This window comes from Pan paniscus, chromosome 10, assembly GCF_029289425.2.
Source record: "Pan paniscus chromosome 10, NHGRI_mPanPan1-v2.0_pri, whole genome shotgun sequence".
Classification (NCBI taxonomy): Eukaryota; Metazoa; Chordata; class Mammalia; order Primates; family Hominidae; genus Pan; species Pan paniscus.
The window spans coordinates 13,048,835-13,120,923 of NC_073259.2; the positions used below are offsets into that span (position 1 = coordinate 13,048,835).

General features: G+C 38.0%; 1 protein-coding gene across 6 annotated transcripts; it reads right to left on the bottom strand.

The window, feature by feature from the left end:
- Positions 1 to 2,611: 2,611 nt before the first annotated feature.
- On the bottom strand, positions 2,612 to 35,730 carry CD163 (CD163 molecule). 6 transcript variants are annotated; one of them, XM_003811790.6, is made up of 17 exons: positions 35,485 to 35,730; positions 34,318 to 34,404; positions 32,961 to 33,284; positions 30,679 to 30,999; positions 28,622 to 28,942; positions 26,892 to 27,212; positions 19,576 to 19,890; positions 19,162 to 19,476; positions 18,697 to 18,789; positions 18,302 to 18,616; positions 16,898 to 17,218; positions 15,163 to 15,471; positions 14,765 to 14,803; positions 14,442 to 14,561; positions 12,958 to 13,053; positions 11,657 to 11,710; positions 2,612 to 3,198 (listed from the first exon to the last, which is right to left on the bottom strand). In XM_003811790.6, exons 1-16 carry the CDS (start codon positions 35,528 to 35,530, stop codon positions 11,688 to 11,690), a joined length of 3,366 nt encoding a protein of 1,121 aa, XP_003811838.1. In that variant the 5' UTR covers positions 35,531 to 35,730; the 3' UTR covers positions 2,612 to 3,198; positions 11,657 to 11,687. The 6 variants fall into 6 exon arrangements, with proteins under 6 accessions (XP_003811838.1, XP_003811839.1, XP_034791162.1 ...); XM_003811791.7 differs by having other exon boundaries at positions 11,657 to 11,793; positions 35,485 to 35,695; XM_034935271.3 differs by lacking the exon at positions 12,958 to 13,053 and having other exon boundaries at positions 35,485 to 35,695.
- Between the last annotated feature and the right edge of the window lie 36,359 nt (positions 35,731 to 72,089).

Consider the following 72,089-nt stretch of genomic DNA (forward strand, 5'->3'; position numbering starts at 1 on the left):
AACAAAATAATAAAAATCAGAGCAGAAATAAATAAAATTAAAATGAAGAAAACAATACAAAAGATCAACAAATCAAACAGTTGGTTTTTTGAAAATTAAACAAAATTAACAAACCTTTAGTTTAGTAAGCTAGACTAAGAAAAAGAGGGAGAATCCGAATAAATAAAGTCAGAGATGAAAAAGAAGACATGAAAATTGTTACTGCAGAAATTCGAAGGATCATTAGTGGCAACTATGACTAACTATAAGCTAATAAATTGGAAAATCTAAAGACATGGACAAACTCCTAGACACATACAACCTACGAAGATTGAACAATAAAGAAATCCAAAACCTGAACAGATCAATAACAATAATAAGATTGAAGCCATAGTAAAAAATCTCCCATTAAAAAATAAAAATTCTGGGATCCAATGGGTTCAATGCTGATTCTGCCAAGCATTTAAAGAAGAGAACTAATACCAATCTTACTCAAACTATTCCAAAAAATAAAGGAGGAGTGAATACTTCCAAACTCATTGTATAAGTGTAAATTAGTTCAACCATTGTGGAAGACAGTGTGGCGATTCCTCAAGGATCTAGAACTAGAAATACCATTTGACCCAGTAATCCCATTACTGGGTATATACCCAAATGATTATAAATCATTCCACTATAAACACACATGCACACGTATATTTATTGCAGCACTATTCACAATAGCAAAGACTTGGAACCAACCCAAATGTCCATCAGTGATAGACTGGATAAAGAAAATGTGGCACATGTACACCATGGAATACTATGCAGCCATAAAAAAGAATGAGTTTATGTTCTTGGCAGGGACATGGATGAAGCTGGAAACCATCATTAGCAAACTAACACAGGAACAGAAAACCAAACACCGCATGTTCTCACTTATAAGTGGGAGTTGAACAATGAGAACACATGGACACAGGGAGAGCAACATCACACACTGGGGCCTGTTGGGGAGTTGGGTGCAAGGAGAGGGAGAGCATTAGGACAAATACCTTAAAACCTGCAGGGCTTAAAACCTGGATGATGGGTTGATAGGTGCAGCAAACTACCATGGCACATGTATACCTATGTAACAAAACTGCATGTTCTGCACATGTATCCCAGAACTTAAAGCACAACAATAATAATAATAAAGGGTGGGGCACAGGAAATTTCATGACAATGATTCTTTGGAAATAAAACACAGACAACAAAGATGAACATAAACAAATGAGTTTACATCATACTGATAATGGGTTAATATCCAAAATTTAGAGAGAACTCAAACAACCCAATATTGAGAAAACAACCTCATTAAAAATGGGCAGAACAACAGATATTTGTCAAAGGAAAACATACAACTGTCAAACAGGTATATGAAAAAAAATCCTTAACATCACTAATCATCAGGAAAAGGCAAATTAAAACCACAGTATCACCTCACCTTATACCTATTAGATAGCTATAATCAAAAACATGAAAGATGAGGATTGATGAGGTTGTGGGGAAAAGGGATCCCTTGTAAACTAGTGGTGAGAATGCAAATTAGGACAGCCTTAAAAATTAAAAATAGAATTACCATATGATTCAGCAATTCCACTTCTGTGTATATTTCCAAAGTAAAGGAAATCAGCATGTTGAAGAGACATCTGCATGCTCATGTTTATTGCAGCACTAGTCACAATAACCCACATATGGAATCAACCTAAGTGTCCGCTGATGGATGAATGAAGAAAATGTGGTACATATACACAATGGAATACTATTTAGCCTTTAAAAAGAGGGAAATCCTGTCCTTTGCAACAAAACAAATGATCCTAGAGGACATTATGTTAAGTGAAATAAGCCAGGCACAGAAAGACAAATGCCATATTACCTCATTTATAAGTGGAATGTGAAAAAGTTGAACTTATAGAAACAGAGAGTAGAGTGGTGGTTACCAGTAGCTGGAGGAAGGTGTCTGGAGGATGTTGGTCAAAGGATACAAAATTTCCATTGGGTAGGAGGAGAAAGTTCAAGAGATCTATTGTACAACATGGTGACTACAGTTAATAACAAGGTATTGTATTCTCGAAAATCACTCAGAGGAGGTTTTAAGTGTTCTCACCAGAAAAAAGTAAGTATGTTAGGTAATGCATATGTCAATTAGCTTGATCTAGCCATTCCACAATGTATACATATTTCAAAATATCATATTGAACATGATAAATAAGTAAAATTTTGTCATTTAAAAAATAAATAACACAAAGAAAGGATAAATGCTTGAGGTGATGAATACCTAATTTACCCTGATGTGATGATTACACATTGCGTGCCTTTATCAAAATATCTCATATACCCCATATATATATACACTTACAGTGGACCCACTAAAATTAAAAAAAAATCAATTGCATAGAAAACTAGGATATTTAGCAAGTTAGTAGACCCTAAATTTAGTGTTGTACTACTTTAAATGCTATCTTTTCTTTATGTGAATATGTATCATAAGTAACTTTTAGTAATATATAAACTTACTTTATAACCATTATATTTATATAGAAAAGACATAGTTTATGTATGTATTTAAGCTTTACTTATAATGTCCTGAGGAATGAGAAACGAAACCACTGAGTCTTTGTGCCCTCACCAGGTGTGGCTCTGCATTTTATTCTAGTGAACAGAATTACAGTAACAAAAAGCAGTTAAAGAATCGTTGTGAGTCATGCCTTATAAAGTTAACCATATATTATTTACAGACCCTTCAATATCATTAACTTTTCCTGTCTTAGAAAAACTAAAGTAAAAATAAATTTATTTTTATTTGGTAATAGGAAAATTATTCAAACCAAATAAGAAAAAATATACAGTACTGTATATGCAAATTGAAACACTGTCAAATAAAACACATTATAATACATCTAGGAAACTCTACAAAAAATTAGGAAGCCCATTTAGAAATTAATAGAATTAAGGACAAGTAATTAAAGCAAACTCAAATCAATAACATTCTTATTTATTTATTTAATTCCCTTGAAAGTCTTATATACACCACTAAGTAGTCACATTCACAAACTTAATTTTTATAAATTCAGCAACAGTCTTAGGAATCCTAGGAGAAGAAGAACTCCATAAAAATGCAACTGTAATAGTCAGTGAGAGAGGTGAATTTCTGCTCCATTCAATAGTCCAGGTCTTCATCAAGGTATCTTAAAGGCTGAACTAAAACCATAAATAGAAAAATGTCATTTTCCTCTCCATATGCGTATAAGAATTCATTACATTATAACACAAAGAGAAACTCACTTATGTTAAAAATTATACTACTTTCCTGAGCAGAAATTTTAAATGCTATTTTTTTTAACTTCAGTGTGCATAAGAATTACTTTTATTCCATGGAAATACAGTAAGATTAAGAAATGCCATTTATAGGAGCTGGCAAGATGGCTGAATAGGAACAGCTCCAGTCTGCAGCTCCCAGTGAGACCAACGCAGAAGTCTCTGCATTTCCAACTGAGTCATTTCTGCATTTCCAACTGAGTGGCGCCTAGAACCCCAGGGAGACAGAACCTTTCACTCCCCTGGAAAGGGGGCTGAAGCAAGGGAGCCAAGTGGTCTCACTCAGCGGGTCCCACTCCCACAAAGCGCAGCAAGTCATGAACTACTGACTTGAAATTCTCGATGCTAGCACTGCAGTCTGAAGTCGAACTCGGACAATCAAGCTTGGTCGGGGGAGGGACATCTGCCATCACTGAGACTTGAGTAGGCGGTTTTCCCGTGACAGCGCTAAGGAGGCCAAGGAGGCCGTTGGCCAGATTGCCTCTCTAGATTCCTCCTCTCTGGGCAGGGCATCTCTGAAAGAAAGGCAGCAGCCCCCCTCAGGGGCTTATAGATAAAACTCCCATCTCCCTGGGACAGAGCACCTGGGGGAATGGGGCGGCTGTGGGTGCAGCTTCAGCGCACTTAAACATTCCTGTCTTCTGGCTCTGAAGAGAGCAGCAGATCCTGACAAGGAGAATCTCCCAGCACAGCGCTCGAGCTCTGCTAAGGGACAGACTGCCTCCTCAAGTGGGTCCCTGACCCCCATGCCTAGTGACTAGGAGAGACCTCCAAGCAGGGGTCAACAGACACCTCATGCAAGAGAGCTCTGGCTGGCATCAGGCCAGTACCCCTCTGGGACGAAACTTCCAGAGGAAGGAGAAGGCAGCAATCTTTGCTGTTCTGCAGCCTTCGCTGGTAATACCCAGGCAAATAGGGTCTGGAGTGGACCTCCAGCAAACTGCAGCAGAATTACAGAAGAGGGGCCTGACTGTTATAAGAAAAACTAACAAACAGAAATCAATAATATTAACATCAACAAAAAGGACCCCTACACAAAAACCCCAACAAGGTCATCAGCCTCAAATATCAAAGGTAGATAAATCGATGAAGATGAGGAAAAACCAGTGCATAAATGCTGAAAATTCCAAAAACCAGAATGGCTCTTCTCCTTTAATTGATCACAACTCCTCTCCAGCAAGGGCACAAAACTGGACAGATAATGAGGTTGATGAATTGACAGAAGTGGGCTTCAGAAGGTGGATACTAACAAACTTGTCTGAGCTAAAGGAGCATGTTCTAACCCAATGCAAGGAGGCTAAGAACCTGATTAAAGGTTACAGGAACTGCTAACTAGAATAACCAGTTTAGAGAAGAACACAAATGACCTGATGGAGCTGAAAAACACAGCATGAGAACTTCATGAAGTATACACAAGTATCAATAGCCAAATCGATCAAGTGGAAGAAAGGATAACAGTAATTGAAGATCAACTTACTGAAAAAAGGAAAGAAGACAAGATCGGAGAAAAAAGAATGAAAAGGAACAAACAAAGCCTCCAAGAAATATGGGACTATGTGAAAAGAACAAACCTATGATTGATTGGTGTACCTGAAAGTGATGGGGAGAATGGAACCAAGTTGGAAAACACTCTTCAGGATATTATCCAGGAGAACTTCCGCAACCTAGCAAGACAAGCCAACATTCAAATTCAGGAAATACAGGGAACACCACTAAGATCCTCCCCAAGAAGAGCAACCCGAAGACACATAATCATCCGTTTCTCCAAGGCTGAAATGAATGAAAAAATGTTAAGGGCACCAGAGAGAAACGTCAGGTTACCTACAAAGGGCAGCCCATCTGACTAACAGCGGAACTTTCTCCAGACACCATACAAGCCAGAAGAGAGTGGGGGCCAATATTTAATATTCATAAAGGAAACAATTTTCAACCCAGAATTTCATATTCAGCCAAGCTAAGCTTCATGAGTGAAGGATAAATAAGATCCTTTACAGAAAAGCAAATGCTGAGGGATTTTGTCACCATCAGGCCTGCCTTACAAGAGCTCCTGAAGGAAGCACTAAATATGGAAAAGAAAAACTAGTACCAGCCACTGCAAAAACACACCAAAATATAAAGACCAATGATACTATGAAGAAACCACATCAACTAATGTGCAAAATAACCAGTTAGCATCATGATGACAGGATCAAATTCACACACAACAATATTAACCTTAAATGTAAATGGGTGAAATGCCCCCAATTAAAAGACACAGACTGGCAAATTGGATAAAGAGTCAAGATCCATCGGCGTGCTGTATTCAGGAGACCCACCTCATGTTCAAGACACACATAGGCTCAAAATAAAAGGATGGAGGAAAACATAACAAGCAAATGGAAAACAAAAAAAAGAAAACAGGGGTTGCAATTCTAGTCTATGATAAAACAGACCTTAAGCCAATAAAGATAAAAAAAAGACACAGAAGGGCATTACATAATGGTAAAGGAATCAATGCAACAAGAAGAGCTAACTATACTAAATACATATGCACCCAATACAGGAGCACCCAGATTCATAAAGCAAGTTCTTAGAGACCTACAAATAGACTTAGACTCCCACACAATAGTAGTGGGAGACTTTAAAACCCCATTGTCAATATTAGACAGATCAATGAGACAGAAAATTAACAAGGATATTCAGGACCTGAACACAGCTCTGGACCAAATGGACCTAATAGACATCTACAGAACTCTCCACTCCAAATCAACAGAATATACATTCTTCTCAGCACCACATAGCACTTATTCTAAAATGGACCTCATAATTGGAAATAAAACACTCCTCAGCAAATGCAAAAGAACAGAAATCATAACAGTCTCTCAAACCACAGTGCAATCAAATTAGAACTCAAGATTAAGAAACTCACTCGAAACCTCACAACTACGTGGAAACTGAACAACCTGCTCCAGAATGACTACTGAATAAGTAACAAAATTATGGCAGAAATAATGAAGTTCTTTGAAACCAATGAGAATAAAGACACAACATACAAAAATCTCTGGGACACAGCTAAAGCAGTGTTAAGAGGGAAATGTATAGCACTAAATGCCCACATCAGAAAGTGGGAAATATTTAGAATCAACACCCTAACATCACAATTAAAAGAACTAGAGAAGTAAGAGCAAACAAATTCAAAAGCTAGCAGAAGACAAGAAATAACTAAGATCAGAGCAAAACCGAAGGAGATGGAGACATGAAAAACCCTTCAAAAATCAATCAACCCAGGAGCTGGTTTTTTGAAAAGATAAACGGAATCGACAGACCACTAGCCAGACTAATAAAGAAGAAAAGAGAGAAGAATCAAATAGATATAATAAAAAGTGATAGAGGGGATATCACCGCTGATCCCACAGAAATGCAAACTACCATCAGAGAATGCTATAAACACCTCTACACAAATAAACTAGAAAATCTAAAAGAAATGGATAAATTCCTGGACACATACATCCTCCCAAGACTAAACGAGGAAGAAGTCGAATTTCTGACTAGACCAATAACAAGTTATGAAATTGAGGCAGTAAGTAATAGCCTACCAACCAAAAAAAAAAAAAAAAAAACCATGACCAGATGAATTCACAGCCAAATTCTACCAGAGGTACAAAGAAGAGCAAATACCATTCCTTCTGAAACTATCCCAAACAATAGAAAAAGAGAGACTCCTCCCTAACTCATTTTATGAGGTCAGCATCATTCTGACACCAAAACCTGGCAGAGACACAACAAAGAAAAGAAAATTCCAGGCCAATATCCCTGATGAACATTGATGCGAAAATCCTCAATAAAATACTGGCAAACCAAATCCAGCAGTACATTAAAAAGCTTATCCACCACAATCAAGTTGGCATCATCCCTGGATGTAAGGCTGGTTCAACATATGTAAATCAATAAACGTAATCCATCATATAAACAGAACAAATCACAAAAACCAAATGATTATCTCAACAGATGCAGAAAACGCCTTCGATAAAATTCAACAGTGCTTCATGCTAAAAACTCTCAATAAACTAGATATTGATGAAACGTATCTCAAAATAATAAGAGCTATTTATGACAAACCCACAGCCAATATAATATTGAATGGGCAAAACCTAGAAGCATTCCTTTTGAAAACCAGCACAAGACAAGGATGTCTTCTCTCACCACTCCTATTCAACAAAGTATTGGAAGTTCTGGCCAGGGAAATCAGGCATGAGAAAGAAATAAAGGGTATTCAAACAGGAATAGGAACTCAAATTATCTCTTGTTGCAGATGACATAATTGTATATTTAGAAAACCCCACTGTCTCAGCCGAAAAACTCCTTAAGCAGATAAGCAACTTCAGCAAAGTCTCAGGATACAAAATCAATGTGCAAAAATCACAAGCATTCCTATACACCAATAATAGACAAGCAGAGAGCCAAATCATTAGTGAACTCCTATTCACAATTCCTACAAAGAGAATAAAATACCTAGGAATACAACTTACAAGGGATGTGAAGGACCTCTTCAAGGAGAACTACCAACCAGTGCTCAAGGAAAGAAAAGAGGACACAAACAAATGGAAAAACATTCCATGCTCATAGATAGGAAGAATCAACATTGTGAAAATGGCCATACTGCCCAAAGTTATTTATAGATTCAATGCTATTCTCATCAAGCTACCATCGACTTTCTTTACAGAATTGGAAAAATCTACTTTAAATTTGATATGGAACAAAAATAGAGCCTGTATAGCCAAGACAATCCTAAGCAAAAAGAACAAAGCTGGAAGCATCACGCTATCTGACTTCAAACTTACTGCAAGTCTACAGTTATCAAAACAGCATGGTACTGGTACCAAAACAGATATATAGACCAATGGCACAGGACAGAGGCCTCAGAAGTAACACCACACCTCTACAACCATCTGATCTTCAACAAACCTGCCAAAAACAAGCAATGAGGAAAGGATTCCCTATTCAATAAATGGTGCTGGGAAAATTGGCTAACCATATGCAGAAAACAGAAACTGGACCACTTCCTTACACCTTATACAAAAATTAACTCAAGATGGATTAAAGACTTAAACATAAGACCTAAAACCATAAAAACCCTAGAAAAACCTAGGCAGTACCATTCAGTACATAGGCATGGGCAAAGACTTCATAACTAAAACACCAAAAGCAATGGCAACAAAAGCCAAAAATTGACAAATGGGATCTAATTAAACTAAATAGCTTCTACACAGCAAAAGAAACTATCATCAGGGTGAACAGGCAACCTACAGAATGGGAGAAAATTTTTGCAATCTAGGCATCTGACAAAGAGCTAATATCCAGAATCTACAAGGAACTTTAACAAATCTACAAGAGAAACACAAACAACCCCATCAAAAAGTGGGCAAAGGATATGAACAGACACATCTCAAAAGAAGACATTTATGTGGCCAATAAACATGTGAAGAAAGACTCATCATCATTGGTCATCTGAGAAATGCAAATCAAAACCACAATGAGATACCATCTCACACCAGTTAGAATGGCGATCATTAAAAAGTCAGGAAACAACGGATGCTGGAGAGGATGTGGAGAAATAGAAATGCTTTTACAGTGTTGGTGGGAGTGTAAATTAGTTCAACCATTGTGGAAGACAATGTAGCAATTCCTCAAGGATCTAGAACCAGAAATACCATTTGACCCACCAATCCCATTACTGGGTATACACCCAAAGGATTATAAATCATTCTACTATAAAGACACAGGCACACATGTTTATTGCAGCACTATTCACAATAGCAAAGACATGGAACCAACTTAAATGCCCATCAATGATAGACTGGATAAAGAAAATGTGGCACATATACACCATGGAATACTATAGAGCCATAAAAAAGAATGAGTTCATGTCCTTTGCAGGGATATGGATGAAGCTGGAAACCATCATTCTCAGCAAACTAACACAGGAACAGAAAACCAAACACCGCATGTTCTCACTCATAAGTTGGAGTTGAACAATGAGAACACATGGACACAGGGAGGGGAACATCACACATGGGGCCTGCTGGGGGGTGGGGGCAAGGGGAAGGAGAGCATTAAGACAAATTTAAGCTCCTAATGCATGCAGGGCTTAAAACCTAGATGGCGGGTTGATAGGCACAACAAACCACCATGACACGTGTATACCTATGTAACAAACCCGCACATTCAACACATGTATCCCAGAACTTAAAGATTAAAAACAAAAAAAGAATCGTCATTTTTTAAAAGCACCCTCATGTGATTCTGAAGCAGTTATTCAGCAGTGATTACTCTTTCAGGGAAAAGTAGTTCAATTATCATTTATCACATCAGAAAACATTCATATGCTTCAGATTATAAATCAAATATTATTCATGGTTCTCAGTTTACAACACTATAATTTTTAGCTTCTTTATGCACATATGAATGCATAATTTTATAGATGTAAGCATTGTATTTAATTATAGCCAATACATAAATGGAATATTATTATATTTTATAATGATTTTTTCTTTTTTAGTTGCCTAAACCGTCATTTTTCCAGTCATTACTCCATCAATTGGCATTCACTTTGTTTCTAGCTTTTGCCACTTTCAACAACATGGCAGAAAGGAATCTTTGTATATTTGTCATTACATACTAGTGACTTTATTGGTATGAAGAAATTCTCAGGGATAGAATTATTGGGTCAAAGGGTCTGTGAATCTTTGAAAATAATTTTTAATAGAAGCTGACAGATTGCTTTCTCCAAAGGCTACCTACCATATCTCACACTTCCAAAAGCAGTGTTTGAAATGGGCTTTTTCTCTGTATTCCCGCCAGTAATAAATATTGATGGTATTTCAAATTTTTGTTAGTCTGATTTGTATAAAGTGATAGCTCATTGTTAATTATAATTTCAATCCTCCAGACATTTAAAAATGTCTGTCATTTGAAATTCATTTTGTGTCAATTGTCTTTCCATAGCTTTGCCCAATTATCTATTAGATGTTACACATACACATACATACAATTTACATTCACATATATTAACCCTTTTGTGCTCTGTACAGTTTATAAGAACTCTATGTAACTATGTGTGTATATATATATAGTATGTAAAATTAGCTCTGCATTTTACAGATATTCACAATTTATATTTCATGTACTTTAAGAGTTCCAACTCTTATCCTTTGTCTTAATCTATATTTCATATATACAAATATTCTATAGTGTCTTGTACAGTCTTTACCATAGCATGTATTACACAATGTAGATATATAATATGTAGATGAATTATAGGAATATATAAAATTTCTATAAAAAATACTTTTTCTACATTTCATTTCTAGATGTAGTCTTCCCCAAATTATTATTTTAAAAACAGAAAATGTATCTAGTAACTCATTTCACAATCTTTTTCTCTTGATGTATAGCTTATCTATACGTCTTGTTCACATTTGAATTATTTTTTATGTTTTTCTCATGAAAGCAAGTTGTAAAATGCAATTCTAATCATCTTGTCTCATCTGAAACTTTCAAAGCTCATCATCACCTCTTCAACAGACCCCCAATGAAAGAGAACATAAAGTATAGCAGGTAAGACCATTCATTACAGGGCTCTATGCAGCCTTTTCAGCTTAGATTCTAACCACCTCTCTTCTCTCCACATGGCCTCTTCATATTACCACCTATAGACTATGATATCTTTTATTAAACAATCATGTCTTTGCCAATAGTAGATTTTATCTCTATCTTCAGTGCTCACGGTACCACTTGTTACCATAAATACGTTCAATATATGTTTTTGAATAAAAAACTTCTTATAGTTCCCTAAAGGGATGGTTCTTTTTTCTGCCTCTAGTTTGCACATACTGTGTCCTTTCTTTGGAACTGTCTATTTTTCAGTCATTTTTAAAGTTTACCTTAAATATCACATCACCTTACAACAACCCCAAAGTTTCTTAGGCAAACTTTCTGTAGTGTCTTGTACAGTCTTTACCATAGCATGTATTATACGATGTAGATGTATAATATGTCTTATCTTTTTCCTGAAATGATACCTGTAATGTCTTCAAAAGATTAATTTGTATTTGTTTACTCAGTTTCTCCTTAGTGCCATGGATGTGTTATTACTATTTGTGTGTATAATTAAGAGATGAATCAGTTATATTTATAAGCTTTTATATATTCTCAATATAGATATATACATATACAAACATATGCACATAAGCAAATAAAATATGTTTATATACATTCTTTCCTTCTAATGCCAGAAGAGCTCTCAGTCCTCAAAAGGAATGCAGCTGTTTTGAACAATGACTAATAAATTCTCATCACTCACCTCACTGGGTTATAAATTCCCATTTTCCTTTTCAGTGTGGCTCAGAATGGCCTCCTTTTCCATTCCAGAAATAGGAAGAAATTTAGACACAGAAATTAGTTCAGCAGCACTGAAATTAGCTGACTCATGGGAATTTTCTGAAAGGAAGAAAATAATTACTGGGAAATAAACCAGACCTCTCCTCACGTAACTGTGAGGCTCTTTGAGCAACTAAAAACACCACCCATAACTAGGAAGAAAAGCATGTGTGATTTAAGGGGCAGAGAAAGTCTTTCCTATTTCTTAAATATGTTTCCTGACACAGTAACAGTACATGTTCCTTAAATATGTTCCCTGACACAGTAGCAGATGCATAATTCTTTGGATGGAAGAAGTGAGGCAGGCCCCTCTCAGAAGGTCAGGGACCCTTCATGGAGTAAAGACAATGGGTTTTGGGATATTTCTTCCGACCCAGTAAAGTCATCCTGCCCAGATGCAGAATTAGTGCACTGGTGCTAAATAGAAGTTCAAGGATAAAACAGCATGATGTGATGAGAAATAAGGCTAGTTCTGTGGATTTGTATGGCTTCTCATGCAATAAAGATATTGGAAGTTTAAGGTTTTAGACTTTTAGGGAAAAATATAATAAATATCAAGCTAGAGAAAAAAAATGACAGGAAATGGGAATGGAAGAAACTGTGAAAGACGTATGTAGGTCAGAGGATACAAAGTAGCAGATACGTAGAATGAACCAGTCTAGAGGTCTAATGTACAACATGAGGATTATAGGTAATAACATTGTGCTGTATGTAGGATTCATGCTAAGTGAGTAGGTTTTAGCTGCTCTTGCCACAAGAACAACACAAAAAAGGGTAACTATGTCAGATGATGGGTGTGTTCATTTGCTTTGCTTTAGTAAGCTTTTTACTATCTATATACATCCCATAAAATCATGTTGTATACCTTAAATATACACAACAAAATTTAAAGAAAAAAGTTAAACTGTCACTTATGACAATCTTTTGTAAGATTAATTTCTGTTTTAATAAAATGAGGTCCAAGTCATAATATTCCTCTGCATGGTTCTTTACATACCTCTATCAGGAATAATCACAGGCCTCTTAAGCTAAAGGCCTCCCTATGATTGCAATTTTGATATTCTCCAAGAATAATTTTCAGTCATTCTTGTCCATTATATGCATCTAAGCTTCCTATTACATTTTTAGACTTTTTTAACTGTTTATCAAAGTAGAATGTCTGTGCCTCAATTGCAGCCACTGATCTGAACCCCTGGGCAATAGACCCTCCAAGAACCCACAGACCTGAGGAATTCATTAGGTCCAGATCATCTGCATTCAGGCAAGAATTCATCTCCCGGTATTGAATTTGGTGGACTAAGTTCTCTCCTCTTGAGGAAACTGAAAACAGAGATCCCTAGGTTAGGGATCAGCTATCATAATAAAATTTCCCTTGCTTACTAAGTGTGCTTTTTCCAAGCGCTGCAAACATACCTCGTCTTTATCCCTGCTATTGTTTCTATCCCATTCTACTACCAAGCTCTTCCCTTACAATGCCGCACACTCAAATGAAATAGGCACAAGGCTAAATCTTCCCCACTGCCATTGTATTAATATAAACAACCCACTGTTTTTACCCAAGGAAGCCAGCAGTCTTCCATAACTCACTGGAGCTTTTCTTAAGTATCTCTAAAAGTCTTTCCTCTCCCCTCCATTCTCACTATATATGTTATAGTACTTTTCATTTTTCACCTCAACTGTTACAAAATGCCATTCCTGTCAGTCAAGTGGTCCTCCTTCAATCCTCCTAGATCCTGTTGCCAAAAGTTCTTCCTAAAAGATATCTTGACCATTTCACTCCCCTACATGATACTCTTTAATGACTATGAATCTTATGTGAAACATAAGAACTTCATAATTTGTGCCTTTTCTCTTCTTCAGACTTAGCAGCCTCTCTCCTCACACTCAACTTTTCTCCCCCCGCCCCTCAGGAAAAAAACAAGAAATGCTTCATCCTTTAGGCTTCTCTAGACTTGTACATATTCTTCTCTAGAATGTTCCTCACCCAATTCTCTGAGCCTCTATGTTCGAAATTTGTCCCCAAGCCTCTTTGAAGCCTCCAGTAATCCCCCTCCCCTTTCAGTTAATTACTCCCTTCTCTGTGCCACTTTTGTTCCTTTTTCCTATTAATGTAAAATGGCTACATTGTAGTGTATTTGTTTACATATATATCTCTTCCACTAGACTTGAAGTTCCACCAAGATTTATTGTCCATGTCTGTATCTTCAGAGCCTAATACATTGCTCAACAGAACAGTAAAATTTGTAATAAGGAGATTGATTATAGTAAGAGAAAATAAATGTTTAGGTAAAAAGGCATCCTAAACAATATCTAACATATTCATTCTGAACTTTCAATTCTGTAATGTTCCAGTTAAGCATGTAGATAGAACACAGGAATCATCAATGCAACCTAAACCCCTTTTCTCCTCTGAAATCTTATTCCCTCTATTTAAAAAATGAAAAAAATCTGTAGAAATGGGAGCTCCCTGTGTGGCCCAGGCTGGTCTTGAACTCCTGGACTCAAGCGATTCTCCTGCCTCAGCCTCCCAAAGTGTAGGGATTACAAGTGTGAGCCACTGTGCCTGGCCCTTCCCTCTGTTTTGAGAAACTGCTCAAACCTCTTTTAGAGTCCATCTTTCTGGCCATTAGACTTGAGTCTAATATTTTCTTCTTACAAGAACCCCCTTATCCTGTAGACATATTAGATAAACCAAATTTGGCTCAAACCTGCAAGCCGCTGTCTCTGTCTTCGCTTTTTAGTCAAGAAGAATAATGCGACGAAAATGGCCAACAGAACAACCCCAAGGATCCCGACTGCAATAAAGGATGACTGACGGGATGAGCGACCTAAGTAAAAGTAAATATCAAGAGATACGATCACGTCTTATCGAAAAGATCAAGGTCCCTAGTTACTGATTCTCTCTTAGGTCAAATACATGATCCCTGAAGTAAATATCAAATCCTCAGAACGTCTGACCTAAAATTTCTAAACAAGAAAAATTCTATGTATGCAGATAATTGGTCTCATCATCATAAACTCCATGATATACCTGTTGTGGCTTTTTGCGGGGTTTTCTGCACGGAAATATCTGTAGGAGAAAAGAAAGAGAGAGGGTTAATTCTTTGCATGATATATAGAACAAACCTTCTGATTTCCTTGTCTGACCCCTTACCTCTCAACCAAGTATATGACTCTTTCCCACCTAAAACTAGAATCCTCTAGTCTTTCTTTCTCTGCACAGGGAATATAGGTTGTATGTGTCTCCTTGGTGAAGGCCGTTGTATAACAATTGTTTTCATCATTCTTTCAGTAGAGACATTATGATTCTCTGAGAATCCCCACCAGATCCCTGTACTGATAAATCCGGTTTTTACACAACACACATCACTGCCCAACCCCTCTTTGCTGCCAGAGATTCCAAGCTCAATCCAGGCTTCTGGCACTTACCTGTGCAATTCACTGCAGCATCTTCCTTGTGCCCACACTCACTATGGCCCCAGCGTCTGGCAGGACAATCCCACAAGGAAGACTCATTCCCTTTGCACTTCACTTCATTGAGCCATATCGGTCCAGTCCCCTGACCAAACTCTGCTTCTTTGAATGCTTTCAAAGCTGGACCACAGCCAAGTTGTTGACACACCACCTGAGCATCGTCCAAGTCCCAAGAGTCATCACACACTGTCCCCCAGGAACCTCCATGCCAGATCTCCACACGTCCAGAACAGGAAGTGGGTCCTTCCTGAAGTCTTATCTTGTCTGAAAAATCAGAGACATGTAGCCTATTTCTAAGACTTCTAAAAATTTCCAGGAGTTCACAGGTGAAAAGAGAGATTTGAAACTTAAAAAAAAAAAAAACTATTTAAAATTTTACTGAATGTGCATATTAAAATTTATATATATATATATATTTTTTTTTTTTTTTTTTTTTTTTTTTGAGACAGAGTCTCGCTCTGTCACCCAGGCTGGAGTGCAGTGGCACAATCTCGGCTCACTGCAAGCTCCACCTCCCAGGTTCACACCATTCTCCCGCCTCAGCCTCCCAAGTAGCTGGGACTACAGGCGCCCACCACCACACCCGGCTAATTTTTTGTATTTTTAGTAGAGACAGGGTTTCACCATGTTAGCCAGGATGGTCTCGATCTCCTGACCTCGTGATCCGCCCGCCTCGGACTCCCAAAGTCCGATTACAGGCGTGAGCCACCGTGCCTGGCATAAAATTTATATTTTTACAAAATTTATCTTTTATAAGAGGACTTGTCATTACAGCCAACTAGGTACATTCCATCCTGCACATAAGATACATAATGTGACCCAGTAAATGTTAAATGATTAAAGTTAACATTATAAATATGTGATGTCAAATTCTTTCAAATAGGCAAGATCTTGGGAAACTGGCAGGTTGTCACAAATCTCACAGTTTAAGAAGATGTAGAGGCCAGGCACAGTGGCTCACACCTGTAATCCCAGCAATTTGGGAGGCCAAGGCGGGTGGATCACCTGAGGTCAGAAGTTCAAGACCAGCCTGACCAACATGGGGAAACCCCATCTCAACTAAAAATACAAAATTAGCTGGGCATGGTGGCTTATGCCTGTAATCCCAGCTACTCAGGAGGCTGGAGCAGGAGAATTGCTTGAATCAAGAAGGCAGAGGTTGCAGTGAGCCAAGATCACGCCATTGCACTCCAGCCTGGGGAACAAGAGCAAAACTCTGTCTCAAAAAAAAAAAAAAAAAAAAAAAAAAAAAAACCTGTAGAATGTGGAAATACTTCAGAATTGATCTTTCTGATTTCTGACTGCTTTTCTCCTTATATGAGTGTAACAAGATAATATTTGAAAGAAAAATGGGAAGGTAAGGTAGACCATTCAACAGTCAAATATTAAACCACATATTCTCTCCTCCTCAGAGAAAGCAATTGAATAAATCTTTCAAGCAGACCATGGGGAGTATGATATTCTTTAGAATAATAATAGCTGATCCTGAATATCTACAGGCCAAATTAAATAAAACCAATTACACCATCCAGGTAAAATAGATATTACCCACAAGTTACCCATTCTTGCTTAATTCAATCTAACAATTTAAGCCAGTGTGAGAATAGGAAAATAAAATCCAGTGTCCATTATCAGAAGATGATAGCGGGGCTGCAGAACGGAATTTTCATATAGGTCGATCGATACTCACTGTCACATGTGATCCAGGTCTCCTCTGAGGGGCTGGCCAGTCTCTTCTCCCATGGAGATGATGGGCACTGCCACAGCGTGTCAGGTCCTTTTGGACACTGAACATTGTCCACCCACATGGGAATGGACATGGCCTTGTCTAAAGATGCAGAGTTGATTTTCCCTTTGTCTGCACAGCCCAGCTGCCTGCACACCACACCCACAGTGGTTTCAGACATGCTACTCTTGCCAACAGTGCCCCAAGCTCCATTGTAAAAAACTTCCAGACGCCCTGCACAGGCCTCTCTGCTGGCTTCACTGGTCAGTCTCAGAGACATGAACTCTGCAGCAAAACATAGAATTAGTAGTTTTGCATCTTTTCTGAAGATTCAGAGACTCCTTCCCTTTACCTTGATGTAAGAATGGCTTTAAAAATAGGTACAATAGTACAATATGTCAGTTACTAATAATTCGTTAGTAACTTCTGGATGATTTCATAGATATTATTAAAATATTTTATTTATTCTATAAATACATTATAGTTTTTTGGTCTTTGGTTTTGGACTCAGAGTCCTCTTTAGATTACCCTCAATCATTCTAATAGGCTTTTTTCAGTTACATAGTTCGGATTTTTTCCCAAAAATATTCTCTTTTTTTTTGCAACTGTCTTTGATAGTTAAAATTGTTAGACACTCAGGCACTAAAATCAATGTTTTGTGTACATCTCTTAAAATGACAGTTCATTTGCTGACACTTCACAGTTTTGCAGTGCATGTCTTCTACCAGATTTATGTCATTAAAATAGGAATAAATCACTTCTGAGATACAGAGTTTTTCACTTCCTTAAGTTACTGAATCATAGTTCTGTTCCCCATAATATATATGAAATAGTACATTTTTAAATTTCAGAATGTTTTCTAAAACTCACCATGTATACAAAGCAGTATGAGGGCAGTAACCTCATGCTACTTTTTGTTTCTATGACAAGTAAGTCTCATTTATCTGCCATGAAAAATTGCTTGGGCATAGTAATAATCTTTTTTTCTGTAGAATGATGCAACATATATATTTCTTCTTGTCCCTTTAAATCTACTTCTTTACTAATACTGTAATTATCAAGTGTTGCTATTGGATCGCTATCTAATATCCGGCCCCAAATATATTTATTAAAAACCTTCATTATTAACTTTGTTGTCATTTTCATGATATACAAGACCATTTCTGGTCTTTTCTCTTTACAATGTTGCACTACCTTGCTCATGAAGTACCACTAGCACATCAAACCCAGACTTCTGTTGTCCTGACTCCCACAATAGTCCCTTTTGGATCAACTTTTCAGGAAAATCTTTAAGATTAATACCCCTCACTACCCTTCCTCAGTCCTTTCTCTATGTAATTATGACCAGAGGTCATATGCATAATTTACCTGAGCAGATAACTCCCGCATCCTCCTTGTGCCTGCAATTTTGCTGCCCCCAGCCGTGTGAATGGCACTGCCAAATGCGGGATTCTTTTCCATTGCATTTCATCTCATCCAGCCAGATGGGCCCTGTTCCTTCCCCAAAATAAGCAGAACCAGTGGCATTAATGGCCTCTCCACAGCCCAGCTGTCTGCAAACCACGTGAGCATCACTCAGGTCCCAGCTGTCATCACAGATGGTGCCCCAGGAGCCCTCATGATAGATCTCTACTCTCCCAGCACAGCGACCTCCTCCATTTACCAGGCGAAGTTGACCACTCTCTGCAAAGAGAAATGAAACTATTAATAATGAGCATTCCACTTGTTATTAATATTTTCATAGATTTGTCGCAGAGTCTTACCTATGCAGGCCACAGCACTTTCTTCTGGAATGGTAGGCCTTGTTGGGCCCAAAGACGATGAATTGCACGAGGACAGTGTTTGGGACTGGTTTCCTGCAAACACCAAGGTACTCAGTCATACAAGACACAAAAGGTTAGGGGAGTCAGATGAAATGTTATATGGATGAGTTGAGGACAAACATAGCTTAGAGAGAGAGGGGAAGGTGGATGGTCAACAAGTTTGAAATAAATCAGGTGCTTTGAGATGGGCTTGGCACATAGTAAGCACTGGATAACTAAGAAGTCCATCAAAATTAGGTTTGCTCACCCTCTGAAAAGACAAATGAGGTTAATATTCTGAAGCATGAATTAGTATTCATTCTTCTCATGACCCTTCAAAATGGATCACTGCGTTTCACTTTTGTTCTTCATCCCTATGTACACCTTCTCTTAAGACCCATCACTGGCTGCCCCTCATCCTCTTACCTGAGCAGATTACAGAGGCCACTTGCTCTGAAGGACATAATGAAGCACCTAGAGCAGTTACAGGACAATCTCCCATGTGCTGCTCAGTCCCAGTGCAGTGAAACATATGCCTCCAGACCTGACCATTTCCTTTTCCAAAACGTGCTCCTCCTGGGGTAGAAAGGGCAACTCCACATTTAAGCTGCTGGCAAAGAACATGGGCATCTTCTATGTCCCAGTGAGAGTTACAGAGGGATCCCCAGGCACCAAGCGTTTTGAGCTCCACTCTGCCTTCACACGGGGTCTTGCCATTCACCAAGCGAATTTCCGTGTATCCTGGAAGGAGACAGGGCTTTAGAAAAAGACAGCTATGACTCCCTAACCCTGTCCCTTTCACAGTATGAGAACCAATTAAAGATGTTTTCTGGGTCTTACTTGAGCAGACTACTCCAACATCCCTGCTGTGGCTACAAGTTCCTTCTGGGCGGGGTGCTACTGGGCAGAGTGAAAGATGGGACTCATGTCCCTCACACTGGAATTCTTCAGCCCAGATCTGTCCATTTCCCTCTCCAAAGTGAGCTCCCCCCAGGAGAGAGACAACTGTGCCACACTGTAATTCCCTGCATAGAACGCTGGCAGCTTCCAGAGAGAAGTCCGAATCACAGACGGAGCCCCACATGTCACCATGCTTCACTTCAACACGTCCAGAACAGGGAATGTCCCCTCCAACCAGTCTGGGTTCCCTGTGGGCTGAAAAATAAATATTATTTCAGTGAGAGGTAATATGATTTCCAGATTTCCATTCATGATGAGGGTGAAGAAGGTGGTGTGGAGTGGGAAATGGAGACCAGGGTGCTCAGTGATTTCCTACACTTGTTTGTCTTGGCTTTTCTGCCTCGAGTTGGGTATGGATAAATCTAGACCTCCCCATTCCTAGCTGAACTCATCCATCTGAGAGAATTCTGGGACTTCACCTTGTGCAGCCAACCATCCCCAAAGGCAATGATAACTCTGTTCTTCCAACATTTTGCTTACTTTATTCATAATAACATTAGAGACCACAAACAATGTGTATCTACTATCGCTATCTCTTAGTCTTGCACTCATTCCTCCATGTACTGCAATCTGGGGTCTGCTCAACCTTTTTGAATTGTTCTATGTAAAGCTTTTCAATATACTTCTAATTTTCAGAATGAACATCAGACTTCTTCCTTCTGACGTCTGTTACGTTTGGTATACGTGACCCTTCTTTGTCCCATTTTCTCCTCCATTCTTTCTGACAGTGCTTTATCAAAACATTTCATGTATTCCTTGAGTCAAGGTTCTGTCCATAACCTTCTCATCTGCTCAATGGACATGTCTCAACTGCTAATAAATATATTTTCATCCATACTTTTTTCTTTAATTTTAGGTCCACAAACGTATCTGCTTAGACATGTGGAGCTTAAAGTATTCAAAGTTGAATGAATTATTGTATGACAAGCCCACTATATTCTTTACTTAATTAATGATAAACAGGCCAAATTAGAATCACCTAAAATTGACCCACTTTATCTCACCACAAATAATGGTAATAATGATAGCAGTGAATATTAAGTGAGCATCTATTATATTACATATATGGCATTCCAATAAGCATTTAACAAACATTATTTCATTCAATCCTTAAAATTGCCTTAGGAGATAATTGTTAATATCATTCTGATTTTACAGACAGGGAATCTGAAACATAGAGAGGTGAGGTGTAGTAATTTGCTAAGGTCACACAAGAAATTACTACAGAATTAGTAAGAGAACAGAATTTGAAGCCAGACAGTATATTCCAGAGCCTAGAATGTTGACTTTCATGATACATTGAACATGTAGAAAACCACCATATCTGCTGGTCCTCCAGCATATTTCTTCTTCTGCATATTTGTTGCTATTGCCATAAAGTGATTTGTCATCATCTGTCATGCAGACCTCTACAATAGCTTCGTAAATTGTTTCCTTGCTTCAAAGTCTTTTTTCCAAGAAATTTATGCCATGATTATAAATATATTAATAAATTTCAAATATTTTCATGTGATGTTTTTCCTTTAGATAACTTAACGTTTCCTTAAAATGTATGCAATGATCCCTTACATAATTTCTTATAATTTCTGTAATAATCATGTATGCAATAATTAATCCAAAAGTATCAATGTAATGACCTATAATGTAACAACCTGTAATGTTCTCTGACTCTATTTTAGGCATTTGATGATGGGTGGGTTAAAAAGGCCGCCACAGAATTCAGTCTGTCAGTGAAGATAGATAATACTAAAAATAATAATCATAATCATATTAGCTAACATGTATTTATAGCTCACTGTGTAATTCCTGTGAGGTAGGCCCTATTACCACTCCCATTTTTCTTCTGAGCAAACTGCAGCACAAACAGTTTTCATAGATTCCCTAATTTCGTCCAGCTATTAAAATTAAGGAGAGGTGATAAACACTAATTCTTTAGTACACTTTAAAATAGTATGCTGTTACCTTAAAAGCTTTAATATCTATTACTTTATCAACCTAATTTGATGCTCCAGCCTAAAGATGCTTGGGCATGCCATAATTTTCATGCTTCTGTGCCTCTGTAGAAACTTTTCTCTCTACTTAAAATTTATTTCCCTACCTTATATACCTAGGAAAAGGCTACTTCTTTTCAAGGCTGTTCTATTTCTCACTAATAGCCTTCTCCTCCATGAACACAGTTCACTACAAGATATACATATTTTAATAGTGATGAACCCAAAAATAGAAATATGTATTAGACATAAAACTAACAAATAAAGGAGTCATTCACTCTGTTTTAGACTATGGGGGAGAGAATACCATAGATCTAAACTGGATCTTGAAAAAAGATGAGGAGTTTGCCAAATACACAGTGTGTGAAACAATCTTTAAGGAATATGGTCATGAAATGCATGGTGTCATTGAAGAATTATAAGTAACTTACTGTAGCTGAAATTTAAAATATAAAGAAAAGACACACCAGAAATAATAAATGGAATTTATATTATGAAGATGCTCTTTGTCAAGTTAAGAAACAAATCATCAAGATAAGTGAGTTTCTTTGAAAATACTCAGAGGCAATATAAAGTACTTAAGAGATACAAACTATTTCTTTTATCTTGTTCTTTAAGAGAAATAAAGAAAATGCAGTTGAAAATTAGACCTTCTGAAGGTCTTAAGTCCTTTATAGATATCTGCTATCAAATATCAACAATTTTTGTAATCTCTTGATGTTACTATCACGATGATATAGATACACCATCAGCCCTTGCCAATCTACATACTCTGATTTCCTTTCATCTCTCATAAACCTTTCACCTGATACTCAAATGTCTTAGAAAATGTTTCGAATATGACCATATTCTGTACTACAGCAATATAGAATACCTCAACATGTCAAATTTTCACCCATTATCCATTAAATCTGCGCAAAGCAAATTCCTGTCCAAATTTGAAATGAAAAACACGTTGCTTTCTAAACATAGCTCAGAGTTTAAAGCAAATAACACCTCTACAATACAAATAATTAATGACCCTTGAGTGGGATGGTCTTTCATTTCTTCTTTTGGAATCTTTATTCAAGCATGAAATTTCTCTAAGATATCATTAACTAGTATTCATATGATCCCAACCTCTTTTGGACAGCCCTAAATCTTTAAGTAAAGGCAGTCTCCTAGATCAAGCCAAATTCTGGTTTCTTGTAACTTCTTACTCTTTCATTTGGACCCATCTTGAACAAAATAAACCAAAAGAAAACCAGTGAAAAACAAACAAACAAACAAACAAACAAACAAAAATATTTTCTTTTCCATTGTGAAAACTCATTAAGCAATTGAGAAAAAGTCCCTTCTATAAGTATCCTCTTGTTTTCTTTGTCCTAACATATTTGAGTCAAGGCAGAGGACAAATTCTCCCACTCAGAAAGTGACTTGGAGACTCCATCCTCAGCCTTTATTTCGTGAATCTGCTAGTAACATGTTAATCTATCCTGTGGGTCGCTTTGCTTATATCATTACTCTTTAGACATGGATAGAATATTGGAAATGTATCCCTTTAACGGATTTTTTTCTGCTAAGTCTCTGACTGTGTTTTTACATAAAAACCATTAAGTAAATTTTTGCACCTGGATTTAGCACTATTGATCAACAACTACAGTTTTCCCCTGGCATAAGTAACTGAATCTGTTTTTCTTTCTTTCTCTAGAAAAATGAATAGATCTACAAAGAGCTTTAACATAATTAGAGACACAATTAACTAGAATTACTTCCTTTTGTTTAGTGATAAATAAAATATACAATTATGATTTAAAGAAGCATTAATGTATTTTCAACATTTAATGCTTTTCAGACTCTGAAGAAGTATAGATCATCATAATCTCAGAATTATTTCTCCATTCTAAGTTAAAATACAGCATAGCTCAAATGAACTGTTTCTTAAGGTCAGATGTCCTCTACAGTACATACACAGACATCACAAACAAAATGTCTGAGATTCAAAGTAATTTTGTGGCCAAAATTTCCTAGACCTTTTTCTGTCAACAATTTATCTTAAATTGTTTCCAATTCTCCTGCTTAGTTGAATTCTTCTGGTTCTTTTCAGCTGTATAGCCCTGTGCTATATAAAAGTTAAACAATTTAAACAGATGATCAAATTCGTAGCTTGAATTTGGCAGGCACAGAGACAGCATATCATCATTGACAGAGACAGTATGTCATCATTGAAAGTATCAAGTAAATCAAGAAACAAAAGTACAAACTATATTACTAATAAAACATGTAAAAAGCTAAAAACCAAGGCCCCCAACATAAGTAGAAGAACTTCCAAAACCTACAGCAATATAACAAAAGAGTTTGTAAAAGGAAACAAAAAGTGCACATGGCAAATAGCAAACAAAAATACAGCTCTGTGAAGTACGGAGCCCATCTTAAGTTGCAAATTTATGTTATTCATGATTTCTATTATACACATCTGAATAGAATCCTGAATAATTTAGAACATGTTACCATAAGTAAGGTATTCTAGTAATGCAACCTAAAATATGGGTGTGGTTGAATGAAGTTGATGGGCAGAATGCATTAATGACTCAGGTGTGAGAGGCTAAAAACCTAATGAGTCTTACACATGGTAAAATATTTGGGTAAGCGTCACTTTGAAAAGAAAACCATGTGCTCACTGATGCTTAAAAAATGCAGAATTTATTGGGAAAAGTACAAGAAACAAAACTACAAAAAATCAGAATATTTGCATGACGTGGATTCTCCTTGCCACTTTCAGCATTTACAAGAAAGATGAATTCAGACTATGAGCAGTCAGAATGCAAGCAGAAATGGGAGGAGAAATATCAATTTTATAAGGGGGTATGGTCTGCCTGCAGGTGTTGTATATTGTTAATCAAGAGTCCTATAATTTGGAATTGAAGAATTGAAGAAAAAACTCTAAGTATCCTGTCCCCCCAAATTGAGGTGGTGGTAAAACTGTAGCCTTGTCAGAAGATAAAATTGATACTCCAGATACAAAGGCAATGAGTCTACCGGCAAAGACGGAATTTAGGTCTTGTCCTTCCTCCCAAACCCACAGTTTCAAACGGCCTTAAGGCAGTGGTCAATAATTAAAGAGAAGGGCTGGTCACAGCATAAATCAAAGTATATTTATATGCTCTTGGACTATAGTTACTTTCAGATGGCATTGGGTTATAAAGCAAGTAGACTAGAAGCTTAGTAACCTTGGAAAGAACTTTTTGGTTGAATTTGAGGGCAGCTGACATCAGCCCTTGATTAGTCAATCTTTAATCCAAAGGTCCCTAAACCAATATTAGCAGAAAGTGGGTTGTGAAAGGTGTGCTGTCCTTAGATAGAGATACTCTCCAAACCAAACTTGGATGTAACTGTGAAGAATAATGTGCCAGGAAGAACTGCCCCGAGAGCAACACTGGGGCCCATGAAGGACAGCGGACAGAAGACACCTTCTCAGAGGCCAGCACTTCGTCTACCAGATTGGCTTTCCAAGGAACTCACTGAGCTGCGGGGTGGCTTATCCTTCCTGCCTGGTAGGATTTGATACTTACTGCAGCAAATCTATTCTGGATGTTTCTTGGTGACAACAGAGACACCAAAACAGCCTTAAACTGCTTATCTATTTGACTAATTTTAAATGAGAAAAAGTGAACACTGCCTTTTTTCAGTCACTATTATTTGTTTCTCTTTTAGATACAGCAGAACTTAATGCTAATCAATGTAAAATACAATTAATAAGAAAATATACAAACCATTATAAATTTAGAAGGAAAGTCTATAATCTAAAATATTTATATTAGTAAATCAGAAGAAATAATACTTAAGATTCAACTCAAGAAGTTGGGGGCCAAAAAGAAATCAAACTTTAGGAAATCTGAAGAGAATTATTAGAAAGAAAAGTAAATTTTAATGAATTAGAAAGGAAATAAAAGTAACATTAATTTTTTAAAATCCAAATAATGGTTTTTTAAAAAAAATTTAGGTAAAAGAATGGCTAATCTTGTCAGGTAAAAAATTAAAAGAATAAATGAATATACACGGTAATAAATTATAAGAAATGTTATAGATATGGAAGAAATTTCAGACAGCTCTTTAAATACTGATGTGAAATTCGATCAAGAAATTTTACTAAGTGAATACTTAAGGTACAAAACAATTTATACAACATGCCACCATTTGGATAATGAAAGCAAATGATAGCTATATATAGATTTGTTTGTATTTTCTTGTATTTACATGAAATATCTCAAATAATATATAAATATTCCAACCACATAAGTTGTCTGTGAGGAAAAGAATTGGATAGTAGTGGGGGAAGAGTTTACACTTTTTTATTTTGAAGTTTAAATCATGTGATTATATTGCCTGGTCCAGAATATTTTTTAAAAAGTAATATAGAAATTCAAATTTATATCTTAAATGATTGCCTTTTTTCAATCGGAGGATAATTTCCACTTAACTAGAGGTAAGCACCATTTGTAACATCAGGGAAATGCCCCTCACTGCATGCCTAGGTTGGGAGGTATCTGGAGCCATATTGTTGGTTAGAGGACATGCAGCACGTACAAGTTTCCATTCTGTGAGGTCTCTACATGTTTAATGGTTTTCTTGTACACTGTGTTTTCTAAAGCCTTTTTGTTGCATGAGTAAAAGTTACATTTACTTTAGAGTTATTTAAAAAGCATCACTTTTCAACAAAGTTAGCATTTGTATAAATATAATTAGCATAAAATACTAAAGATTATCCACAAACCTAACCAGTTTACAACTCATTTTTGAGCTTTTTAAAGAGGTTGCAGTGAAATATTCACAGGTTTTCCAAAAAAAAAAGAAAATTCTTTCACAGTACAATAGAGGGAGCTGAAGGTTATGTTAGTTTATCTAACATGGTTATTTTTTAAATCTTTTGGTGACATCCTGTGAAAGAAATATTGAATTCTATTTTTAAAATTTTAATCGTCCTTAATCTTATACCTCTATTGATCTAAAAATTACTCAAAAACCAAAGTGAGCAAAACCCAAACACTTCTATCTAAAGTGCAACATGAATTGTAAACTTATCTGACTCTCCCAGTGGAATTTGTGTAGATATTTTCTGGTTTCTTGAGAGTGATCTAGTCATAAGGACCAATGTTTCTTTTCAATTTCAAAGGTAGTACTGGAAATTTACACCCTTCTTCTTAACAAGTTGATTGAAAGTCATACCTGAGCAGGTAATTTTGGCTTCTTCATAGTGATCACAGGTTAGTCCACCCCATTGCCAGTTCTTGCAGTCCCAAAGAGAAGTTTCATTTCCGTTACAGCTACTTAGAAACAGCCATGTGTTTGTTGCCTGGATTTTGGAGTACACTTGATAAGATGTTTTGAGTGCAGATCCACATCCCAGCTGCCTGCAAACCACATCAGCTTCTTTCAGTCCCCAGCCTCTGTCACACACCTTCCCTAACAGTCTCTGAATCTCCACCTCAACTGTCCCAGCACAGCGGCTGCCTCCACCTCTAAGTCTTAGCTCCAGATCTGATCCATCTGCAAAAGAAACATAAACTTAAACCATCGATACATATGGAGGTTAGCTTCCAGAGGATTTTTTTTTGTCTTTTTTCTTCTCTGATACTGATGCATTGGAAATTATAGCTAACTTATTTCCTGACTTTTTAAGAAACAATAATATAGACCATAAATTTTTGTTAGAAATGGGACTGTAGTTTCAAGGGTTGATAAAAATTGTCAATGGCAGAAAGATATCAGCAATTCAGCTTTAAAAGAGATTCCTCAAAAAGTGGGTGAAGGGTATGAACAGACACTTCTGAAAAGAAGGCATTTATACGGACAACAAGCATATGAAAAATAGCTTATCAACAATGGTCATTAGAGAAATGCAAATCAAAACCACAATGAGATACCATCTCATCCCAGTTAGAATGGCGATCATTAAAAAGTCTGGAAACAACAGATGTTGGCAAGGATGTAGAGAAATAGGAAAGCTTTTACACTGTTGGTGGGAGTGTAAATTAGTTCAACCATTATGGAAGACAGTGTGGTGATTCCTCAAGGATCTAGAACTAGAAATACCATTTGACCCAGCGATCCCATTACTGGGTATATGCCCAAAGGATTATAAATCATTCTACTATAAAGACACATGCACATGTATGTTTATTGCAGCACTATTTACAATAACAAAGACTTGGAACCAACCCAAATGCCCATCAATAATAGACTGGATAAAGAAAATGTGGTACATATACACCATGGAATACTATGCAGCCATAAAAAAGAATGAGTTTATGTCCTTTGAAGGGACACAGATGAAGCTAGAAACCATCATCCTCAGCAAACTAACACAAGAACAGAAAACCAAACACTGCATGTTCTCACTCATAACTGGGAGTTGAACAATGAGAACACACGGACACAGGGAGGGGAACATCACACACTGGGGCCTGTCAATGGGTGGGGGGAAAGGGGAGGGAGAGCATTAGGACAAATACCTAATGCATGGGGGGTTAAAACCTAGATGACAGGTTGATACGTAAAGCAGACCACCATGGAACATGTTTACCCATGTAACAAACCTGCACATTCAACACATCTATCCCAGAACTTAAAGTAAAAAAATAAGTAAATTTAAAAAATTTAAAAACAGATTCCTAGGAAATTTTGTCTCTCTGAGCTCCAGGTAGATTCTGAGTTTGAAGTGTGCTCCATAAAAGCAGTCTGAGTAATTATTACAGAGAATGCCATCAGACAACCTTCCAAACTAGTTGAATAAAGAATGTGTCAAAGATTACAGGTATAAAGGAATTCCCAGCAAGGAATTTACTAGGCATTTCTACTTCTTAAGGAGCACGTTCCTACTCTTAAGGAGCACAGGACTTTCTGTTTCTGCTTTTCTTTTTGTTTAGTGTTTTGGTTTTGGTTTGGTTTTAACTTACCAGAACATGTCACGCCAGCATCTTCATTGTGATTGCAATAATGCTTTCCCCATTCATGGTGTTTACATTGCCAGACAGCAGGTTCATGTCCCTGGCAAGAAACGCTGTCAAGCCAGATGTGTCCAAATCCCTCACTGGCGTTAACTCGACCAATGGCTGTGATGGCAGTTGGACATCCCAGTTGCTTGCATGCCACAGCAGCATCATAACTGTCCCAGCCGTCATCACATATTGTCCCCCATTCTCCTTGGAATCTCACTTCTAATCTTCCTGAACATTCAGTGACTCCATCTACCAGTCTCAGGCTCAGATCTGCTCCCTCTGTAACAGAGACACACAACAGGTCTGCGATAAGGAAGCAAGAACATGAGACTATAAATAGCTATACCTGAGATGAGTTAAGGAAAAGGGGAGAGATATAAGTGGAGACAGAGAAAACTGTGATGTACTGTACTACCACTGGAAATCATTCAAGATGGAAGGAGGAGTGGATCAGGCAAGAAGATGGGACATCTCAGTATAGACAGCATATACTACAGGAAGTGTTTCTAACAGGAGATACAGGGACTGAATTTCATCTAGAGACCTGCTATTTGACCACCACAGAGTTCTTGTTAGAACTGTTTACTTTTTCTGTTTAAAATATATTTGCATGTGTTTAGGTGACTCCCTCATCCTTCAGTTTGCCTCCATACTTAGCAATCCCTTTTGCGTCTGACTGCATTCTCCATTGATACTACCTAGCCTGTGTTGTACACCTGAACCTGTTGTGACCATTTCCTTAGTTTAAAAGCAGAGCAAAGAGAAAGGAGGCTTCAGTACTACAATTTTCACCTCCCCCAAATCAATATTCTTCAAAGAACAGACGTTGATTCTGAAGAATATTCTGTAATAAATTAAACTGGTTTTTTCCTCTGGCAGTTTCCGTTTTCATTCCCACAATGTTATTGATTGTGATTCCTCAGCATGTGCTAACTGGGGGCCTAGAGAAATTTTGATGGTAAAAGAGAATGGAAGGTACAGTCTGTGTTTTTTCTACTCGAAATTCTTCACATTCTTAAGCTAACAAAATCTGTCTTTCTTGTAGGAGTTCCATTCATTGTGGTTCAGGCTATAGCTGATCACATTGTTCAACAAGAAAGAGCCTGTTCAAGACATGCAGAAAGAGATAGAACCCAGATGACATTGTTCAAGAACCTGAATCCAACCATGCATGAGGCTAACTATACCCTCTGGATTTCCCAGTTTTGTGAGCCAGTATTCTCTTCTTTTTAAACAAGTTTGAATGGAAGTTCCTTTATTTACACACACACACACACACACACAGAGAGAGAGAGAGAGAGAGAGAGAGAGAAAGGGACCTGGTGAAGATAGGGATTTTTTACTCTTATTTTCCTAAGTGTTCTCTGGGGTTCAAGACACACTCAATCTCCTTTTATACTAAGAATTCAACAGAAAAATGAAGAGTGGTATCTCTGCACACACAAACCATTTTCCCTGCCCCCAGTCTGAGTATACAACGTGAAAGTCTCTAGACAGATACAATGCATATCTAGTATAAATAAAGTTTTAATGGGAAACCAATATTGATTTTTAACAAGTAATTCGATTCTGTGAACTTGAAAAATGATTTGGGAAGGAGTGGGTTAATGAGGCTAATGAGGAGGCTTTTGTGGATTAGATGATAACTGGAGTGGTTTGGTCGTAGAACTTCATAGTGCAAAATTTCCTAGTAAAGCCCTTCCTTCTTTCCTTTTTCCCCTCTTTTTCTTTTCGGTCTCTCCCTTTCTTTATGGGCTTTTCCTAAACACTTTCATCTTTTCTTATGACCTGGATCTCAGTTTCACTATGCACCCTTCTTCCCTAACCTATTTCTCCTAATTTCAGTTAAGGTAAAAAGTCCACAGGTATCAGAACTGGAACCTGAAGTTAGGTTAAAACGCGGTGACAAAAGAAGCAGACTTCATTATGTTCTTAAGAGTTCAGGCTCTTGAGATTTATTACCCCTTTCTTTTCTCCTCTCCTGGAGAATAGAATGAGCCAAGATCAGTCCTTACTTGAGCAAATCACTCCAGCATCCTCAGCATGATCACAGTTATGCTTTCCCCATCCTTGATGTTTGCAGTTCCAGAGAGCTGACTCATTTCCGTTGCATATAAGATCATCAAACCAGATTGGTCCAGAGCCTTCTCCAAAATTAGATGAACCAGAGAAACTGACAGCACTTCCACATTCAAGTTGTCTACAAATGACAGATGCATGATCTATGTTGAAGTTATCATCACACACTGTTCCCCACCGTCCTTGGAATTTGATCTCTATTCTTCCAGAACACATATTCCCTCCATTCGTCAGCCTCATTTCCAAATTGGATCCATCTGGAGCAAAGAAAAGACCAGAGTTCAGAAGTTACATTCATTTAGAAGTGATTTTAGAAAAGAAGTTTCCTCTGGACACTTGGGATTTTATGTTGTCCTTAAAATGGTGCCTGATTTTGGATGTTGCCCAGCTCAACACAGTAGAGAATTTTAATATGTTAAAATCTAGGAAGCAATTAGGATTTTTATCTATATCTACTTACAAAGGAAAATGTTTACAGGTTAAAGTTTTTAAACTTTCTGTTTTGTTTTGTTTCCATCTATTACTAGGACAGATGTAAATACTCTTTTTATACAGAAATAGATAAATTTGAATCAAGTTATTTAAATTTGACTCAGGTTAAAGCTTTAAGTGTATAAATTTCAAAAAGCAAATTGATTAACTCCACTGGTAGTTATAAAACAACAGAAAAAAAGAGCTAAAAGTACTATACTGTTTTAGCTAAACAGCCAGTTCTATATACAGCAATAATTATGATAAGAGCCTGCTAAAATTTATGATAATTTTAAACTTTGCAGTAGATGTTACTTTTGTTATTCCCCATTTCACACCTCCCATAGTGGTTAAAAATAAGAGGAAAGAAGGAGGAGAAGGAGGAGAAGGAAGAGGAAGAGGAAGCAGAGAAAGAAGAAAGAGAACTGAGTCACCAAGAGAACTGAGCCATGAGGATCTTCAGCACCTGTTACATACCAAACAGTGTACCAGTAGTTTTACATGTATTATATCATTGAGTCCTCAGAAACTGAAGTTTAGAGAGATTTGACAACTTGCACAAAATCACAGGATATTAGCTATGTGAAAATTTATTTCAGCATTTTTCTAGATGCTACTGTGTGTTTCTCTTATCACATCATGATGCCTGGACAGAGATAAGTCCTTTCTATAGTCAGTCCAATGGGAGAGAGAAAGGCTGGGAGGTGAGAGGATTGTATAAAAATTAATGAAACAGGCCAGTCATGGTGGCTCACACCTGTAATCCCAGGATTTTGGGAGGCCGAGGCAGGTGGATCACCTGAGCTCAGGAGTTCGAGACCAGCCTGGCCAATATGGTGAAACCCTGTCTCTACTAAAAATATAAAAATCATCCAGGTGTGGTGGCAGGTGCCTATAATCCCAGCTACTCGGGAGGCTGAGGCAGGAGAATTGCTTGAACCCGGGAGGTGGAGGTTGCAGTGAGCCGAGATAGCGCCATCGCACTCCAGCCTGGGGGACAAGAGCGACAATTCGGCAAAAAAAAAAAAAAAAAAAAAAAAAAAAAAAAAAAAAAAAAAAAGGAATGAAACAAACGAAGAGAAATGGGGATCCCAGGAATCTGAGTTGGATCAGAAATGTGCTCTTGGGATTTGTCAGCAGAAAGCCCTGACACATGACTTTCTCAGTTATTGTGGGGTCAATTGCAATAAAACATATGGAGATGTTTTGCAAATTAAAAGCACAATGTAAATGAAATGACTAGCATTGCACACTGGTCAAGCAATTATACTTTCAAAGAATCCTTCCTACAACAAGAAATGATGTATTAATGCTAGAAATAGTTGTTTTTTGATTCACTAAGTTGATTATCAGTTAATGGACAAAATGGTAATAATTTGTGGGTCAACATATCAAAACAAGTCACTGGGAAAGAACAAGGAGATAACTTAGATGTCATGATATTTTTATGATATAGGAACAGTAAGCTTACTGAATATCAAATTTAAACCACCACTTCTTGGCTTTTTGGCTAAGATCATGTATAAAATTGAAGCCAGTCACCTCCTCATTAATCACAGTGTTCAGAATTTTTTTTTATTAGAAAAAATGACCTTGTGTTTTGTGGTTGTCTAGCAATGGATGGAGTACTTTTATACATGAACTAGATTGCTTACAGGAAAGTGGCTTATTCTAGGTTTTAACCCATCTACATATTTTTTTCCCACCAAGGATTTTGTGTTGAGGCTTTGACTAATGCAAGTCTTACCTGAGCAGGTCACTCCAGCATCTTGTTGGTGGGTACAGTTACTATGCTTTCCCCATCCATCATGTTTGCAATCCCAAAGAGCTGACTCATTCCCACGACAAGAAACATGATCCATCCAAATGCGTCCAGAACCTGCACTGGAATTAGCCCATCCAGTGGCTTTGATAGCAGTTGGACATCCCAGCTGGTTACAAATCACAGAGACCGCTTCCATGCTCCAGCCATTATTACACACCGTTCCCCACTCCTCCTGGACTTTCACTTCCACTCTCCCACTACACTTGTTTTCACCATCCACTAGCCTCAGCTCCTTGTCTGTTCCTCCTGCAACAATGGATTAAGACAGTAATTGGCCAAGGTCGCAAAGAGCAAGTAGAAAATTATTTTTTACATTACTTATTTATCCTTCAAACTCAGATTTGAGAACCATCCTAGTCCTATCCATGGTAAAACAGAAGAATGTTATTTCACAGTCATTCAAATATAAGTATCAGTATCACTGGTTTCAAATTAAGCAGTGCTATATAACCAGTAAAGGTAAGTAACACAATAGTGTTTAATAGCTTTATTTTATGGCTGGATAGCCTTAATAGTGGCAATTTATATAATTTCCGTGAAGCATTTTCGAGTTAAATAAGATGCTACAAAACGTGATGGGGATGAACTTTTTACATTTCTCCAAAATCCTAAGGTCGATAGAAAGAAGGCTGATAGAGAATTTATGAAGATGAAAAGACTAGTTGTAAGAAATTTAACTCTTATTTCATATGTATATGTAAAATAGCATAAATCTTAAAAACGTTAGACTGAAACTTATCTACTTAAATAAAAATTAAGATGGAGATATTTTCTACTATTTTCTACCATAAAATAAACCTCTTTGTACTCTCTTCCCACCCGCAGATGATAGATGATCTCAGTTGCCTCCTTGGCATTATTTTAGCTTTATTTAGGAATCTGGTCCCACCAACCTGGCATCTCTCAATACATTTTTAGATAAATTTTGGCATTTGAATTTACTAATGTGTTTCCCAAATTCACTTTTGTTCTAATGATTCTGAAGTTTCTCCTCCTTTGTATTCTTTCCTATTTTTCAGTTCAACATTATTTCTAATCTTTAAGTAAAATTCATTTATCTCCTGTGAGTTTATTTCATTTGGTGAGGAACCATGCTAATATTTTGGTGTTGCATGGTTAGATTTTTATTGTGTGCTTTTAATAATATCTGATCCTTTGAATACATGGAGAATGTCACCTAGTTTTTAGATGCTACTCGGCCTTCAGAAAAATTGTTTGCCTTTTAACTGTTCTTGTCAGAGTGGGCTAAGGCTGTAAGTAAATTTGACAAAGTACTCACCAAGAGAACTGGTGACAAAACAGGCACTGAGAAGTAAGACCACAGTAATGGTGAAGGGACTCAAGTTGACAAAATGTCTTCTGAAGTCTGTGAAAAAGAAAAGAGGGCAAAAGTAGCATCTTTCCAAAAAGAGACTTTGGAGAAGATAGATGGTTTCAGAGGTTAATTAGCAAAGAAGCTCAAACCAAGACAGAAAACTCTTCCTTCTAAATTGCAAGGCGGGCAGGAAACATTCATACCCAGGCTCATGTAGTTTCAGTGAAATAGCTTTGAAAATGTTCATGTTTATAGGCAACCTAGAGGTGACGGATTAGAAGAAGGTTGGTGGTGGAAACGAGAATTGCAAGGGCGACCCTTAAAACCTGGAAAATGGAAACAACATCAATGAAACTTAGTAGTGGACAATTCTCCCAGCAGGCACAGGGAAGGTATCCTGAGATTTCTCTATTCCCTAACCACCTTGATATTCAATTATGGATGCCCCCATCTTTAAGACTACCTAGCCGCACTGATAGAGGATAAGTTCCATGAGTAAACGAATTATATCTATCATGTTCTCCATAATTTCACCAGTACCTGGCTTGATGCTTGCCAAATAGTAGCTAGCAGAACAATACCTAAGTGATGATATTCATATCTGAAAAACTCAAATATTAAATCTTGTCATCTCTACCTGTATCATTATCACATAATACACTCTTTAATGCTGTTATTACTCTCATATCTTCTCGTTACTCTAACCCAACACTAATTTAAAACTAAAAATGCTAAATGATTTTAACATGTCCAAATAAGTCTTAAAATAGATAACTCACTTATGAGAGTAGATAACCTTCTTTATGTAATTAACTCTCTATCAATATTCCTTTCTGCATATTCTATCTTTTCTAACAACTATTTTTTCATACTCAGCACATTTCAATTAACTTTAGTTCCTGACTTAATTTCACCTCAGCAGTTTTACAAAATTAATGCCAACTCTGATTCCCATATCACATCTTCAATTTTGAATCTATGGCAGATCAAAGGTGCTGCCATATAAGCCTATGTCCTTTTTCCACTCCTTACTCTCCTGATGCCAATCACTTTTAAATCACATCCATTGACTGTCATAATAATTACATACCCCATTAAAGGGGAAATGTAGAATAAATGAGAAGCTTTTACCAGCAGATCCAGAGTCTTCAAGTAGCACCATTCTGAGTTTGCTCATTCCAAAGATTTATAACTTCAATGATTCCTAAATCTTCTTGTATTATTCCCTAGAAATGTTCTTCTAAAGAAAACGACTAAGAATTCTAAAAATCACTTCACTTTCATGAAAATGAAAAGGCTACATATGGAGGCGGAGTCAACTCAAAAAGGGAAGTCATTGAAAGAGCTGAGGTTCCATTTCATACTCATGTTTTCTTCAATATAGCACATGAAACAACCAAAGGAAATTGGGAAACACTTCCCACAGATTTCGAAAAATTAGAGGAAATACTAACTCATATGCTGCTGTTGCTGAATTAAATATTTCACATTTTTGAACTTCATTTTGGACAAATATATAAGACACACAAAAAATTACTAATTGTCATGTAGAAAAATTATGTAAAAAACTAAAGCAAAACAGGCAAAATATAATTAAATGACATTTTATCATATGCACTTTTAATTTTATTTCCATAATCAAATGTGTCTAATGAGTAATTTTGTGTAAGTTGCTGAGACACAGCATTTGTCATTTCTTTTCTAATGGGATGAAGTACACCAAGAGAATTAGCCGTGACTATTACTGATATTACAAATGGTGAAACAAAAATTAGCAACACATGATTTTAGCTCTATATAACTCAGATTCAAGTAAGAGAAACACATATGATAACAACAATGAACATAAAGCTAAAGTGCAGTGTTAAAAATAATGGACAAAGTAGTCCTATCTATTGAGAGAAAGGAATGAACAGTCAGAAAACTATTTTCTCTGAGGAGAGGCTTAAATTGTGTCCTAAAAGATGAGAAAAACATTGCCAAAGGGACAAATGATAAAGGAGTTTAAGGCATAAAAAATAGCACATACAAATGAATATTTGTATATAAAAACATATAAGCTCAAAAGAACTACTAATAGTTCATCATGGCATACATATTGTCAGGTGTTAGTGATGGGCCTGAAATGGGGAATTAAAGAGCAACTCCAGCCTTCCAGAGAGACATTCACTAGAACCCAGTCAACAAAGGCACCCCGGTTTTCTTCCACTTCTCGGGCATGCCAAATCTCTCCCTGCCTCATGGTATGTCATACATATTGTTCCTTCCGTGTTTACTGCCTCCCTACCCGTACCTTTCTCTAAGATAACTCTCACTCACGTATACTTTATTTCTCAGTTAAACCTCCCTTCACTAGGAGAAATAACTCTAACGCTGAAAGACCCCAGAAAATATGCACTCATGATAGCCTGTACTTATGAGGGTTGTCAATTATATATATATATTTTTCCTTTTTTTAAATTATTATTATACTTTAAGTTTTAGGATACATGTGAACAACATGCAGGTTTGTTACGTATGTATACATGTGCAATGCTGGTGTGCTGTACCCATTAACTCGTCATTTAGCATTAGGTATAACTCCTAATGCTATCCCTCCCCCATCCCCCGACCCCACAACAGTCCCTGGAGTGGGATGTTCCCCTTCCTGTGTCCATGTGTTCTCATTGTTCAATTCCCACCTATGAGTGAGAACATGCGGTGTTTGGTTTTTTGTCCTTGTGATGGTTTGCTGAGAATGATGGTTTCCAGTTTCATCCATGTCCCTACAAAGGACATGAACTCATCATTTTTTATGGCTGCATAGTATTCCATGGTATAGATGTGCCACATTTTCTTAATCCAGTCTATCATTGATGGACATTTGGGTTGGTTCCAAGTCTTTGCTACTGTGAATAGTGCCGCTATAAACGTACGTGTGCATGTGTCTTTATAGCAGCATGATTTATAATCCTTTGGGTCTATACCCAGTAATGGGATGGCTGGGTCAAATGGTATTTCTAGTTCTAGATCCCTGAGGAATTGCCACTCTGACTTCCACAATGGTTGAATTAGTTTACAGTCCCACCAACAGTGTAAAAGCGTGCCTATTTCTCCACATCCTCTCCAGCACCTATTGTTTCCTGACTTTTTAATGATCACCATTCTAACTGGTGTGAGATGGTATCTCGTTGTGGTTTTGGTTTGCATTTCTCTGATGGCCAGTGATGATGAGCATTTTTTCATGTGTTTTTTGGCTGCATAAATGTCTTCTTTTGAGAAGTGTCTGTTCATATCCTTCGCCAATTTTTGATGGGGTTGTTTGTTTTTTTCTTGTAAATTTGTTTGAGGTCATTGCAGATTCTGGATATTAACCCTTTGTCAGATTAGTAGGTTGCGAAAATTTTCTCCCATTTTGTAGATTGCCTGTTCACTCTGATGGTAGTTTCTTTTGCTGTGCAGAAGCTCTTTAGTTTAATTAGATCCCATTCGTCTATTTTGCCTTTTGTTGCCATTGCTTTTGGTGTTTTAGATATGAAGTCCTTGCCCATGCCTATGTCCTGAATGGTATTGCCTAGGTTTTCTTCTAGGGTTTTTATGGCTTTAGGTCTAACATGTAAGTCTTTAATCCATCTTGAATTAATTTTTGTATAAGGTGTAAGGAAGGGATCCAGTTTCAGCTTTCTACATATGGCTAGCCAGTTTTCCCAGCAACATTTATTAAATAGGGAATCCTTTCCCCATTGCTTGTTTTTGTCAGGTTTGCCAAAGATCAGTTGGTTGTAGATATGCGACATTATTTCTGAGGGCTCTGTTCTGTTCCATTGATCTATATCTCTGTTTTGGTACCAGTACCATGCTGTTTTGGTTACTGCAGCTTTGTAGTATAGTTTGAAGTCAGGTAGCGTGATGCCTCCAGCTTTGTTCTTTTGGCTTAGGATTGACTTGGGGATGCGGGCTCTTTTTTGGTTCCATATGAACTTTAAAGTAGTTTTTTCCAATTCTGTGAAGAAAGTCATTGGTAGCTTGATGGGGATGGCATTGAATCTATAAATTACCTTGGGCAGTATGGCCATTTTCATGATATTGATTCTTCCTACCCATGAGCATGGAATGTTCTTCCATTTGTTTGTATCCTCTTTTATTACATTGAGCAGTGGTTTGTAGTTCTCCTTGAAGAGGTCCTTCACATCCCTTGTAAGTTGGATTCCTAGGTATTTTATTCTCTTTGAAGCAATTGTGAATGGGAGTTCACTCATGATTTGGCTCTCTGTTTGTCTGTTATTGGTGTATAAGAATGCTTGTGATTTTTGTACATTGATTTTGTATCCTGAGACTTGGCTGAAGTTGCTTATCAGCTTAAGGAGATTTTGGGCTGAGATGAAGGGGGTTTCCTAGGTATACAATCATGTCATCTACAAACAGGGACAATTTGACTTCCTCTTTTCCTAATTGAATACCCTTTATTTCCTTCTCCTGCCTAATTGCCCTGGCCAGAACTTCTAACACTATCTTGAATAGGAGTGGTGAGAGAGGGCATCCCAGTCTTGTGCCAGTTTTCAAAGGGAATGCTTCCAGTTTTTGCCCATTCAGTATGATATTGGCTGTGGGTTTGTCATAGATAGCTCTTATTATTTTGAGATACGTCCCATCAATAATTTATTGAGAGTTTTTAGCATGAAGCGTTGTTGAATTTTGTCAAAGGCCTTTTCTACATCTATTGAGATAATCATGTGGTTTTTGTCTTTGGTTCTGTTTATATGCTGGATTACATTTATCGATTTGAGTATGTTGAACCAGCCTTGCATCCCAGCGATGAAGCCCACTTGATCATGGTGGATAAGCTTTTTGATGTGCTGCTGGATTTGGTTTGCCAGTATTCTATTGAGGATTTTTGCATCAATGTTCATCAAGGATATTGGTCTAAAATTCTCTTTTTTTGTTGTGTCTCTGCCAGGCTTTGGTATCAGGATGATGCTGGCCTCATAAAATAATGAGTTAGGGAGGATTCCCTCTTTTTCTATTGATTGGAATAGTTTCAGAAGGAATGGTACCAACTCCTCCTTGTACCTCTGGTAGAATGTGGCTGTGAATCCACCTGCTCCTGGACTTTTTTTGGTTGGTAAGCTATTGATTATTACCACAATTTCAGAGCCTGTTATTGGTCTATTCAGAGATTGAACTTCTTCCTCGTTTAGTCTTGGGAGGGTGTATGTGTTGAGGAATTTATCCATTTCTTCTAGATTTTCTAGTTTATTTGCGTAGAGGTGTTTGTAGTATTCTCTGATGGTAGTTTGTATTTCTGTGGGATTGGTGGTGATATCCCCTTTATCAATTTTTATTGCGTCTATTTGATTCTTCTCTGTTTTCTTCTTTATTAGTCTTGCTAGCGGTCTATCGATTTTGTTGACGTTTTCAAAAAACCAGCTCCTGGATTCATTAATTTTTTGAAAGGTTTTTTGTGTCTCTATTTCCTTCAGTTCTGCTCTGATTTTAGTTATTTCTTGCCTTCTGCTAGCTTTTGAATGTGTTTGCTCTTGCTTTTCTAGTTCTTTTAATTGTGATGTTAGGGTGTCAATTTTGGATCTTTCCTGCTTTCTCTTGTGGGTATTTAGTGCTATAAATTTCCCTCTACACACTGCTTTGAATGTGTCCCAGAGATTCTGGTATGTTGTGTCTTTGTTCTCGTTGGTTTCAAAGAACATCTTTATTTCTGCCTTCATTTCATTATGTACCCAGTAGTCATTCAGGAGCAGGTTGTTCAGTTTCCACGTGGTTGAGCAGTTTTGAGTGAGTTTCTTAATCCTGAGTTCTAGTTTGATTGCACTGTGGTCTGAGAGACAGTTTGCTATGATTTCTGTTGATGCAGTTTCTTCCTAGCCTTGACGGTCTTTACATTTTGTCATTTTTTGGCAGTGGCTGGTACCAGTTGTTCCTTTCAATGTTTAGTGCTTCCTTCAGGAGCTCTTTTAGGGCAGTCCTGGTGGTGACAAAATCTCTCAGCATTTGCTTGTCTGTAAAGGATTTTATTTCTCCTTCACTTACGAAGCTTAGTTTGGCTGGATATGAAATTCTGGGTTGAAAATTCTTTTCTTTAAGAATGTTGAATATTGGCCCCCACTCTCTTCTGGCTTGTAGAGTTTCTGCCGAGAGATCCACTGTTAGTCTGATGGGCTTCCCTTTGTGGGTAACCCGACCTTTCTCTCTGGCTGCCCTTAACATTTTTTCCTTCATTTCAACTTTGGTGAATCTGACAATTATGTGTCTTGGAGTTGCTCTTCTCGAGGAGTATCTTTGCGGTGTTCTCTGTATTTCCTGAATCTGAATGTTGGCCTGCCTTGCTAGATTGGGGAAGTTCTCCTGGATAGTACCCTGCAGAGTGTTTTCCAACTTGGTTCCATTCTCCCCATCACTTTCAGGTACACCAGACGTAGATTTGGTCTTTTCACATAGTCCCATATTTCTTGGAGGCTTTGTTTGTTTCTTTTTATTCTTTTTTCTCTAAACTTCCCTTCTCGCTTCATTTCATTCATTTTGTCTTCTATCACTGATAACCTTTCTTCCAGTTGATCACATCAGCTCCTGAGGCTTCTGCATTCTTCACGTAGTTCTCGAGCCTTGGCTTTCAGCTCCATCAGCTCCTTTAAGGACTTCTCTGCATTGGTTATTCTAGTTATCCATTCATCTATTTTTTTTTCACAGTTTTTAACTTCTTTGCCATTGATTTGAATTTCCTCCTGTAGCTCAGAGTATTTTGATCATCTGAAGACTTCTTCTCTCAGCTCATCAAAGTCATTCTCTGTCCAGCTTTGTTCCATTGCTGCTGAGGAGCTGCATTCCTTTGGAGTAGGAGAGGCACTCTGCTTTTTAGAGTTTCCAGTTTTTCTGCTCTGTTTTTTCCCCATCTTTGTGGTTTTATCTACTTTTGGTCTTTGATGATGGTGATGTACAGAAGGGTTTTTGGTGCGGATGTCCTTTCTGTTTGTTAGTTTTCCTTCTAACAGGACCCTCAGCTGCAGGTCTGTTGGAGTTTGCTAGAGGTCCACTCCAGACCCTGATTGCCTGTGTATCAGCAGCGGTGGCTGCAGAACAGCGGTGGCTGTAGAACAGCGGATCTTGATGAACTGCAAATGCTGCTGCCTGATTGTTCCTCTGGAAGTTTTGTCTCAGAGGAGCACCCGGCCGTGTGAGGTGTCAGTCTGCCCCTACTGGGGGATGCCTCCCAGTTAGGCTGCTCGGGGGTCACAGACCCACTTTAGGAGGCAGTCTGCACATTCTCAGATCTCCAGCTGCATGCTGGGAGAACCACTACTCTCTTCAAAGTTGTCAGACAGGGACATTTAAGTCTGCAGAGGTTACTGCTGTCTTTTTTTGTCTGTGCCCTGCCCCCAGAGGTGGAGCCTACAGAGGCAGGCAGGCCTCCTTGAGCTGTGGTGGGCTCCACCCAGTTAGAGGTTCCGGGCTGCTTTGTTTACCTAATCGAGCCTGAGCAATGGCAGGCGCCCCTCCCCCAGCCTCGCTGCCACCTTGCAGTTTGATCTCAGACTGCTGTGCTAGCAATCAGCGAGACTCCATGGGTGTAGGACCCTCCGAGCCATGTGCGGGATATAATCTCCTGATGTGCTGTTTTTTACGCCCGTTGGAAAAGCGCAGTATTAGGGTGGGAGTGACCTGATTTTCCAGGTGCCCTCTGTCACCCCTTTCTTTGACTGGGAAAGGGAACTCCCTGACCTCTTGCGCTTCTCTAGTGAGGCAATGCCTCGCCCTGCTTTGGTTCGTGCACAGTGCGCTGCACCCACTGTCCTGCACCCACTGTCTGGCACTCCCTAGTGAGATGAACCTGGTACCTCAGATGGAAATGCAGAAATCACACGTCTTCTGCGTTGTTCATGCTGGGAGCTGTAGACCGGAGCTGTTCCTATTTGGCCATCTTGGCTCCACCCCTCCCAATTATATTTTTATATTTATTGTTTATCTTACTTGCTAGCCTTAAGATACCAGGATAGGAACTGTGTTTTTTTCAAAAAGATATCTACCAGTCCCTGCCAGATGCTAGGCTCAATATTACCTATTTTGTTGTTGTTGTTGACAATGTTGTTATTATTGCTGAGGTAAACAAGGACTACATGAAGAGGAGTTTTATATACCATGTTAAAGAATTATAATTTTATGCTGTAGGCAAGTAATGACATTAAATAGTTTGAAACATGAGTATTAAATTGCTTTGTCTTTTACATATCTCATCTTGGTAGCAGCTTTGAGGATGATTGGTGGCCAGGGTAAAAATGGAAATAAGAGCAAGATTAAATGCAGTGAAAGTGAATATTATAGCAAAAATCTAATAGAATAAGAACCCGATTGAAAAGATATAGTAGAAAAATGGAAGAAATAGATTGGTGCAAAATTAAAAAGCTAGGTGAACAAGACATTTTCGCTTTTATTCAAAATGAAGAAACAGGAAGTGTGTTTACTGTCCCACCAGAAACAACTAAAAACAAAATCAAACATGTGTAACAATGATTTTCAAGACACTGAAAATGAGGCAACAAGAAGAGTTGTTGCCTGGATCTCAAAGATAGTGATCCATGAGAGATGAGAAGCTAAGCTGAGTTTACTGCCTTGAGATAGTTTCCAGGCTACCATGGAATAGGAAACCCAGAGAATGATCAGAGGAGTCTCAGAGTTGGGGAGAAGCAGCTGAGAATCTGGGAGACTAAGGTGGCTAGAATTCACAGCAAATAGTCCCACAGAGGAGAAACTTGCAAGAAGAAAGAGAGAGGGAGAGAAAGAGAGAGAGTAGGGAGGAGGCAAGGAGAGAGAGCTGAATATCTGTAGAGTCCCCTTTGAGTATTCAGCTGAGTATTGTTAAGTGCATGCATGTGAGCAAATCACTTGAGCCTGGGGAAAGAATAATGAAAGGATTAGAGTTACACACAGGGCCAGGAAAAGTGACTGTTCACATGGAAAACTCACAATTCATGGGGTATTGGGTACAGTTCACAGATGAGTCTTACCACAGTGGTGGGAAATAATTAGCCCTAGCTACTTGCTGATTAGATCCCACCTAACAAATTTTAAAGACAAGACCCAAAGAATCAAATTGTTTCCAAGAATATAACAGCATTCTAGACTAAACGTTAGAATATGTAAAGCAATAAAAATAATTTAAAACTCAGCGAAGTTTAGTTTACAATGTCTGGAATTAAACAAAATATTACTTAGTGCTATGGTCTAAATGTTTGTGTCTCCTCAAAATTCATATGTTGAAATCCTAACCTCCAAGGTATTAGTAGGTAGGGCCTTTGGGAGATAATTAGGTCATGAGGGCTCTGCCTTCATGAATGGGGTTAGTGCCCTCATGAAAGAGATCCCTGAGAGACAACTGATCCCTTTTGCCGTGTGAAGTACAGCTAAAAAATGTTAATCTATAACCCTGGAAGTGGACTCTCACCAGACACTGAATCTGACAGCATCTTGATCTTGAACTTCCAGCCTCCAAAACAAAGAAATAAATTGCTGTTTATAAAACTCGGAGTCTATGTTGTGCAGTTTCTTTTTTGGGGAGTTGGGGAGAGTGCTGATTATAATCTCAAAACATGCAATTACAAATGCCATAATCCTAAATGTTAAAATCCCAAAGTTCAAAATCCCTAAAGATCAACATCTCTGAAATCTAAAAATTCCTAACATCAAAAATTGCAAAAACTACAATTCAGAATGTTGAAATTCTGAAAGTTGAATTCTGGGGAACAGATCAGTACATTTTTGGTTGCATACAGGATAGTTGCATTCTGTTGATTACAACACGTTAGGCGGAACTATTCCCTTGGTATTGTCTTTATTTGGAAATTAAATATAGTTTAAGGAGATGCAATTAAGTATGGGTGCGAAGTTGACAAGGGGTGGATTTATAGACATAATTTTAGGTGTCAACTTGATTGGATTAAGGATTCTAGACACTTGATAAAGCATTATTTTTCATATGTCTGTAAGAGTGCTTCCAGACACATCCAAAATAATGGATAAGATTAGTGTGTGAGTCTGAGTGGACTAGGTGGGGAAGATCTTCCCTCAGCACTGGCCTGCATCAAGGATCCAGAGAGAACAAATACAGAAGGAAAATTGGTCTCTCTTTGAGAGCTGGGACAGACTTTTCTTGTGCTACTTTGGACAGCAGAACTGCAGGCTCACTGGCCTTTCGACTTCAGCACTTACATCTGGAGTGTCTCCAGAATGCTAAGACTTTTGGTCTCAGACTGAGAGTTACACCATGGGCTCCCCTGGTGCTCAGGCCTTTGGACTTGGGCTGAGTCATGCTACAGTCATCCCATGGTCTTCAGTTTACAGAAAGCCTATCATGGGACTTCTCAGCCACCAAAATTATGCAAGCCAATTCCCCTAATAAATTCTTTCTCAATGTCTATATATATATATGTCTTACTGGATCCGCCTCTCTGAAGGACCCTGACTAATACAGATTTGGTATTGGGGAAGCCAAATTGATTCCTTCTTACGGTATTTTATGACACAGTGAAAGAGACTGTGAAATTTTACTCTTGTAAAATGTTGTGATTAAGTGTGCAAGTCTAGATAATGGCAAAAGATAAAGTTTAAAAGCTAATTGTTATTGGTGTTGTAAAAACAGAAAATAGGTTAATTTCAATAGCAGTGTTGGACAGTATATTCTTACAAATCTTATACCACGTGATTCTATTTATATAGAATTCTGGAAAGTGAAAATTAATCGACTGTAACTAGATGCAGTGGTTGCTTAGAGATGGATGGGAAGGAGTGCAAGGAAAGAATCACAATGAGGGGTAATCATGATGAAGTTTTTTGGAGTAATTGATATGTTCATTGTCTTGATTGTGTTGATAATTTCACAGGTATACACATACGTCAAAACTAAACTAATTGAACACTTTAAATATGTGCAGCTTATTGTATATTAACTATGCTCCAATAAAGATGTTTTTAAAAATCTTTGTGAGCTATTATTGGTGGAGGACAAAAGAAAGAGAGAAGTCCACCAGCAGCTCGATCTTTAAGGTTTACAACAATTGTGAAGTCAAACCCTCCAAAAAGGGCCAGGCCTGGGGGAAGCTGAAGACACAAAAATGTTGAGTAGACCTGTAGGTTAGCAGATGATTTACTCAGAAATCTGTGACATTTTTATGTGGGCATATTCATGGGGAATGAGAAAAAGAAGAGGAATAAATAAAGGGAATGGTATCAGATTTTGAAACTTGTTCTGAATTTTGGAATAGATTTGAGGCTTATTAGTAATCTCATTGTGTCCCTTTTCGGAATAAAGTCACTAATTTTGTCAAAGTCAGATAGGTTTTTAATAGTGAAATAAGTTTCTGTATTGCTGCGTTGAAAATCTCTACATATAAATTGCAGGTGTATGGTATTATTATGTAAATTCTGGGACAAGCCCATGCCTTTTTCTTACTCAGTTTTCTACCACCCAACAAGACAGAATGTGTGCTCTCTTCTTAATTTGTCCAATATATAGCCTCTTTAGAATGCTGAGCAAACTGAAGTTCAACCTTTTTTCCTTAGGTTCAACCAATCACTGAATAACATTATTATTATTATTTTTTTTCTTATATACAGTAAAGTCTAGAGAGTTTACCAAAAAAAAAAAAAAAAAGCTGTTAGAACTAATAAATGAACTCGGTAAATTTGCAGGATACAAAAAACATTTTTTAAGGCTGCATTTCTTTATTTTATTATTATTATTATTATTTGAGACACAGTCTCTCTCTGTCGCCCAGGGTGGAGTGCAGTGGCATGATCTTGGCTCACTGCAACCTCTGCCTCCCGGTTCAAGTGATTCTCTTGCCTCAGCCTCTGAGTAGGTGGGATTACAGGCGTGTGCCACAACGCCCAGCTAACTTTTGTATTTTTAGTAGAGAGGAGGTTTCACCATGTTGGCCAGGCGGGTCTCAAACTCCTGACCTCAAGTGATCTGCTTGCCTCGGCCTCCCAAAGTTCGGGGATTACAGGCGTGAGCCACCGCGCCCAGCCCTGACTCCTCTTACTGTTTAATTAACTCAATTTTGTTCTTATCTCAGATTATTTCCCCCTTACTATTCTAGTATGTTGAATACAAACTTAAGCTATGCATTTGGAAACTCAGTCATTTACAAGGAACATACAAAATGCGCACATTGGCATAATATGGCATATGCGTATTGCATATAATTCGTTCATTGTGGGCTGCTTATTGACTAATAGTTTTGATTTCATCATATTCTGATTTTTTTTGCCTGGTTCTAGTAATTGGATTTCTGTTTTGTTTGTGCCTTGTGACAAAGTTTGTGTCAAGTTCCATTCCAGGAGTTTGTTTTATTTGATCTACTTATGCTTTACTTGCTGCCTTGACTATCTCTACAGATGAATGGGTGATTTATGACTGGGAGTCTTGCTTTCCCAAAAATATTTATGGAAATAGAACATAGAGTAATAAGGAAGACCCTGAAGGGTGGCAAGCAGAGTAGTGATATAATCGAATTTCTGTTTTCAACGATGACTCCGACTACGGTATAAAAGAGAGTTCACAAAAGGGCAAAAGTATATGTAATAATGCCTTATAGAAGGGTCATATAGTGTTTAGTGACACTGAGATTTGGTAGAAATGATGGGATGTAGAGGTGGACTCACCAGTGTTTAATTATTACTGGAATAAATGACTGCCTAACTAGCCAAATAAAGTATATACATGAACCAATAATAATATTCCATTTCCCAAGGCTTATCATTGATTCAATTATGTCCACTTGAAATCCAAAAGTAGAAGAAACAAAAAATAAATGCATATGTGTGTCAACCTAAATAACAAACAGAGGCTTTCTAGAAGAAAATGATATTTATTCAGGAATAGGGCATTGCAATGAGAATACACGTGCCATCGTAAACTTGTGCATGTTCAGGGAAGAAAGACGAAGGTTTTTAAAGAAAAAATGAGGAGGATTACCTGATTATTTTGATATAATTATTCTTGGCTACAAAGATCAATAACAGGGGTGATACCAATTCAAGGTTAGACAGGAAATGGCTGGACAGATGTCCTTGCAGAAGTATTTTTTTGTGTGTATGGATGTGATGGCCTTGTGTTTTTTGAAGTTTTTTGTGATAATTTTTGTTATCAGGCATTTATGCATGAGAACCCTCTCTTCACAGCCTTCCCAGCTCTATTTGTCAGGGTTTGTTCTGTTTTGGTTTGGTTTTCGTTTTTTTTTTTTTTTTTTTTTTGAAGAAACAAACAAACAAACAAAACACTAGCGACTCCATTTGGATTCTGAGAACTTTCTCATTTTCCCCTTTTGATCAAGATCTTTCTCCCAGGGATGAAGCCCACTTGATCATGGTGGATACGCTTTTTGATGTGCTGCTGGATTCGGTTTGCAAGTATTTTATTGAGGATTTTTGCATCAATGTTCATCAAGGATATTGGTCTAAAATTCTCTTTTTTGGTTGTGTCTCTGCCCGGCTTTGGTATCAGGATGATGCTGGCCTCATAAAATGAGTTAGGGAGGATTCCCTCTTTTTCTATTGATTGGAATAGTTTCAGAAGGAATGGTACCAGTTCCTCCTTGTACCTCTGGAAGAATTCGGCTGTGAATCCATCTGGTCCTGGACTCTTTTTGGTTGGTAAGCTATTGATTATTGCCACAATTTCAGAGCTTGTTATTGGTCTATTCAGAGATTCAACTTCTTCCTGGTTTAGTCTTGGGAGGGTGTCTGGATTAAGAAAATGTGGCACATATACACCATGGAATACTATGCAGCCATAAAAAATGATGAGTTCATGTCCTTTGTAGGGACATGGATGAAACTGGAAATCATCATTCTCAGTAAACTATCACAAGAACAAAAAACCAAACACCACATATTCTCACTCATAGGTGGGAATTGAACAATGAGAACACATGGACACAGGAAGGGGAACATCACACTCTGGGGACTGTTGTGGGGTGGGGGGAGTGGGGAGGGATAGCTTTAGGAGATATACCTAATGCTAAATGACAAGTTAATGGGTGCAGCACACCAGCATGGCACATGTATACATATGTAACTAACCTGCACATTGTGCACATGTACCCTAAAACATAAAGTATAATAATAATAAAATAAAATAAAATAAAAAGATCTTTCTCCAAAAGCATAATTGATCAATCATCTTATAGTTAGGTTTTGACGTCCCTCAGTGCTAGGATGAACCTGTTCTAGGTTGCTGGTCTAATCTCACACTGGAGGGAGTAAATGGAGGCTAACAGTTTCAAAACCCTTTTAGTAACATTAGAGCAAGAAGGGAGTTTTGAAGAAAGCGACTCTCAGGCTGTCTACCTGGATGGTGTTCATTACATAGTTTAATTTTGTCTATTCCATAGTTTTTTGTTATCATCTCGAAGTGTTAGGCCAGTATTATTTTGCCAGGAATTGTACTTCTGAAAAAAAATTAACAAGTAACAGATAAGAAGTTTTAAAAGGGAAAATACAAAGTAAAATTCATACTAATATGACAATCCAAGTTTGCATGATGGTTTTGAGCCATGAACCCAGGCTAAGAACAAAGAATTGTATAACAACTAACCATTATCTTTGCAAATAAAAAAGTGGGCATTAAGAGCGGTAAGAGTCTCATTATGACATACAGTCTTATTGTGAAACCTTCAGAAAAGCTATCTACAGCATGGAAACATCAACTTCTCATCCTGGTTTGTAGGTGGAATTATGGAATTGGGTGGTTTGGTAACTTTCTTGTGACCAAAGCATCAAGCATGAGACTTATTCCTTAAAATTCATCTAGTTTCAGCTTATAGGAGTTCAGGAAGAGAGCAGTTCTTGTTTTTTAGCAATTCCATGGAAGAAAGCTGGATTGGGCTGGATGTGGCAGCTCATATCTGTGATCCCAGCACCTTGGGAGGCGGAGGCAGGTGGATCACTTGAGGTCAGGAGTTCAAGACCAGTCTGACCAACATGGTGAAACCCTGTCTCTACTAAAAACACAAAATTAGCTGGGTGGTGGCACATGCCTGTAATACCAGCTACTTTGGAGGCTGAGGCAGGAGAATGGCTTGAACCTGGGAGGCAGAGATTGCAGTGAGCTGATATGGTGCCATTGCACTCCAGCCAAGGCAAAAAGAGCAAAACTCTGTCTCAAAAAAAAAAAAAAAGAAAGAAAGAGAAAGAAAGAAGAAAGAAAGAAGAAAGAAAGAAAGAAAGAAAGAAAGAAAGAAAGAAAGAAAGAAAGAAAGAAAGAAAGAAAAAAGAAAAGAAAAGAAAACAGAAAAAGAAGGCTGGATTGGAGGAATCTAAAAGAATTCAGAATCTAGTCTAGTCCATAGTTAAACAACAAGAACTCAAAAACAATGCACAGAGATACAATCTAATAATAAGTATATTATAGCTTTTCTTTAGAAACATAACTTTCCCTAATACCATATAGGAATCTCAGATTTAAATAACTCTTTAGGCTAGGAAGGTAAACCAAGGCTGAGTTTACATTTTGCCTACAATTTTAAGGTTCCTGGCCCTTCCAGGAAGTGACCATTTTTACTCACTCACTGTAAGGCTGAGAATCATTGAAGTCAGGCATTCTATGCACATTTTCAAATATGATATTTTAGTCAAATCCTTGGTAATATAATCAATGTTTCCAACTGTATCCTGCTATAAAGAGAAGGCAGATTATTATTGGACTTATTCAACTAATTGTTATAAAAATAAAAACACTTATGAATAGTTTCCAAATTTTAGAGAGATCAGGTAGGGAGAAAAAGCAAATGCTTTTATCTTTGTTCATAAAAGTATACTTTACCAAATTGCTTTGTTTATATTGTAAACTATACATAGCTTAAAAGAGAAAATTTCCTTAAATATGGAAAACAAAATATTTAAGCAAATAATCAATGCTTTATTTTTTAATTTTATATAAGATCTTTTTAAATTTTTTTAAAATTTTTGTGGGTGCATAGTAGGCATATATGTTTGTGAGGCACATGGCATGTTTTGATACAGGCATGCAATGTGTAATAATCACATCATGGAGAACGGAGTATTCATCCCCTCAAACATTTATATTTTGTATTACAAGCAATCCAATTACACACTTTTAGTTATTTTAAAATGTACAATTAAGTTATTATTGACTATCAGCACCCTCTCGTGCTATCAAATAGTATGTCTTATTCATTCTTTCTAACTTTTTTCGTACCTATTAACCATCCCCACCTTACCCCCAGCTCCCCACTACTCTTCTCAGCCTCTGGTAACCATCCTTCTACCCTCTATATCCATGATTTCAATTGTTTTGACTCTTAGTTCCCACAAATAAGTGAGAACATGTTTGCTTTTCTGTGCCTGGGTTATTTCACTTAGCATAATGATCTTCAGTTCCATCCATGTTGTTGCAAAGTACAGAATCATGGCAGAATACTACTCCATTATGTATATGTACCAAATTTTCTCTATCCATTAATCTGCTGAGGGCCACTTAAGTTGCTTTCAAATCTTAGCTATTGTGGACAGTACTGCAACAAACATGGGAGTGCAAATACCTCTTCGATATGCTGATTTTCTTTCTTTTGGATGTGTGCCCAAAAGCAGTGGGATTGCTGGATCATATGGTAGCGCAATTTTTCATTTTGTGAGAAACCTCCAAACTGTTCTCCATAGTGGTTGTACTAATGTACATTCCCACCAACAATGTAGGAGTGTTCCCTTTTCTCCACTTTCTCATCAGCATTTATTGCCTGTTTTTTTTTTTATGTAAGCCTTTTTAACTGGTGTGAGATGATATCTCATTGTAGTTTTGATTTGCTTTCTCTTATGATCAATGATGTTGAACACCTTTTCATGTGCCTGTTTGCCTTGTGTATGTTTCCTGAAAAATGTCTACAAATCTTTTGCCCATTTTTTGATCAGATTATTGATTTTTTCCTATACAGCTGTTTAAACTCCTTATATATTCTGGTAATTAATCCCCTGTCAGATAAGTAGTAAATATATTCTCCCATTTTGTGGGTTTTCTCTTCACTTTGTTGACTGTTTTCTTTACTGTGCAGAAGCTTTTTAACTTGATGTGATCCCATTTGTCTATTTATCCTTTGGTTGACTGTGCTTGTGGGGTATTGCTCAATAAAGTTTTGCCCAGACCAATGTCCTGAAGATTTTCCCTAATGTTTTCTTATGGCAGTTTTATAGTTTGAGGTCTTAGATTTAAGTCTTTAGTACTTTTTGATTTAATTTTTGTATATGGTGGGAGATGGGGGGCTAGTTTCATTCTTCTGGATATGAATATCCAGCTTTCTTAGCACCATTTATTGAAGGGACAGTTTTCCCTAGTGTATGTTCTTGGTACCTTTGTCAAAAATGAGTTCACTATAGGTGTTTGGATTTGTTTCCGGGTTCTCTTTTCTGTTCCATTGGTCTTTGTGTTTGTCTTCATGCCAGTGTGATGCTGTTTTGGTTACTACAGCTCTGTAATATAATTTGAAGTCAGGTAATGTGATTCCTCCAGTTTTATTCTTTTTGCTTAGGATAGCTTTGGCTATTCTGGCTCTTTTGTAGTTCCATATAAATTTTAGAATATGTTTCTATTTCTGTAAAGAATGCCATTGTTATCTTGATGTGGATTGCATTGAATATATAGATTGCTTTGGGTAGTGTGGAATTTTAGCAATATTGATTCTTCCCATCCATGAACCTGAAATATCTTCCAATTTTTTGGTGTTCTTTTCAATTTCTTTCATCACTGTTTTATAGTTTTCATTATAAAGATCTTTCACTCCTTTGGTTTAGTTCCTAGGTATTTAATTTTATTTGTGGCTACTGTAAATGAGATTACTTTTTTATTTCTTTTTTGGATTGTTTACGGTTGGCATATAGAAATGTTACTGATTTTTATATGTTGATTTCATATCCTGCAACTTTACTGAATTTGTTTATCAGTTCTAATATTTTTGGTGGAGTCTATAGGTATTTCCAAATATAAGACTATATCACCTGCAAACAAGAATGATTTGACTTCCTCTTTCCAATTTGGATACCCTTTGTATCTTTCTCTTGTTTGATTGCTCTAGCTAGGACTTCCCGTACTATGTCAAATAATAGTGGTGACAGTGGGCATCCTTGTCGTCTTCCAGATTACAGATGAAAGGCTTTCAGTTTTTCACCATTCAGTATGATACTAGCTGTGGGTCTGTCAAATATGGCTTTCATTATGTTGAGATATGGTTCTTCTGTAACCAGTTTTTTGAGAGTTTTTGTCATAAGGGATGTTGAATTTTATCGAATGCTTTTTCAGCATCAATTGAAATGGTCATATGGTTTTTATCCTTTATTCTGTTGATATGGTGTATCACATTGATTTGCATATGCCTAACCACCCTTTCATTCAAGAGATAAAACCCACGTGGTCATGATGAATGGTCTTTCTAACATATTATTAAATTCCATTTGCTAGTATTTTGCTGAGAATTGTTCCATCAATATTCATTAGTGATATTGGCCTGTAGCTTTCTTTTTTTGATGTGCCTTTGTCTGGTTTTTGTATCAGGGTAATACTGGCCTCATATAATTAGTTTGGAAGTATTCTCTCCTCCTCTATTTTTCAGAATAGTTTGAGTAGAATTGGTATTAGTTCTTCAAATGTTTGGTACAATTCAGCAGTGAAGCCATCAGATTCTGGGCTTCTCTTTAGGGGAAGACTGTTTATTATGGCTTCAATCCCATTACTTGTTATTGGACTTTTCAGATTTTGGATTCCTTCCTGGTATAATATTGCTAGATTGTATGTGTGTAGGAATTTGTCCCTTTCTTCTAGATTTTCCATCCCTTTGCATTTGGTTGCTTACAGTAGCCACTAATGATACTTTGAATTCCTGCAGTATTGGTTGTAATGTCTGCTTTTTCATTTCTTATTTTATTTTGATGTTCTTTCTTTTTTCCTTAGTCTGTTTAAAGGTTTATGAATTGTGTTTAAATTTTCTTTCTGGTTTTTGTTTTTATTTTACTTTGAGTTCTAGGGTACATGTGCACAACGCGCAGGTTAGTTACATATGTCTACATGCGCCATGTTGGTGTGCTGCACCCATTAACTCGTCATTTACATTAGGTATATCTCCTAATGCTATCCCTCCCCCCTCCCCCCATCCCACAACAGGCCCCGGTGTGTGATGTTCCCCTTCCTGTGTCCAAGTGTTCTCATTGTTCAATTCCCACCTCTGAGTGAGAACAAAACAGCAACTTTTTGTTTCATTAATCTTTTATATTGTTTTCCTTATTTCAATTTCATTTATTCCTGCTCTAATCTTCATTATCACTTTCCTTTTTTACCTCAAATTTTTATTTTTTGTTCTGGGGTATATGTGCAGGATGTACAGGTTTGTTACATAAGTAGACATATGCCATAGTGGTTTGCACACCTGTCAACCCATTACCTAGGTATTAAGCCCAGCATGCATTAGCTGTTTTTCCTAATACTCTCCCTGCCCCCACCCCACTGCCTGACAGGCCCCAGTGTATGTTGCTCCCATCCCTGTGTCCATGTGATCTCACTGTTCAGCTCCCACTTATAAATGAGAACATGCGATGTTTGGTTTTCTGTTCTTGCATTAGTTTGCTGAGGATAATGGCTTCCAGCTTCATCCATGTCCCTGCAAAGGACATGATCTCTTTCCTTTTTAGGGCTGTATAGTATTCCATGGTGTATATGTACCACACTTTATTTATCCAATCTATCGTTAATGGGCATTTGGGTTGATTCCATGTTATTATTGTGAATAGTGTTGCAATGAACATACATGTGCATGTATCTTTGTAAAAGAATAATTTATATTCCTTTAGGTATATAATCAGTAATGGGATTGCTGGGTCAAATGGTATTTCTGGTTCTAGATCTTTGAGGAATCACCACACCATCTTCCACAATGGTTGAACTAATTTGCATTCCCACCAACAGTGTAAAAGTGTTCCTATTACTCCACAACCTCACCAGCATCTGTTGTTTCTTGACTTTCTAATAATGGCCATTCTGACTGGCATGAGACAGTATCTCATTGTGGTTTTGATTTGCATTTGTCTAATGATAGTGATGTTGAGCTTTTTTTCATATGTTTGTTGGCTGCATGAATGTCTTCTTTTGAGAAGTGTCTGTTCATGTCCTTTCCCCACTTTTTAATGGTTTTTCTTTCTTGTAAATTTGTTTGAGTTCCTTGTAGATTCTGGATATTAGACCTTTATCAGATGGCTAAATTGCAGATTTCTCCCACTCTGTAGGTTGCCTGTTCACTCTGATGATAATCTGTCTTGCTCTACAGAAGTTCTTTAGTTTAGTTAGATCCCATTTGTCAATTTTTGCTTTTGTTGCAATTGCTTTTGGTGATTTCATCATGAAATCTTTGCTCATGCTTATGTCCTGAATTGTATTGCCTAGATTTTCTTCTAGGGTTTTTACAGTTTTGGGTTTTACATTTAAGTCTTTAATCCATCTTAAGTTAATTTTTGTATAAGGTGTGAAGAAGGGGTCCAGTTTCAATTTTCTGCAGATGGATAGCCAGTTTTCCCAGCACCATTTGTTAAATAGGGAATCCTTTCCCCATTGCTTGTTTTGGTCAGGTTTGTCAAAGATTAAGTGGTTGTAGATGGGCGATCTTATTTCTGAGTTCTCTATTCTGTTCCATTGGTCTATGTGTCTGTTTTTGTACCAGTACCATGCTGTTTTGGTTATTGTAGCCTTATAGTATAGTTTGAAGTCCTGTATGGTGATGCCTCCAGCTTTGTTCTTTTTGCTTAGAATTGTCTTGGCTACACAGGCTCTTTTTCAGTTCCATAGGAAATTTAAAGTAGTTTTTTCTAATTCTGTGAAGAATATCAATGGTACTTTAGTGGGAATAGCATTGAATTGATAAATTACTTTGGGCAGTATGGCCATTTTCACAATACTGATTCTTCCTATCCATGAGCATGGAATATTTTTCCATTTGTTTGTGTCCTCTCTGGTTTCCTTGAGCAGAGATTTGTAGTTCTCCTTGAAAAGATCCTTCATTTCCCTTGTTACCTGTATTCCTAGGTATTTTGTTATCTTTGTAGCAACTGTGAATGGGAGTTCACTCATAATTTGGCTTTCTGCTTGCCTGTTGTTGGTGTATAGGAATGCTTGTGACTTCTGCACAATGATTTTGTATCCTGAGATTTTGCTGAAGTTGTTTATCAGCTTAGGAAGCTTTTGGGCTGAGACAGTGGGGTTTTCTAGATATGCAATCATGTCATCCGCAAACAAAGAAATTTTGACTTCCTCCCTTCCTATCTGAATACTCTTTATTTCTTTCTCTTGCCTGATTGCCCTGGCCAGAACTTCCAAAACTATATTGAATAGGTGTGGTGAGAGAGGGCATCCTTGTCTGTGCTGGTTTTCAAGGGGAACCCTTCCAGCTTTTGCCCATTCAGTATGATATTGGCTGTGGATCTGCCATAAGCGGCTCTTATTATTTTGAGGTATGTTCCTTCGATACCTAGTTTGTTGAGAGTTTTTAACATGAAAGTATGTTGAATTTTATCAAAGGCTTATTCTGTGACTATTGAGATAATCATGTGTTTTTTGTCTTTAGGTCTGTTTATGTGACAAATCACGTTTATTGATTTATGTATGTTGAACCAGCCTTTCATTCTGGAAATGAAGCCTACTTGATTGTGGTGGATAAGCTTTTTGATGTGCTGCTGGATTCAATTCACAGTATTTTATTGAAAATTTTTGCATCAGTGTTCATCAGGAATATTGGCCTGAAGTTTTCCTTTTTTGTTGTACCTCTGCCTGATTTTGTTATCAGGATGATTCTGGCCTCATAGAATGAGTTATGGAGGAATTCCTCATTTCCAATTGCTTGGAATAGTTTCAGAAGAAATGGTATCAGCTCCTCTTTGTATTTCTGGTAGAATTCAGCTGTAAATCCTTCTGGTCCTGGGCTTTTTGTTGTGTTGTTGGTAGGCTATTTGTTACTGCCTCAATTTTGGAACTTGTTATTGGTCTATCCAGGGATTCAAATTCTTCCTGGTTCAGTCTTGGGAGGGTGTATATGTACAGGAATATACCCATTTGTTCTAGATTTTCTAGTTTATTTGCATAGAGCTGTTTAAAATATTCTCTGATGGTTGTTGTATTTCTGTGGGGTGAGCAGTGATATCCCTTTTATCATTTTTTATTGTGTCTATTTGATTCTTCTCTCCTTTCTTCTTTCTTAGTCTAGCTAGCAGTCTATTTTATTAATTTTTTCCAAAAAATCATCTTCTGGATTCATTGGTTTTTTTTGTCAGTCTCCTTCAGCTCCTCTCTGATCTTGGTTATTTCTTGTCTTCTGCTAGCTTTGAGTTTTGCTTGCTCTTGGTTCTCTAGTACTTTTAGTTGTGATGCTAGGGTGTCAATTTGAGATCTTTCTAGTTTTTTGATGTGAGCATTTAGTGCTATAAATTTCTCTTTTAACACTGCTTTAGCTACATCCCAGAGATTCTGGTACATTGTCTCTTTGTTTTCGTTGGTTTCAAAGAACTTCTTAATTTCTGTCTTAATTTCATGATTTACCCAGGAGTCATTCAGGAAGGTTGTTCAATTTCCATGTAGTTGTATAATTTTGAGTGAGCTTCTTACTCTTGAGTTTAATTTGATTGCACTGTGGTCTGAGAGACTGTTTGTTATGATTTCAGTTATTTTGCATTTGCTGAGGAGTGATTTGCTTCCAATTATGTGATTAATTTTAGAGTAAGTGACACAAAGAAGAAAATGTATTCTGTTGTTTTGGTGTGGGAAGATCTGTAGATATCTATCAGGTCAACATGGTCCAGAGCTGAATTCAAGTCCTGAATATCTTTGTTAATTTTCTGACTTAAAAATCTGTCTAATATTGACAGTGTGGTGTTAAAGTCTTCCACCATTATTGTGTAGGAGTCTAGGTCTCTTTGTAGGTCACTAAGAACTTGCTTTATGAATCTGGGTGCTCCTGTATTGGGTGCATATACATTTAGGATAGTTAGCTTTTCTTGTTGAATTGACCCCTTTACCAATATGTAATGCCCTTTTTTGTCTTTTTTGATCTTTGTGGGTTTAAAGTCTATTTTGTCAGAAAGTAGGATTGCAACCCCTGCTTTTTTCTGTTTTCCATTTGCTTGGTAAATTTTCCTCCATCCTTTTATTTTGAGTCTATATGTGTCCTTGCATTTGCAATGGGTCTCTTGAATACAGCACACCAATGGATTTTGACTCTATTTAGCTTTCTACTCTGTGTCTTTTAATTTGGGCATTTAGCCATTTTACATTTAAGGCTAATATTGTTATGTGTAAATTTGATTTTGACATCATGATGCTAGTTGGTTATTTTGCAGATTTGTTTATGTGTTTGCTTCATAGTGTCACTGATCTGTATATTTCAGTGTGTTTTCTGTAGTGGCTGATAACAGTGTTTCTTTTCCATATTTAATGCTTCCTTCAGGAGTGCTTGCAAAGCAGGCCTGGTGGTGAAAAATTCCCTCAGCATTTGCTTGTCTGAAAAATATTTTATATCTGTTTCATTTATGAAGCTTAGTTTGGCAGGGTATTAAATTCTAGGTGGAAAATTCTTTCTTTAAGAATGTTAAAATTGGCCCCCAATCTCTTCTGGCTTGTAGGGTTTCTGCTGAGAGGTCTGCTGTTAGTCTGATGAGCTTCCCTTTATAGGTGACCTGGCCCTTCTCTCTGGCTGGCCTTAACATTTTTTCCTTCATTTCATTCTTGGAGAATCTGATGATTATGTGTCTCGGGGTTGATCTCATGGAGTATTTTACTGAGTTTCTCTGGATTTCCTGAATCTGATTGATAGCCTGTGTTGCTAGGTTAGGGAATTTCTTCTGGATGATATCCTGAAGTGTGTTTTCCAACTTGGTTCCATTCTCCCCATCTCTTTCACATACCCTTATCATTTGTACGTTCAGTCTTTTAACATAGTTCCATAGTTCTCAGAGGTTTTGCTCATTCCTTTTCCTTCTTTTTTCTCTAATCTTGTCTGTCTGCCTTATTTCAGGAAGACAGTATTCAAGCTCTTATATCTTTCTTTCACTTGGTCTATTCAGCTATTGATACTTGTATTTGCATTATGAAGTTCTCGTGTTGTGTTTTTCAGCTCCATTGGGTGATTTATGTTCCTCTCCAAACTGGTTATTCTGGTTAACAGCTCCTGTAATGTTTATCACGGTTCTTAGCTTCTTTGCAGTGCATTAGAACATAATCCTTTAGCTCAGCAAAGTTCATTATTACCCATCTTCTGTATCCTACTTCTGTCAATTCATCCATCTCAGCCTCAGCCAGTTCTGTACTCTTGCTGGAGACATGTTACTACCTTTTGGAGGAGAAGAGGCACTCTGGCTTTTTGAGTTCTCATCATTTTTGCAATGATTCTTTTTCATCATTGTGGGTTTACCTACCTTTGATCTTTGAAGTTGCTGATTTTTGGAAGGGGTTTTTGTGGTGTCTTTTTGTTGATGTTGTTGCATTTTGTTTGTTTTTCCTTTAGCAGTCAGGCCTCTCTTCTGTAGAGCTGCTGCAGTTTTCTCACGATCTACTCTAGCCCCTATTCACCTGGGTCCTTCCTGTCCCTGGAGATATTGCCAGTGAAGGCTACAGACCAGTGAAGATGTCAGCCTGCTCCTTCTTGTGGGAGCTCTTTCCCAGGGGGGCACTGGCCTGATGCAGGCCAGAACGCTCCTGTACAAGGTGTTCTGGAGACTCCTGTTGGGAGGTCTCACTCAAAGAGGAAAAGCAGGGTCAGAGATCCACTTAAATAAGCAGTGTGTCTGACCCTTGACAGGATGGGTGTATTGAACTTGGGGAAATCACCCTTGTCTGGGCTGCCCTGACTCTCCAGACCCAGCAAGCAGAAAAGACTAAGATCATTGATCCACAATACTGCAGCTGCTCCTCTTACTAGGGGCTCCCCTCAGAATTGCCAGTGTTCCGTCCATAAATCACTGGCTGGGGATGCTGAGGTTCCCACAGGGAGGCCCCACCCAGTGAGGAGGAGTGGATCTGAGTCCTTCCCCATCTCACTGGTGCCAGTGGCAAGGGAAAGTGGCTGACTGGAGCCACAATGGTGGCAGCTGCCACTCTCCCTGGGGAACTCAGTCTTCTAAGGCAGTTTCTAGCTGGTGGTGCTGGCTGGGGGAGGATTCCAAGCTAGTGGGTTTTGGCTTGTGGAGTTCTATGGAAGCAAGGCCACTTGGCTCCCTGGCTTCAGCCCCCTCCTTATGAAAGTGGACAGATATCTTCCTCATGGGATTTCTGAGAGCTGAAGTATGCTAACACTCCTGTGTCTCAGTGCCTGTTCAAAGTGGCCACCCACCTGAGCAACTGCCATGATTCTGCATAGCTTTGTGCTTAGGATCCAAGGCTTTGGTAGCATGTGCTCAGGAGAGGACTTCCTCATCTGCGAGTTGCAAGGATCTGTAGGAAAAACTTCATTTTCAGTAAGGGAAAGCACAGTCCCTCACTGTCTCCTTTGGCTGGGGGAGGGAACTACTTTTGCATGTGCAGCTTCTGGGTTGGACCTTGCTTCACCCTGTTGTTGCTTGCTCTCCACCCAGCCAGTCCCAATAAGAGAACTTTAATACCTCAATTCAAGATGCAGAGTTCACTCACAGTTTCCATCTTATATGGTTTGGCTGTGTCCCCACCCAAATCTCAACTTGAATTGTATCTTCCAGAATTCCCACGTGTTATGGGACCGACCCAGGGGGAGGTAATTGAATCATGGGGACCAGTCATTCCCATGCTATTCTCATGATAGTGAATAAGTTTCACGAGATCTGATAGGTTTATCGGGGGTTCTGCTTTTTCTTTTTCCCATTTTTCTCTTGCCACTGCCATGTAAGAAGTGCCTTTTGCCTCCCACCATGATTCTGAGGCTTCTCTAGCCATGTGGAATTGTAAGTCCAATTAAACCTCTTTTTCTTCCCAGTCTCAGGTATACGTTTAACAGCAGCATGAAAACAGACTAATATAGTAAATTTCTGCCAGTGGAGTGGGGCATTGCTTAGAAGATACCCAAAAACGTAGAAGTGAGTTTGGAACTGGGTAATAGCAGAGGTTGAAACTGTTTGGAGTGCTCAGAAGAAGAGAGAAAAATGTGGGAAAGTTTGGAAACTCCTAGAGACATTTTGAATGGCTTTTCCCAAAATGCTGATAGCAATATGGACAATAAGGTCCATGCTGAGGTCTCGGATGGAGATGAGGAACTTGTTGGAATTGGAGTAAAGGTAATTCTTGTTATGTTTTAGCAAAGAAACTGGAGGCATTTTGCCCCTGCCCTAGAGATTTGTGGAACTTTGAACTTGAGAGATGATTTAGGGTACCTGGTGAAAGAAATTTCTAAGCAGCGGGGTTCCAGTTCCAAGATGGCTGAATAGGAACAGCTCCAGTCTACAGCTCCCAGCTTGAGTGATGCAGAAGATGGGTGATTTCTGCATTTCCAACTGAGGTAGTGGGTTCATCTCACTGGGGCTTGTCGGACAGTGGGTGCAGCCCACAGACTGTGAACCAAAGCAGGGCGGGGCATCACCTCACCCAGGAAGCACAAGGGGTCAGGGAATTCCCTTTCCTAGCCAAGGGAAGCCAAGACAGATGGTACCTGGAAAACTGGGACATTCCCACCCTAATACTGCACTTTTCCAACAGTCTTAGCAAATGGCATATCAGGAGATTATATCCTGCACCTGGCTCGAAGGGTCCAATGCCCACAAAGCCTTGCTCACTGCTAGCACAGCAGTCTGAGATCGAACTGCAAGGTGGCAGCGAGGCTGGGGGAGGGGCGTCCACCATTGCTGAGGCTTGAGTAGGTAAACAATGTGGCCGGGAAGCTCAAACTGGGTGGAGCCCACCGCAGCTCAAGGAGGCCTGCTTACCTCTGTAGACTCCACCTCTTGAGCAGGGCATAGCTGAGCAAAAGGCAGCAGAAACTTCTGCAGACTTAAACGTCCCTGTCTGAGAGCTTTGAAGAGAGTAGTGGTTCTCCCAGCATGGAGTTTGAGATATGAGAACGGACAGACTGCCTTTTCAAGTGGGTCCCTGACCACTGAGTACTCTAACTGGGAGACACCTACCAGTAGGGGCCGACTGACACCTCATAGATCTGGGCACCCCTCTGAGACGAAGCTCTCAGAGGAACGATCAGGCAGCAACATTTGCTGTGCTGCAATATTTGCTGTTCTGCAGCCTCCACTGGTGATACCCAGGCAAACAGGGTCTGGAGTGGACCTCCAGCAAACTCCAACAGACCTGCAGCTGAAGGTCCTGATGGTTAGAAGGAAAACTAACAAACAGAAAGGACATCCACACCAAAACCCCATCTGTACGTCACCATCATCAAAGATCAAAGGTAGACAAACCACAAAGATGGGAGAAACCAGAGCAGAAAAGCTGAAAATTCTAAAAATCAGAGTGCCTCTTCTCCTCCAGAGGAATGCAGCTCCTCGCCAGTAATGGAGCAAAGCTGGACAGAGAATGACTTTGGACAAGTTGAGAGAAGAAGGCTTCAGATGATCCATAATAAAAAATATCTAAAGGAGGATGTTTGAACCCATCACAAAGAAGCTAAAAACTTTGAAAAAAGATTAGTCGAACGACTACCTAGAATAAACAGTGTAGAGAAGACCTTAAATGTCCTGATGGAGCTGAAAACCATAGCACGAGAACTATGTGATGCATGCACAAGGTTTAGTAGCCAATTGATCAAGTGGAAGAAAGGGTATCAGTGATTGAAGATCAAATGAATGAAATGAAGTGAGAAGAGAAGTTTAGAGAAAAAAGAGTAAAAAGAAATGAACAAAGCCTCCAAGAAATATGGGACTATGTGAAAAGAACAAATCTATGTCTGACTGGTGTACCTGAAAGTGATGAGGAGAATGGAACCAAGTTTGAAAACACTCTTCAGGATATTATCCAGGAGAACTTCCCCAACCTAGCAAGGCGGCCAACATTCAAATTCAGGAAATAAAGAGAACACCACAGAGATACTCCCTGAGAAGAGCAACCCAAGACACATAATTGTCAGATTCACCAAGGTTGAAATGAAGGAAAAAATGGTAAGGGCAGCCAGGGAGAAAGGTTGAGTTACCCACAAAGGGAAGCCCATCAGACTAACAGTGGATCTCTCTAAAGAAACTCTACAAGCCAGAAAAGAGTGGGGGCCAATATTCAACATTCTTAAAGAAAAGAATTTTCAACCCAGAATTTCATATCCAGCCAAACTAAGCTTCATAAGTGAAGGTGAAATAAAATCCTTTACAGACAAACAAATGCTGGGAGATTTTGTCACCACCATGCCTGCCTTACAAGAGCTACTGAAGGAAACACTAAACATGGAAAGGAACAACCAGTACCAGCCACTGCAAAAACATGACAAATTGTAAAGACCATCGATGCTAGGAAGAAACTGCATCAACTAATGAGCAAAATAACCAGCTAACATCATAATGATATTAACCTTAAATGTAAATGGGCTAAATGTTCCAATTAAAAGACACAGACTGGCAAATTGGATAAAGAGTCAAGACCCATCAGTGTGCTGTATTCGGGAGACCCATCTCATGTGCAGAGACACACATGGGCTCAAAATAAAGGGATGGAGGAAGATCTACCAAGCAAAGGGAAAACAAAAAAAAAGCAGGGGTTGCAATACTAGTCTCTGATAAAACAGACATTAAACCAACAGAGATCAAAAGAGACAAAGAAGGCCATTACATAATGGTAAAGGGATCAGTTCAACAAGAAGAGCTAACTATCCTAAATATATATGTACCCAATACAAGAGCACCCAGACTCATAAAGGAAGTCCTTACAGAACTACAAAGAGACTTAGACTCCCACACAATAATAATGGGAGACTTTAACACCCTACTGTCAACATTAGACCGATCAATGAGACAGAAAGTTAACAAGGATATCCAGGAATTGAACTCAGCTCTGCACCAAGCAGGCCTAATAGACATCTACAGAACTCTCCACCCCAAATCAACAGAATATACATTCTTCTCAGCACCACATCGCACTTATTCCAAAATTGGCCATATAGTTAGAAGTAAAGCACTCCTCAGCAAATGTAAAAGAACAGAAATTATAACAAACTGTCTCTCAGACCACAGAGCTATCAAACTAGAACTCAGAATTAAGAAAATCACTCAAAACTGCTCAGCTACATGGAAACTGAACAACCTGCTCCTGAATGACTACTGGGTACATAATGAAATGAAGGCAGAAATAAAGATGTTCTTTGAAACCAACGAGAACAAAGACATAACATACCAGAATCTCTGGGACACATTTAAGGCAGTGCGTAGAGGGAAATTTATAGCACTAAATGCCCACAAGAGAAAGCAGGAAAGTTCTAAAATTGACACCCTAACATCACAATTGAAAGAACTAGAGAAGCAAGAGAAAACACATTCAAAAGCTAGGAGAAGGCAAGAAATAACTAAGATCAGAGCAGAACTGAAGGAGATAGAGACACAAAAAACCCTTCAAAAAATCAATGAATCCAGGAGCTGATTTTTTGAAAACATCAACAAATTGATAGACTGCCAGCAAGACTAATAAAGAAGAAAAGAAAGAAGAAACATATAGACGTAATAAAAAATGATAAAGGGGATATCACCACAGATCCCACAGAAATACAAACTACCATCAGAGAATACTGTAAACACCTCTATGCAAATAAACTAGAAAATCTAGAAGAAAGGGATAAATTCCTCGACACATACACCCTTCCAAAACCAAACCAGGAAGAAGTTGAATCCTGAATAGACCAATAACAGGTTCTGAAATTCAGGCAGTAATTAATAGCCTGACAACCAAAAAAAGTCCAGGAACAGATGGATTCACAGCCGAATTCTACCAGAGGTACAAAGACGAGCTGGTACCATTCCTTCTGAAACTATTCCAATCAATAAAAAAAAAAAGGAATCCTCCCTAACTCATTTTATGAGGCCAGCATCATCCTGATACCAAAGCCTGGCAGAGACACAACAACAAAAAAGAGAATTTTAGACCAATATCCCTGAAGAATATCAATGGAAAAACCCTCAATAAAGTACTGGCAAACTGAATCCAGCAGCACATCAAAAAGTTTATCCACCACGATCAAGTTGGCTTCATCCCTGGGATGCAAGCCTGGTTCAACGTACATGAATCAATAAACATATAAACAGAACCAAAGACAAAAACCACATGATTATCTCAATAGATGCAGATGCAGAAAAGGCCTTTGACAAAATTCAACAGCTCTTCATGCTAAAAACTCTCAATAAACTAGGTATTGATGGGAAATATCTCAAAATAATCAGAGCTTTTTATGACAAACCCACAGCCAATATCATACTGAATGGGCAAAAACTGGAAGCATTCCCTCTGAAAACTGGCATAAGACAAGGATGCCCTCTCTCACCACTCCTATTCAATATAGTGTTGGAAGTTCTGGCCAGGGCAATCAGGCAGCAGAAAGAAATAAAGGGTATTCAATGAGGAAAACAGGAAGTCAAATTATCCCTCTTTGCAGATGACATGATTGTATATTTAGAAAAACCCCATTGTCTCAGCCCAAAATCTACTTAAGCTGATAGGCACCTTCGCAAAGTCTTAGGATACAAAATAAATGTCCAAAAATCACAAGCATTCCTACACACCAATAACAGACAAACAGAGAGCCAAATCATGAGTGAACTCCCATTCACAATTGCTTCAAAGAGAATAAAATACCTAGGAATTCAACTTACAAGGGATGTGAAGAACCTCTTCAAGGAGAACTACAAACCACAGCTCAATGAAATAAAAGAGGACACAATCAAATGAAAGAACATTCCATGATCATGGATAGGAAGAATCAATATCGTGAAAATGGCCATACTGCCTAAGGTTATTTTTAGATTCAATGCCATCCCCATCAAGCTACCAATGACTTTCTTCACAGAATTGGAAAAAACTACTTTGAAGTTCATATGGAACCAAAGAAGAGCCTGCATTGCCAAGACAATCCTAAGCCAAAAGAACAAAGCTGGAGGCATCATGCTACTTGACTTCAAACTATACTACAAGGCTACAGTGACCAAAACAGCATGGTACTGGTACCAAAACAGAGATATAGACCAATGGAATAGAACAGAGCCCTCAGAAATAATACCATACATCTACAATCATCTGATCTTTGACAAACCTGACAAAAACAAGAAATGGGAAAAGGATTTCCCTATTTAATAAATGATGCTGGGAAAACTGGCTAGCCACATGTAGAAAGCTGAAACTGGATCCGTTCCTTACACCTTATATAAAAATTAATTCAAAATGGATTAAAGACTTACATGTTAGACCTAAAACCATAAAAACCCTAGAAGAAAACCTAGGCAATACCATTCAGGACACAGGCATGGGCAAGTACTTCATGACTGAAACACCAAAAGCAATGGCAACATAGCCAAAATTAACAAATGGAATCTAATTAAACTAAAGAGCTTCTGCACAGCAAAAGAAACTACCATCAGAGTGAACAGGCAACCTACAGAATGGGAGAAAATTTTTACAATCTACCCATCTGACAAAGGGCTAATATCCAGAATCTACAAAAAAATTTACAAGAAAAAAATCAAACAACTCCATCAAAAAGTGGGCAAAGGATATGAACAGGCACTTCTCAAAAGAAGACATTTATGCAGCCAACAGACACATGAAAAAATGCTCATCATCACTGGCCATCAGAGAAATGCAAATCAAAACCACAAGGAGATACCATCTCACACCAGTTAGAATAGCGATCATTAAAAAGTCAGGAAACAGCAGGTGCTGGACAGGATGTGGAGAAATAGGAACACTTTTACACTGTTGGTGGGACTGTAAACTAGTTCAACCATTGTGGAAGACAATGTGGCAATTCCTCAAGGATCCAGAACTAGAAATACCATTTGACCCAGCCATCCCATTACTGGATATATACCCAAAGGGTTATAAATCATGCTGCTATAAAGACACATGCACACGTATGTTTACTGCAGCACTATTCACAATAGCAAAGACTTGGAACCAACCCAAATGTCCATGAATGATAGACTGGATTAAGAAAATGTGGCACATATGTGGAATACTATGCAGCCATAAAAAAGGATGAGTTCATGTCCTTTGTAGGGACATGGATGAAGCTGGAAACCATCATTCTCAGCAAACTATCGCAAGGACAAAAAACCAAACACCGCATGTTCTCACTCACAGGTGGGAATTGAACAATGAGAACACTGGACATGGGGTGGGGAACATCACACACTGGGGCCTGTCATGGGGTGGAGGGAGGGGGGAGGGATAGCATTAGGAGAAATACCTAATGTAAATGAAGAGTTAATGGGTGCAGCATACCAACATGGCACATGTATACATATGTAACAAACCTGCACGTCGTGCACATGTACCCTAGAACTTAAAGTATAATAACAACAAAAAAAATATTCTAAGCAGCAGAGCATTCAAGAGGTGACCTGGGTACTGTTAAAGGCATTCAGTTTTATAAAGAAAGCAGAGCATAAAAGTTTGAAAAATTTGCAACCTGACCATGTGATAGAAAAGAAAAACCAATTTTTGGAGAAGATATTCAAGCCAGCTGCAGAAATTTGCATATGTAGCATGGAGCCTAATACTAATCCTGAAGACTTTGGGGAAAATGTCTCCAGGCCATGTCAGAGACCTTTATGGCAGACCCTCCATCACAGGCCTGGAAGCCCAAGAGGAAAAAGTAGTTTTGTGGGCCAGGCACAGGGTCTCCATGCTGTGTGCAGTCTAGGGACTTGGTGCCCTGTGTCCCAGCCACTCCAGCCATGGCTGAAAGTGGCCAATGTAGAGCTCAGGCTGTGGCTTCAGAGGATGCAAGCCCCAAGCCTTAGTGTCTTCTATGTGGTGTTGAGCCAGTGGGTGCAGAGAAGTCAAGAATTGAGGTTTGGGAATCTCTGCCTAGATTTCAGAAGATTTATGGAAATGCCTGGATGCCCAGGTAAAAGTTTGCTGCAGGGGTGGGGCCCTCATGCAGAACCTCTGCTGGGGCAGTGTGGAAGGGAAATGTGGGGTTGGAACTCCCACACAGAGTCCCTACTGGGGTACCACCTGGTAAAGCGGTGAGAAGAGAACCACCATCCTCCAGACCCCAGAATGGTAGATCCACTGACAGCTTGCACTGTATACCTGAAAAATCCACAGACAGTCAATGCCAGCTCATGAAAGCAGCCAGGAGGGAGGCTATACCCTGCAAAGCCAAAGAAGCAGAGCTGCCCAAGACCAAAGAAACCCACCTCTTGCATCAGCATGACCTGGATATGAGACCCAGAGTCAACAGAGATTATTTTAGAGCTTTAAAATTTGACTGCCCCACTGGATTTTGGACTTGCGTGGGCCCTGTAACCCCTTTGTTTTGGCCAATTTCTCTCATTTGGAATTGCTGGAAGTTCTGTTATTAGCCCTTAAATAAACTTGCTATTCCTATATTTTTCTCTCCTTCCTCTTTAAGGACAATACCTGTACCCCCATTGCATCTAGGAAGAACTAGCCTGCTTTTGATTTTGCAGGCTTATCGGCAGAAGGGACTTGCCTTGTTTTAGGTGAGACTTTGGACTGTGGACTTTTGGGTTAATGCTGAAATGAGTTAAGACTTTGGGGGACTGTTGGGAAGGCATGATTGGTTTTGAAATATGAGGACATGAGATTTGGAAGGGCCAGAGGTGGGATGATATGATTTGGCTGTGTCCCCACCCAAATCTCAACTTGAATTGTATCTCCCAGAATTCCCAAGTGTTGTGGGAGGAACCCAGGGAGAGGTAATTGTATCATGGAGGCCAGTCTTTCCTGTGCTATTCTTGTGATGGTCAATAAGTCTCATTAGATCTGAAGGGTTTATCAGGGGTTTCTGCTGTTGCTTTTTCCTCATTTTTCTCTTGACACTGCCATGTAAGAAGTAGGTTTTCCCTCCTGCCATGATTCTGAGGTCTCCCCCGCCATGTGAACTGTACGTCCAATTAAACCTCTTTTTCTTCCCAGTCTCGAGTATGTCTTTATCGGCAGCATAAAAACAGACTAATACACCATCCTTCTCAGTGGGAGCTTCAGAGCAGATCTGTCTTTATTTGGCTCCATCCCCTTTTATTACCTTTTTTCTACTAATTTTGAGGTTGGTTTGCCCTTGCTTTTCTAGTTCTTTATGATGCACCATTAGCTTGTCTATCTGAAGTTTCCTCTTTTTTTAATGTACGCACTTATAGTTATAAACTTCCCTCATAGTACTTATTTTGCTGTATCCCATAGGTTTTGCTGTGTTGTGTTTCCATTATCATATGTTTCAAGAAAATTTTACATTTTCTTAATTTTTCCATTGACCCACTAGTCATTAAGGAACACATGGCTTAATTTCCATGTATTTATATAGTTTCCAAAATTCTTCATTATTGATTTCTGGTTTTATTCCATTATGGTCAGAGAAGATGCTTAGTATTATTTCAATTTTTAAAAATTTTTAAATTCTTGTGTTGGATGAAATGTTCTGTAAATATATTTTAGATCCATTTGGTCTATAGTGCAGATTAAGTCTAATGTTTCTTTGTTGATTTTCTGTCTGGATGATCTGTCCAATGCTGAAAGTGGGATGTTGAAGTCTCCAGCTATGATTGTATTGGAACTTATCTCTCCTTTTAGTGCTAATAATATTTACTTTATATATCTGAGTACTCCCATGTTGGGTGCATATATATTTAAAATTGTTACATCCTCTTGCTGAATTGACCACTTTGTCATCATATAGTGACCTTCTTTTTCTCTTCATACAGTTTTTGCCTTGAAATCTATTTTGTCTGGTATAAGGATAGCTACTCCTGCTCCTTTCTGGTTTCCAATGGCATGAAATATCATTCTCCATTTCTTTATTTTCAGTCCTCTGGTGTCTTTACAGGTGAAGTGCATTTCTTGTAGACAACAGATCAATAGGTCTTGTTTTTTCATCTATTCAACCAGTCTATGTCTTTCAATTGGAGAGTTTAGTCTATTTACATTCAATGGTATTATTAACAAGTAAGAACTTACTCCTGCCATTTTGTTGTTTTCTGATTATTTGTGGCCTTTTCTTTCTTTCCTTTAGTGAAGGTAATTGTCTCTGGTGATAGGATTTAGTCTCTTGCTTTTCTTTTTTTTTTCTTTTTTTTTTTTTGGTATTGCTGTGTGTTTTCTTGTTTGAAGTTACCATGAGGCTTGCAAATACTCTCTTATAACCCATTATTTTCACCTGATAATAACTTACCACTGTTTGCATAAACAAAGAAGCAAAAATAAAAAGAATTCTATGCCTTAACTTCATCCCCCAACTTTTTAACCTTTTCTTGTTTCTATTAATTTTTTTTGTCTTGACTATGTCTTGAAAAGTTGTTATAGGTATTATTTTTGATTGGTTCATTGTTTAGTCTTTCTAATTAGGATAAGAGTAGTTTACAAAATACACTTGCAGTGTTATAATATTCTGTGTTTTTCTGTGTATTTACTACTACCAGTGAGTTTTGTACCTTCATATGATTACTTATTTCTCATTATGTTTTTTTCTTTCTGATTGAAGTACTGTCTTTAGCATTTCTTATAAGACAGGTCTACCGTTGATAAAGTCTCTCAAGTTTTGCTTGTTTGGGAAAGTGTTTATTCCTCCTTCATGTTTGAAGGATATTTTCACGAGATTTACTATTCTAGAGTAAAAGTTGTTGTTTGTTGTTGTTGTTGTTGTTTCCTTCAGCACTTTAAATATGTAATGCCACTCTGTCCTGGCCTGTAAGATTTCCACTGAAAAGTCTGCTGCCAGATGTATTGGAGATCCCTTGTTTGTTATTTGCTTCTTTTCTCTTGCTGCTTTTAGGATCCTTTCTTTATCCTTGAACTTTGGAAGTTTGATTATTAAATGCCTGAAGTAGTCTTCTTTGAGTTAAATCTACTTGTTGTATAACCTTCTTGAACTCAAATATTGATATCTTCCTCTAGGTTGTGAAGAGAAGTTCTCTGTTCTTATCCCTTCCAATAAGGAAGTTCTCTGTTATTAGCCCTTAAATAAACTTTCTATTCCTATATTTTTCTCTCCTTCCTCTTTAAGGCCAATAACTCTTAGAATTATCCCTTTGAGTCTATTTTCTAGATTCTGTAGGCATACTTCACTGTTTTTGTCTGTCTGTTTGTTTTTTTAGATGGAGTTTCACTCGTTACCCAAGCTGGAGTGCAATGGCATGATCTCGGCTCACTGCAACCTCCGCCTCCCAGGTTCAAGCAATTCTCCAGCCTCAGCCTCCTGAGTAGCTGGAATTACAGGCATGCACCGCCATGTCCAGCTAATTTTGTATTTTTAGTAGAGACAGGGTTTCTCCATGTTAGTCAGGCTGGTCTCGAACTCCCGACCTCAGGTAATCTGCTCACCTCAGCCTCCCAAAGTGCTGGGATTACAGGCATGAGCCACCACACCTGGCCAACACTAATTCTTTCTTTTGCTTGATCAATTATGCTATTAAAAGATTATGTTGTGCTCTTCAGTATGACAACTGCAATTTTTTTGCTCCAGAATTTCTGCTTGATTCTTTTTAATTATTTCAATTTCTTTGTTAAATTTATCTGACAGAAATCTGAATTCCTTCTCAGTGTTATCTTGAATTTCTTTGAGTTTTCTCAACACAGCTATTTTGAATTCTCTGTCTCAAAGGTCGTATATCTCTGTTTCTCCAGGATTGGTCCCTGGTGTCTTATTTAGTTCACTTGGTGAGGTCCTGTTTTACTGGATGGTGTTGATGCTCATAGACATTCTTTGGTTTGTGGGCATGGAAGAGTTAGGCATTTACTGTAGTCTTCACTGTCTTGGCTTGTTTGTTCCCATCCTTCTTGAGAAAGCTTTCCAGATATTCCACAGGGCTTGGGTGTTGTGATCTAAGCTGTATTTGCTTTAGGGGCACCTCAAGCCCAGTAATACTGTGGTTCTTGCAAACTTGTAGATGTGTCACACTGATGGTCTTGGACAAGATCTGTGAGAATTATCTAAATTACTAGGCAGAGATTCTTGTTCTCTTCCCTTGCTTTCTCCCTCTCATAATGTTTTAAATAAAAGTTATAAAAGTAATATTTTCATCAATTATTAAATCTCATGTAATTAAAATTTTGTTTGCTTGACCTTGATTAGCAATTTCCTGAGCCCATCAGTTTCTTCATCAGAATTCCGGAAATTTTTATTTAGTCTATTAATTTTAAAATTATTAGAACTATGAGTTTAAGAGTACTTGTTAGAGTCTTTTTTATGAAAAGCAATTTTGGACTATAGCCAATTATAAATAATTATAGAGAAAAATAAAAATAATAACTATGGATAACAAAGACTTAGAATAGCTATGGTTAAAATATGATGAAAGTTCACAGCTGAAAAGAAAATTAAGTTTTCTTGTCATTTCTTTACAACATTTTAAGATAACAACCAGAATCATGATTGTGAGCTCATAACAGGTCCACCAGACTTTCATAGATTTCACTTAATCTTTAGAATACTTAGACCAATAACATCCATAAAAATATAACTTAAAAGAAGATTTAACCTAACAACCAAAATTATGACTAACATATTAGATTTTTATAAATTTATATAATTTTTGAAATATTCATCTCAATAATTTATCCATAAGTACAACTAAAAGAAGATCTAGTATCACTTATC

Coding starts and splice junctions, on each gene's coding strand:
- CD163 (XM_008964184.6), bottom strand. CDS start 35,530: ATGAGCAAACTCAGAATGGTGCTACTTGAAGACTCTGGATCTGCTG. Junction 28,943..30,678: donor TGCTGGAGTGATTTGCTCAA/GTAAGGACTGAT, acceptor TCTCTGTTACAG/AGGGAGCAGATCTGAGCCTG. Junction 18,790..19,161: donor GGCCTCTGTAATCTGCTCAG/GTAAGAGGATGA, acceptor TGGTGTTTGCAG/GAAACCAGTCCCAAACACTG.